This window comes from Metopolophium dirhodum, chromosome 1, assembly GCF_019925205.1.
Source record: "Metopolophium dirhodum isolate CAU chromosome 1, ASM1992520v1, whole genome shotgun sequence".
In the NCBI taxonomy this organism is placed as follows: Eukaryota; Metazoa; Arthropoda; class Insecta; order Hemiptera; family Aphididae; genus Metopolophium; species Metopolophium dirhodum.
The window spans coordinates 10,986,945-11,059,033 of NC_083560.1; the positions used below are offsets into that span (position 1 = coordinate 10,986,945).

At 32.2% G+C, this 72,089-nt stretch overlaps 5 protein-coding genes, 1 long non-coding RNA gene and 1 pseudogene across 6 annotated transcripts; 6 read left to right on the top strand and 1 right to left on the bottom strand.

The window, feature by feature from the left end:
- The first annotated feature begins 3,782 nt into the window (after positions 1 to 3,782).
- Positions 3,783 to 7,051, top strand: LOC132951731 (cholesterol 7-desaturase nvd-like). The gene is made up of 3 exons (XM_061023685.1): positions 3,783 to 3,797; positions 6,630 to 6,763; positions 6,979 to 7,051. The coding sequence occupies exons 1-3, from the start codon at positions 3,783 to 3,785 to the stop codon at positions 7,049 to 7,051; spliced, it is 222 nt and encodes a 73-aa protein (XP_060879668.1).
- Positions 7,052 to 22,922: 15,871 nt separating this feature from the next.
- LOC132937132 (uncharacterized) lies at positions 22,923 to 26,575 on the bottom strand. The gene is made up of 11 exons (XR_009663606.1): positions 26,402 to 26,575; positions 26,117 to 26,317; positions 25,884 to 26,050; positions 25,327 to 25,561; positions 25,084 to 25,250; positions 24,421 to 24,580; positions 24,240 to 24,349; positions 23,844 to 23,946; positions 23,636 to 23,772; positions 23,455 to 23,545; positions 22,923 to 23,390 (listed from the first exon to the last, which is right to left on the bottom strand). It is a non-coding gene; the product is annotated as an uncharacterized LOC132937132 (long non-coding RNA).
- Positions 26,576 to 39,959: 13,384 nt separating this feature from the next.
- Positions 39,960 to 41,676, top strand: LOC132951799 (uncharacterized). Its single transcript, XM_061023807.1, has 3 exons — positions 39,960 to 40,320; positions 40,385 to 41,068; positions 41,222 to 41,676. Exons 1-3 carry the CDS (start codon positions 39,960 to 39,962, stop codon positions 41,674 to 41,676), a joined length of 1,500 nt encoding a protein of 499 aa, XP_060879790.1.
- A 14-nt stretch (positions 41,677 to 41,690) lies between these two features.
- Positions 41,691 to 42,260, top strand: LOC132951867 (uncharacterized). Its single transcript, XM_061023926.1, has one exon. The coding sequence runs from the start codon at positions 41,691 to 41,693 to the stop codon at positions 42,258 to 42,260; it is 570 nt and encodes a 189-aa protein (XP_060879909.1).
- A 6,463-nt stretch (positions 42,261 to 48,723) lies between these two features.
- Positions 48,724 to 50,441, top strand: LOC132951937 (uncharacterized). Its single transcript, XM_061024048.1, has 4 exons — positions 48,724 to 49,084; positions 49,149 to 49,562; positions 49,654 to 49,833; positions 49,987 to 50,441. Exons 1-4 carry the CDS (start codon positions 48,724 to 48,726, stop codon positions 50,439 to 50,441), a joined length of 1,410 nt encoding a protein of 469 aa, XP_060880031.1.
- Positions 50,442 to 50,455: 14 nt separating this feature from the next.
- Positions 50,456 to 51,025, top strand: LOC132952016 (uncharacterized). Its single transcript, XM_061024166.1, has one exon. The coding sequence runs from the start codon at positions 50,456 to 50,458 to the stop codon at positions 51,023 to 51,025; it is 570 nt and encodes a 189-aa protein (XP_060880149.1).
- A 3,785-nt stretch (positions 51,026 to 54,810) lies between these two features.
- LOC132952098 (cholesterol 7-desaturase nvd-like) overlaps positions 54,811 to 72,089 on the top strand; it is an 18,853-nt pseudogene continuing 1,574 nt past the window's right edge.

The window sequence follows — 72,089 nt, forward strand, 5'->3', positions numbered from 1 at the left end:
ACAAAGTATATTTAATGATGTTATTTTGAATAAAGTAATTTTTTTATAACCTATTTACGTGGAGCCTTGTTTTCAATTTTCAATCCTTAGCTATAAAAGTTGAACATTTTATAAATTTTTAACTACAAAATAATTATTAAATTTTAAATTCGATAAATTTTGTTGAAAATTGAACTTTAAATGATCATAAAAAAGAATTGTGCACAATATGTATTTTTCAACTGCTATTAGAACGATATATTAGGAGCCTTGCATTCAACTTTCACGCTTTTTTACCCAACCAATACAATTTTATTGATATTTATAGAAAAAAAAACTTTTAAATTCAGTTTTACAAAATAGAATATTTTTTAATCTGTGGTTTAGGAATAAAATTAACTTAACGTGACAATAAAACAAATTAACTCATAAGTCATAAGACATAAGTTACTAAATAACACGGAAAAAATAGGTAATATTTTCTATAATATTTAATACTGAAAAGTTTTTTATAAGCGCATAATAATATGTTGATTTTGAGAGTCAGTGTGGAATTTTTTTTTAATGTCACCCAGTGATAATTCCTTAAAATATCCACTGCATTACAATACACAATATTATAATATTATGAACATAACGTCACAACCTAATAAAATAATAATAATAACTGTCTCGTTATTATTATTATTATTATTATTGAGGGCGTGTTTACGAGGAAAATGCAGTCGTTGACTTCGTGTGCTTCCCTCGTATAGCCAACATTTTGCGCGTTACTTGATGAGTAAAAGATGAAATAACACGTCGAGTTTATGATGATTTATGATGTTTTGGTTTATTATCGATTCAAAAGACGTCGTGTACAAATGATAATTTAATTGAACGATGGGCACAGTGGCGGAACTACGATCATTGAGGCCCGTGGATACAATTTTTTTGGAGGCCCAAAATCTTTAATTTAAATTTCTAAACATTGGGCTGTTTATTTGTATGCAATAAAAAAAATATATTTATAGTAAATTAATAATTTATTGAATTATAATTTCGGAAACAGTAATAATAATATTTTATTTACAATGAAAATGATTTTTTTCTGCTACGTTCTTGAGCAAACGTCTTCACCAATAACGATAAGTTCAATTTTTTAGCACGCTAATTCTCTATCGGAATCATCGCAAGACCACTAAGCCGTGTTTGGGACATGGTGCTCCATAGATAATTTTTAATTAATTTAAGTTTTGAGAATGTCCTTTCTGCGCTCGCCACAGTAACCGATGATGTAAAGAACAAGTAAAATGCCGTTAATAAGTTAGAGAAACTAGTAATTAAATTATTATTTTATTAGTAATTTAGTCATATCAATTGGGCCGTAGACCGTAGTATATAATCTATTTCTATAATTTTATTATACCAGCTATTATAGGCCCCACTCCGAGTTACCGCGTATCGCCGCCGCGTGCCCACATATCGCAATAAAGACATGGCAATACTATTATACTCGTATAATATTATTATTGACATTAATTATTAATAGTACCTACTAAGTACAATGATGTATGGTTATCCGTGTACACGTTTAGTAATCACTTATCAGTATACTTTGTAATATTTCAGTATTCAATGATTTTATTTACTCGAACCGACATTTTTCTTAAAATGTACATAATTTTGATGCGAGGCGCCGAGCCCTCTTTCACGATGAGGCCCGCGGAAAATCCCGCCTCCAATCATATTATGTAGTCCCGCCACTGGATGGGCGGAAGACGACGGCGTCGTCCGTTGGTCGTGCCTCGATATAGGTAGTCGTGTGCCCAAAGGCGCACACACATAGAAATCAGTTGTTAATTTAACTTTTACATAAACTGTTGAACAACTAAATTTTAAATTATGTGTTTGGGATAGTTAAGGTAACACCAGTGTGTAACTGAAATACTGAATCAAAATTTCAGTTCAACAATACACACTGTCAAAATAATAAAAATATTATATCGTTCGCGAGCCGTCGAGCCCGTTGACGTCCGTGGAGACGCCGCGACAAGACGGCCTCGGGTCGGTGTCGCCAACCACAGCCGGGGGACCGTACAGTGGGAGATGACTTATTGTTGTTGTTGTTGCGATACAACACGTCACGCTCGGCGGCGGCGGCGGCGGCGGGGAGAACGCGAACAATCGACGACCTGCGCCGCGGAATGCGAACGAAGAGAGGTGGCCGCCGGCCAGTCGTGATAGAACGCGTTCGCCGCCCGATTTACGGCGATCGGCGTTCGCGGTGGGGCGGTGTGCTCCGAAAACGATGTAATGATATTATTATGTGGACGAGGGCCACCGGCGCTGGATCGTGTTCCGACGACTTTCGGCATGGGCCGGGCCGTGGATGTGCCGCCGCCCAGCCGATACCGTATGGTGGCGCCCCCTATAGTCGGCGGCCGCTAACCAGGCCGCCGTTTACTATGCGGTGTACCGCGCGAATAATACAATATTCCGTAAAAATGTACGTTGTGCGTTCCACTCGCACGACGATCGGTGGCGTAATCTGTAACCAGTAACCACTAACCATGGTTATCTCAGAACTATTAAGTTGGTATGAAATTAAGAAGCATTATAGACTCGTGTGGACGGAACATAGTAGTAATATAATTATAGTAGACAGTAGTTACTCGACATGTCGGCTGATCAAAACTAAAACACCGCGGTGACCACAGTTGGTGAAATCGTTCAGTAGAGCCAATTCACTAAACACGAACGGGCTTGTCTCATAACACAACAAACTCTTGCAGTTACTTGTTTGTAAATCAATAAATAATTATTCGATTCCAAAGCTGCAGGTATAATGCTTCAATTCAGCGTTGACGACGGTATTACGCAGCGTCCCGCGAAGCACCGAAGCACACGGTAAAAATCCACACCAATAGTATCGAACACATACTGTACGATTGTAAGTCTCGTGGAGAGTACTTTTATTTTGCATTCGGAATACATAACCGAATGAATGTGTGGGCCTGGGATCCAAAGGGCCCCGCGGGAGGCAAATTATTCAATGGGCCTCGAAAAAATACCAAATCTCAAAAAAATAATTTAAAAACGTAGATTTATACGGAACTCGATTATGGGGCCCTGCAAAAATTTCAAACACTAACCGTATTCAACGCTTCCAATCCAAAACGCTCCGAGCTATGACTAAAGCACCTTTTTACGTGTCCAACCAGACCTTACATAACGAGCTGCCATCTCACCCGTCTGCGATGTAGCTAGAACTTTTTATAGGCGATTTAACTTATCTGCTAAAAACCATGATAATCCCCTAATCAAAGGACTTGCGTCGGCAAACATGCCCGACAGTCCTAGGAAAAGACTAAAAAGGCGGTGGTGTCGGGACCTATTAATTTAGTTAATTGCCTAATTTTATTTATAACTTTATTGTTAACTTATAGAAATGTATATAAATAGCTGACAAAGTGTCTTCACTGGAAGGCTTCTTGAATCTGTCCTTTCCTCAAGCCATTTATTCACTTATCTATTTTACTTAATATTGTTCATTTTATGTAACAGTTTGTAAATAAAAAATTAAAAAATTAAAAAATAAAAAAAACGTAGATTTATACCTAGATATTTATCACATACTATGGATCGATATAATATTAGTTATCGGTTATCGCGACCAACTAGCGAGACGGATTGAACGGTGGTTATTATTACGCTATGTCCTACGTGAACGCGGAGAGTGCGGGCGAATTATATTCTGACCATGCTGTTCCAAACGCGGCAAAAATCAAGCTGTTTTGTTTTTCGCCGCGGTCACGTAGGACATGGCGTTGGCATTGGTGTGGGGATTTCTTTTAGATAAGTACTATGACGTTTTACTGGCCATTTTCTAACTTAATTAGTGTTGTAACATATTGTCGTGTTAAATTATTACAATGCAAATCTGGGATTGAAGTCAAAGATCGGTCTGCGTCTACACTTATACAAGCAATAAAAGATAACATAAACCAAGGTACAACTAATTATTCTGATTGTTGGCGTGGTTATAAAACAGATTAACTACAAAACGCTGGGTTTCAGCATTTAACCCGAGATTTAACCGTTAACCACACTTATAATTTTGTCGATCCTCAAACTGGTGCCCACACACAGAATATCGAAAGGTTATGAGGATCCTCTAAATGGCGCAACAAAACACATAGAGGCACGTCAACATTTGGATAGTTATTTGGTTGAATTCATGTGGCGTAAAAAGCATGAAAAACCATATATAGGCATTTTAAATTGCATGGCTCAGCATTTTCCTCCAAGAGTGAATTATTAATTATTTCTAGTTTTTACAATAGTTATTTTATACAATTTATATGATCATTAATGATTCCTAGTTTTTATAGTAAAGTAGTAAGTACCATATAATTATTACCACGGACTAAGATAATAATATGATTTTAGTATCGTTAAAATAATAAAAAAGTAGGTCAGCGCATTTCGGTGGTGAATGTTTGTCCATCGTCCCTTCGGGCCTAGGACAGGATAGTGTAATTTTACTGTATTCGATTTGAATGCAATGATTTCATTCGATAAAAAACGATTCTGAGCGGACGAGGGAATCTTTTTTATTTAATTTTATTCGTTTCTATGGTGATATACAAAGCGTTTTGAGAACAGCCTAAGAACGATTTATATAATTATAATTAGGAAATATCATAAAAATGAAAAAATATAGAAAATAAAAGAAAAAGTTTATAAGTAGCTCAAATGTTTTGAAAATTTTACCATGTCTAGGTAAGGCTAATATAAGTAAACAACCCAACTTTCAAGTTTTTACGAATGTTTTAAACCGAATTACAACACAAAAAACTCCCAAAATTAAAATGTCTATAAATAGCGTAAAATTTTCCAAACTTTAAACCTTAAGGAACGAAATACAAAATACAACAAAAAATATCTCTTGTCATTTTTCTTTGAATCAATATTTCTGGTAGAAAACGTCGTCTGTAATTATTTAATATTATAAAATCATGAAATCGTACGTTTTTTCTTCTTTAACCGCTTTTATTTCGAGTAGCGTTTCGAAAATCGAAAAATGACCTCTCTAAAGTACCAGCTCAAGAACATTACCTTTCAGAAAAGATGCTGTATTTGATACTTTTGAGCAAGTTTAGAGGGAGAAAAAGTGTTTACAGAATAAAAAAGGAAAAGAAATAAACATCATTGTAAAACCATTACATCCCTCGCTCCGCTCAGATTCTAAAATGTATATTATATTATTATTATAAAATTATTATTCAATGGATCCAAATGCATACCACTGGTATATATATAGTAGGTAAATTTTGTTAAATAATTTAATTTATTTCTTGAAAAAATACGGGTCAGGGCCTCGGAGGCGATCGCCTCCTAGCCGTCTGGACCAGGCCGACACTGATGACAATTAAGGTATTCAGAACACGTATTCGAATACTATTAGAACACTTTTTTTCACAACTATTTATTGTCAGCTTTTGAATGGTTGGTAATTAACATTTATTAGTTAATAATTAAAAATACATCGTAATCATAAATTATTTATAAATTTTGACCACATATTATGATACGGCCCATACAGGATACAACACATCGATGTTTATAAAAATAATCATATCATTGGCCAAAATTATATCTCGTTCAAACAATAAAATTAATGTTCATGATTTATAATATGTCTTGTCACAAATTTAAAACTATTTTTCTGGATCGGAAAAAAGTATTTAATAATGAAAAAAAAAATACAAATAAAAGTATTAAGAATACAAAAAAAGCATTCAAATACTTTTATTCGAATAGATACTTTACAAGACTGAATCGTATAATAGAATTTATAAATATTAAATTACGTTTTGTGTTATGTTTTGTTTAAAGATTTATATATTTTTTTATTCGTTATGTTTTGTTTTGCGGATTTTATTTATTTTAAACAACGCTTTCCGTTATAATTACGTTCACAAATTTCAATCGTTTTTTGTCAAATATAACGTTATTATAATTGTAAAGTTCGTGAAGATCGTGTTTTTCAGAACAAAAATCGGACAATGTAAACTAACTTCAAATTTGTTAAAACCTAAGGTAATTTGATCTAAAATTGACGGCAGTAGCGAGGCCTTTCAACTGTGGTACATTATTGTGGGTAGGAGGTATGTTTGATCCACTCATTATAATAATATATTGTTGTATAAACTGTACAAAAATAAAATATTATGATAGTATAATTATTATTGTACACGTCGTATAAACCTAACACTATGAATTGTTTATTGCATTGTTATACAATTATATTCATGTTTTAATTACATTGTAAAACAATTACATTTAATGCTGAAAATTGCAATAAAAATTTTAAAATAAACTAGTGATGAATTAGTTAAAAAAAGCTATGCACTACATGTAATAAAAGTACATTCCCTGTAACTTTAAAGTTCTATTTGGATATAATATAAAAAGCAGCTTATCTGCGGGCGTGCCTGACCAGTTATGGTATTATATTAATATGTTTATTACATTTGTACATCTATAATACACAACATGTTTATTGTTTATTTATTTCAGTAATACACATATTTGTTTTGCGCTTGAAAAAAAATGTACATTGGCAATACTAAAATATTGAAGTATAAATTGTTATTGCCTTATAGATTGGTCTTGGATTAGTGATTTTAAATTTTAAAACCAGTTTTGGGCCCATAAAATTGGTACAAGTTGTCACACCCGTCGAGCCATTGATTCAAAAAGTTGTACATCGTATCTACTGTCCAGTGTATTTGTCACTGTATGCTTCAATAGTTTTATTTATGATAGCTGCGATGGTTGGTTTAGTCAGTTTAGTGTTAATTACTATTGTTTTATAATTTTCACTAATGAATACTAAATTATTATGTATTTTATGTTGTTACAGTTCGATAGAGATGTAGTCATTTGGAACCACAAGAGTTACATTGAAAAGCCTTTAGTTTCAGAACAATAATCAACACTCTTGGCACATAGAAAATGGTACAAACAATTTTATAGCGCCAATAGTATACAATTTAGTAACAGAAAGGAAATAATGGATTGGTAAATTAATATATTAATTTTGATTTAACATAACTGAAAAGTATAACTAAATACATATTATATAATATAGTATTATAGGTATGTAAAATTATAATATTAAATTTCACTTTAAAAATTTTGTCAAATGAAAAAAAAAAAATTATTATATAATGGAAATATTCAAATATACATATAATATTTATCACTTGAATGGTTGTGTTACCTTTTTCAGCCATGTTAATACTCTCATTGTCATCTAATATGTCAATCTAATAAGTATGAAAACTATGACGGTATAACTAATAAAGAATTATTAGAATAAGACACAGACAAAATATGTGTGTAAGCTCTAAAATCATTATAATAATTAAGTATGTGATACAATGTTTTTAGTAGGTATTTTTGAATAACCATTTAAAATTGGATACTAGACTGATATACTTAAATAAGTGGTATAGACATTATTAAGTTTCTAAGGCTTTTCTGGATGAATTAAAATCATCAGCTTTTAAGGCCTCAAAATCCTTTATTTGTCTGTTTATTTTCTTCTCATCCTTGGAGAAACACAATATTCTGAAAATGTCAAGTTGTAAAAAATATACAAATACTTAATTCATGAATTATGTTAAATGAGAAAATAATTGTGAAATTGTGAAATTGTGCTCAGAGTAGTACCAATGTTTCTGTGAATTACTATAATGGATTTCAATTCTATAGAAATTAGCTATCTATGCTGCAGCTGAATTAAAATCTGGAAACCGCCTCTATGCACAACAATCAGATCACTAGTGAGGAATTCCAAAATAATTTAAATAACAATTAAACTATAAATACAACAAGTATTAATTTAAAAATAAAGTTTTCTTATAATTATAATTATGTCTTAGACATATAGTTTTATTCAAAAAAATGATTAAGAGTGCAATTGAAGGTAATTGGTGTTTGCTTAGCCTTCTTGAAAAGAAGTTTGTATTTTCTTGTTGAGAAGTAAATTCCATGAATGGGAACGGGTTTGACGACCAGTAAACCTATAATTTACATATTCAATAAAATTTGATATTCTATGATCAATAAATGTACATACTTTGTATGTATGCATATGTAGGACACCCCTAATTTATTAACAGCGTATCAGCTACATCTTCAATATAATATTTCTTTTCACAGCTCATGCCAACCATTCTGAAAGGTGAAGCCAGGTTAGTCAAAAAATCTTGTACAATAGTTACAATATCACAAATTTAAAAATTGGATACTTGAGTGATAAGCTTACATATATGTGTGTGAATTAGACATTATCTAAGGCTTTTCTGGGTGCATGAAAAAATTTTCAACTGTAAGGTCTCCATATCCTTTATTCGTCTGTTAATTTTCTTCTAACTCATCGTCGGAAAAACACAATATTCTGAAAATGTCAAGTTATAAAAAATATGTAAACACAACAGAAATGCATGAATAATGTTCAATTAATTTTACTTCTTAGATAAGATTTACTAGTCGTGCTCAGAGCAGTACTACCAGTGTTGCTGTAGAAGTGATTACCGCCATTATTTCCTTCTATTTTCGTTTTTTGGAAATCTATATTTGTGAACAAATTAGCAAATTAGACTGACCCTATATTATTAAGAAATATAAACAGTACAACTAAAAATGAAAATGAAAATGAAGGTAATGTGGCAAAGCGATATATTGGATGTTTTACTAAAAAGAATACACTTATGAATATACTCCATGATATGGATCAAATATACTCCATGTTAGCTTTAATATTAGAGTGATAAGACATGATATTATAATCAAACTTAAAAGCAAAATAATTTTTTAAGCATCAGAGAAGTACCAATGACGCTGTAAATTACTAAAATGTATTTTACTACTGTATCCCAGACAAATGGTTAGGATTAAGTTTTTAGAGCATTGTTTACAATCACTTATTGTGAAATAATCCGCAGATTGATGATTTTGTTCTAAAACATATGATTACAACTCTATACGAATGTAGTCTGTATTTCTGTTCAAATCTTAAATATCTAATTGAATAATTCAAAAGTCGGTGAATAATAAAATAATATTATGTTGTTGTGGTTAAGTTAGGTTATCACCACAATACAGGAAGTATATATCTACGGTCCCCTTGCTGCGGTTGGCGATACCAAATTCTAACGAGCAACATGCAAATATGAGTACAGACAGTACAGTAGATCAAATTTTCTTCATGTTAGCTCTATTATTTATTTATTTATTTATTTATTATATAATTCACGGAATAAAAAATTCCTTATTTAGTACAGTACATAACAATAATTCAGTAAAATAAGACAGCTAACATATACAAGGGGTGATGGCCTAAAAAATACAGCAGAATTACAGGCACAGTAAATATAAACTAAAATAATTAGGACACAAGTAAAATTACATACAACAAATGTACAAAAATAACAGAATATTAAGGTAAACTGAGAAAGGAGGGGTCCTCGTTAGCCAACCGCATCATGCGGTCAATTGATTTGTTTTTACTGTAATTGGTACAGTGGAGAGGTACAGCAAAAAGAACTCGAGACCTTGTGGCCCGATGAGGAACTTTAAAGTTTACTTGGACGAGCAGTGAATATTATCTAATAATATTAGAGTGATAAGATATAATATTATAATCAAACTTAAAAGCAAAATTATTTTTTCAGCATAACATCTAAAATTGGATACTTGAGTGATATACTTACCTAAGTGTATGTGAATTAGACATTATTAGGTTTCTAAGGATTTTCTGGTTGAATTAAAATCATCAACTGTAAGGTCTCCATATCCTTTATTTGTCTGTTCATTTTCTTCTAACTCATCGTTGAAGAAACAAAATTTTCTGAAAATGTCAAGTTGTATTAAATATATAAATACAACTGAAATTCATGAATTATGTTAAATTAATTTTAAATCTTGGATATAATTTATTAGACGTGCTCAGAGTAGTACCAATGTGTCTGTGAATTACTAAAATGTATTTTACTTCACTAGAAATTAGCCATCTATGCTGCATCTGAAGTAAAATCTGGGGACTGCCTATGCACAAAAATCAGATCACCAGTGAGGAATTCTAAAATATTTTAAATTACAGTTAAACTATAAATACGAAAAATATGAAAACTATGATTGTATAATAAATAAAGATTTTAAATACTTTTTTCTCTTATTATAAAATTTAAAAATAAAATTTTCTTATGATTATAAATAAGTCATTGGCAAATAATTTTATTCACAAACATGATTTAGAGTGCAATTGAAGATAATTGGTGTTCACTTAGTCGTGCAAAATATGTAAAATATGTGTGTAAACTCTAAAAACATTATGATAATAAAATATGAGAGACAATGTTAATAGTAGGTATTTGGAAAGTAAATATTTAAATTTTTGAACAGAGTATTTTTAATTAAGATTTAATTTTACTATTAACGTTGAAATCTAGTAATAACAATTGCATGAAAACAACTGTTAAGTGTAAGTCATCTGCTAAATAACTAAACATAAACTATAGACCTGAAAGATATAAGTTATAAATAAATGTGATATTATATATAAAATAAACAATTCATATTAACCTGTATCAATAATTAAGATGTACAACTTATTAGTTTGTATCCATATGAAAGTTTAGATGTTCATAATGTTAACATGATTTTACACTTCAATAGAACTTTATTTTGTAGCAAGTTGCCACTTACTCGCAATATCGCAAAATACAGATTAATTGTCATATTAATCAGATCAATAGTGACAAATTCTAAAATAATTATTTATTTATCAATTTATTTTGTCTAAACAGGCTGAGGCCTTTCTATATCCAAATATATGTCCACTCACACAGTTATTGATAATATACAATGTGTCTCGTGAACTGGTAGGTATGAGAGTTTAAAGCACACTAAAATAGCTTTAAAATAAAAACCTATTAACAATATTCTCACCCTTAAGTTTCATAATTCGCTCCAATATTGTATGGCTTCATCTAAGTCGGTAGAATTATCTTCATAAAAGTCAGTGTCTGAAAAATTGTCAGCATATTTGATCGACTTCCTAGCTACTTGTATGAGGTACATCATATATTTCAGTTTTGAAAATATAAGTATTATCCATTATATGAACTAAAAAAAAAAAAACCTCTAAGTAACTTTCGGTTTTGGCAAACATTTAAAATTGGATTTTTGAGTGATATACTTACATAAGTGTATGTGAATAAGACATTATTAAGTTTCTTAGGATTTTCTGGGTAAATTAAATTCATCAACTATAACGTCTCCAAATCCTTTATTCGTCTGTTCATTTTCTTCAACCTCATCGTTGGATATTCTGAAAATGTAAGAAAATATAATCAGTACAACTAAAAATGAAAATGAAGGCAATTGGGCAATGCGATAGTTTGGATGTTATACTAAAAAGAATACACTTATGCATGGTAATTTTTTACTATAATGTATGAATACAACTCTGTACGACTAAAGTCTGAATTTTTGTTCAAAATTTCAAATAATTATAATTAACTAGAGATTCAAATGTCGGTAAACAAAAAAATAATAATATTATAGTGGTGAGCCATCACCCTGTATACTCTCTTTCGTGACGACTTTCCTGACGAACACACTTACCTGGCCATCATGTACGTCTCGAGCATTTGTGCAATTGTTTGTCAGCTAACGACCGGCAACATCACGCTCTATCCTCGCCGACATTGTTCATTTCTGGAGACAACAAAAGCTTAATAGAGCTCATGTTCATGCCAATCATTCTGACAGGTGAAGCATTAATCAAAAAATCTTTACAATAGTTACGATTTCACCAAAGATATATGTGATAACAGCTTGAGGTTGCTTGTGATCCAATTGTTTAGAATAAGACACAGGCAAAATAAGTGTGTAAACTCTAAAATCATTATAATAATAAAATATGTTTTTAGTAGGTAATTTTGAGCAGAATATTTTTAAATTAAGATTAAATTTTATAAATAATTTTGCAATAACCATTGCTTGAAAAAAAATTTAAATTTAAAATTGGATACTTGACTGATATACTTACATAAGTGTGTATAGACATTATTAAGCTTCTAAGGCTTTTCTGGATGAATTAAAATCATCAGCTTGTAAGGCCTCGAAATCCTTTATTTGTCTGTTCATTTTCTACAACCTTATCGTTGGAGATACACAATATTCTGAAAATGTCAAGTTATAAAAATACATAAACACCACAGAAATTCAAGAATTATGTTAAATTAATTTTATCTCTTAGATAAGATTTACTCAGAGTAGTAGCAGTGTTGCTGTAAATTATTGAAATTCTCTATCCCAGATATGTGGTTTGGATTATGTTTTGTGACAGCCTCTGACCATAATATCAACTATTTACTGTGCCTTGTTTATAATCACTGATTGTAAAATGATTACCGCCTATTCTGCTCCAGATAGAAAATTTGTAATCGTTTAGTTCGAAGATTTTATTTCCTTCTATTTCCATTTTTGGAAACTATATTTTTGAAAAAATTAGCAAATTAGACTAAATTAGACCCATATTATTAAGAAATATAATCAGTACAACTAAAAATGAAAATGAAGGCAATTGGACAATGCGATAGTTTGGATGTTATACTAAAAAGAATACACTTATGCATGGTAATTTTTTACTAAAATGTTTGAATACAACTCTGTACGACTGTAGTCTGTATTTTTGTTCAAATTTCAAATAATCATGTTTCACTAGTGAATCAAATGTTAGTAAACAAAAAAATAATAATATTATCTGTATATTCTCTCCTGTGAAGACTCTCCTGACGGACACACTTACCTGGCTGTCATGCACGTCTCGAGCATTTGTGCAATTTTTTGTCTGCTAACGACCGGCAACGAGTAGCAACGTCACGCTCCACTCTCGCTGACATTGTTCGGTTCTGGAGACAACACCGTCGTCTACCACTGCATGGGCACAGCGCAACACGACCGACACCTTCATTCGAAACAGAATTTTCTTAAAATGTCAATTTGTAAAAAATATAAAAATACCTAATTCATGATTTTACATAGATGCGATTTATTAGTCGTGCTCAGAGTAGTACCAATGTTGCTGTAAATTACTAAAATTTATTTTTCTTCTCTATCCCAGACAAACGGTTTGGATTATGTTTTGAGAGCATTGTTTACAATCAGTAATTGTGAAATAATCCGCGGATACTATGTCAGGTAGAAATTGGGATAATCATTTAATTCAAACATGTTTAGCCATTATTTCCCTCTATTTTCATTTTTTGGAAATCTATAGTTGTGAAAAAATTAGCAAATTAGACTGACACGATATTATTAAGATATATAATCAGTACAACTAGAAAATAATACTTACAATTTAAAACTGACATAATGTGGCTAGGCGATACTTCGGATGTTTTACTAAAAACAATACACTTATGCATGGCGATTATGTAATAATATGTATGAATAGACTATTAGAACTCTGCATGACTGTGGTCTGTATTATTTTGTTCAAATTTCAAATAATTGCAATTCGCGAGTGCTTCAAACGTCGGCAAACGAAAAAATAATTATGTTATGTTGTTATTTATTTGATAACAATTATTATTATCATAGTTCGTGATACATAGTGATAAGTCACAATGATTATCAATTGTTGGTTATTTCTCACCGGTCATTGGCTCCACGACCCACGATTTAAGAGGTAACACAGGCGTTTTATCGTTTCAGTCTTTTATAGCAAAATTACGATCTGAGTAATACGTTTTTATTTTTTGTGTCTTAGTGCACGATACGTAGTCGAGATAATGCTTCGCTTTTCATCTTTCCCGGAATTATTACGTAAAATCGGTTTCGGTTTTTTGTGTAAGTGACTGCCACTAACAGAGCCCTAAGCAATGCGCCCCTTGGGTTTTGAGATTTACACACTCATAGCTTTTAATATATTTAATACGATTCGGAAAAATCATAGTTAATAATAATAAAATTAATATACAATAAATTATTATTTACAAATTAATTTTCCTTGCTTTTGTGTCAGCAAATTTGTTAATAACTTCATCATAATCTAATTTACCAACGGTTTATGTTCCTATAGAAAGTATGGCCATGCTTGACAATCTCTCCTGAACCATTGTAGATTTTAAGTATATGTTTTTATCAATTTAAGTTTACTGAAGCTCCTTTCACATGAAGCTGTTGTGTCGGGCATTGAGAGAAAAATCCTTATAGCAATTATTTCAATATTTGGATACGATTCTTTTAGTTAATAATCGTGAATCATTTGTAATAAATCCAAAAACGTTACTGATTCGGTACTTGGCAAAATATTGATAAAGCTGCTTGTTTAAAATCTTTCATTTCTTCAACTATTTCCGCAGTATTTATATCTTCATTATATTTTAATCCTAGATCAGCAGCTGCTTTTTGCAAATCGAAAGTACACAAAATGTGTTCACTATTTATAAATAAATGATGTATTGTTCGTACATTACCTGATATGATGTAGATATTAAGCAGGTACCGACCGGGCGAAATGGAAAATAAAGTCATAACTCATAAATATAACATAATAAATACTACCAACACAAATTAGAAAACTATAATAATAATAATAATTCAATAATTGTAATGAAATAACAATAATAATGTAAAAAAGCGTGACATTTTAATATAAGGCTCCTGATATATCGTTCTAATAGCAGTTGAAAAATATTAAAAATACATCGGCACAATTTTTTTTTATAAGCATTTAAAGTTCAAATTTTGACAAATTTTATCAAATTTAAAATTTAAGAATTATTTTGTTGTTAAAAATTTATAAAATGTTCAACTTTTATGGCTAAAGATTGAAAATTTAAAACAAGATTCCACGTAAATAGGTTAAATATAAATTACATTATTCACAATAATATCATCAATAATAATTAGTAAATATGCTGTCTGACCGTTTTCGCTCAGAATCGTTTTTCTTACACAATGATATTATGAACTTACTAAACACCCATTGTACAGTGACCCACTTGTAACCTACTGTACAGCAGAGCGACATCTACTTACCCACCTTTTTTTATTACTATTTCACAATAAATATTATATACAAAATTTAAATGCACATCTCAAGTAAATGAAAAAAACCAATAAAAATTTGATTTATTTAGGTTGTTATCTTAGTTGTTTAATCTGTAATTTCCTTCAAATTTGGGCATAAAATAACGTAGAATAGATAAAAAAAACTGATTAATATTTTTTGATTTTTTGGTTAGAGAATAACCTACTTACTACCTATAACCTTGTTTTAAGTTTTAAATCCATAGCTATAAATTTGAAAATTTTATGCATTTTTAACAACAAAATCATTTTTAATCTTACATTTGATATTATGTCAAAATTCGAACTTTAAATGTTTATATAAGAAAAACTGTGACTATGGATTTTCAATATCTTTCAAATGTTATTGTAACAATACATTAAGATCCTAGTATAAAATTTTTAGAGATTTTTTACCCAACGAATAAAATTTTATCAACATTTATAAAATAAAAACCTAAAAAAACTGGAAACTGAAACTTTTATTCGAAAATTGAATACATAAATACGATTCCAGAGGTACTACCCTTGACCAAAATACAATATTTAAGAGCTGTAACTACTGTCATGCATTACTATTAATCGTGTTTTTAATTTTTTATTAATTAAATTACATTTTTAAATAAATAAAATCCTAAAAAAGTCGTGAAAATTAAAAATAATGAGTGAATTGTCGACAAATACAACCCAAAAGTTTCATAGTTCAAATCATATGGTCATGAAAAATATCTGTGATCACTGGGGGACATATTATCATACCATGAATATGCGAACGCATAGAAATCCACGCATTAATCACAATAAAATGCAAATAAAAGTGGTAAAACTTAAGTTAAAAAGTTTAAAGCAACATATTGATCATAAGATTACGTTTAAAGTTCTGTTATATCCATAGATATAAAAACAAAATGTTCTCATTGTTTTATATGCCTATAGTTATATCTTGTATTATATTCAAATTTATATGTTCTTACTCACTAAGAATTTCTTATTTAGTATGTACAAAAAAAACTTTCACATAACAATAAATTACAACACATTAGTCATATATTCCTAAATTTTACTTTACAATTTAACTATAAATACGACAAATATGAAAAGTATGATAACCTAACCTGTGATAGAATATAAATACATTACATTTTTATAATAAAATTAAAAAATAAAGTTTTCTTATAATGATAAATATGTCATTGACAAAAAATTTTATTCACAAATACGATTCAGAGTGCAATTCCAGGTAATTGGTGTTCACTTAATCTTCTCTCATAGAAGTTTGTTGTTCCTGGTTGAGAAGTAAGTTCAGTGTGTGGGAACGGGTTTGACAACCAGTAAACCTATAATTTACATACTCCGATACATTTAACAGCATATCAGCAATATCTTCAATATTATATATCTTAAAGCTCATGTTCATGCCAACCATTCTGACAGGTGAAGCATTATACAAAAAATCTTTACAATAGTTACGATTTCACCGTGATACAATGTTTTTAGTAGGTATTTTTGAATAACCATTTAAAATTGGATACTTGATTAATATACTTAAATAAGTGAAATAGACAATATTAAGTTTCTAAGGCTTTTCTGGATGAATTAAAATCATTCCTTTGTTTGTCTGTTCATTTTCTTCTCATCCTTGGAGAAACACAATATTCTGAAAATGTCAAGTCGTAAAAAATATACAAATACTTAATTCATGAATTATGTTAAATGAGAAAATAATTGTGAAATAATCCGTTGTGCTCAGAGTAGTACCAATGTTTCTGTGAATTACTAAAATGTATTTCAATTCTCTAAAAACTAACTATCTATGCTGCAGCTGAATTAAAATCTGGAAACCGCCTCTATGCACAACAATCAGATCACTAGTCAGGAATTCCAAAATAATTTAAATAACAATTAAACTATAAATACAACAAGTATTAATTTAAAAATAAAGTTTTCTTATAATTATAAATAAGTCTTAGACATATAGTTTTATTCAAAAAAATGATTCAGAGTGCAATTGAAGGTAATTGGTGTTTGCTTAGCCTTCTTCCAAAGAAGTTTGTATTTTCTTGTTGAGAAGTAAATTCCATGAATGGGAACGGGTTTGACGACCAGTAAACCTATAATTTACATATTCAATAAAATTTGATAGTTAATATTCTATGATCAATAAATTTACATATTTTGTATGTATGCATATGTAGGACACCCCAAATTTATTAACAGCGTATCAGCTACATCTTCAATATAATATTTCTTTTCACAGCTCATGCCAACCATTCTGAAAGGTGAAGCCAGGTTTGTCAAAAAATCTTGTACAATAGGTACAATATCACAAATTTAAAAATTGGATACTTGAGTGATAAGCTTACATAAGTGTGTGTGTATTAGACATTATTAAGTATCTAAGGCTTTTCTGGGCGAATGAAAAAATCATCAACTGTAAGGTCTCCATATCCTTTATTCGTCTGTTAATTTTCTTCTAACTCGTCGTCGGAAAAACACAAAAGAAATTTCATATTCAAAATAATTTGCACATTTTCTTGATTTTTACGCTTTTTGTCAAAATTTGAACTTTAAATGCTTATAAAAGAAAAATTGTGACTATGGATTTTTAATATCTTTCAAATGTCATTGTAACAATACATTATGATCCTTGTAATAAATTTTTTATTGGACAAATAAAATTTTATCGACATTCATAAAAGAAAAACCAAAAAAGTTTATTTTATTTTAACTTTTTAACTTAACTAGTTACTTTTGGCTTTTCATTAACTTAACTGTTGACTTACTAAATTTCTTTTTTAATTAAAGTGAAAATGACGAATTAAATTTTTATTTTAAGAAGTAATAATTAAGTTTATTTATTTTGTTTTTAATTTTATTATATTTCACTAATTCATGTCAAATAATATTTACCGTGAATTGTTTAAAGTAAAAAAATTATATGTATGTATGAATATAACTTATATGGAAATACTCTATAATGTAAACAGTATAGCTGGTGGTCTAATTTAGTTTTGGATTGGAAACAATTTAAGTACAATAGCGTTGTATAAACAAATTAACTTTTTTTTAACTTAATAAAAAGTTAACAAAAAGTGTGTATTAACTTTTAACTTAACTGAGTTAACTGATATAGTTAATTAAACTTTTAACTTTTTGTTATTGGTGCATATTAACTTACCTTAACTGAGTTAAAAAAAATATTTGACTTGCCGAGCCTTGCTAGTAATTTTAGTTTTAGAATCACTGTGTTTTAGAAAATAAAACTTTTAGAATTTCAATTTTTTAGAAATATTTTTATTTTTTTTAACTGTTTACTCGTATATAAAATGTTTTTTAATAATTCTACCTAATTACCTAAATACCTAATTCTATAGTAAAAAACTAATATAATAATTGTTAATATTTAAGATTGTTGGCGCAATAGCTCTCATAAATTCATCTAAATAATAATTACTAATTAGAATAATCAACTATGCGTTTACATATTTGCAATAAGTTATTATTCCGTTGTAACAATTGTAAATATAAATATGTTACATGACACCTATGTATATAATATGAACTCTACTGTATATACGATTAACTGCTGATCGATATATTATTAATATTAAAACACACACATAATTGTAAGGCCTATGGCCAAAGCACACAATGTATTAGTAAGTTAGTTCGCTGTGCACCTTAGACCTCAATACACACTACGATTAACGGATTCCGTATGACTACGATACAGTTACATAGTATAATAGGATATAGGACATAGTTGATATAGTTGTGAGTATTAATATTTGTAAGTGTTTAGTAGACAATAAAACATAATTATAACTGAAAAGGAATCCTAGTAATTTAAATATATTTAAGATCCTGATATCTACATATCTGCCCCTGGCTACGGTGTTTATATCTATAGGATCCTACGATTCTCCCTGGATATCTTATATTTAACTGGTCGTTCCCCCGACCACGTTACACCGTGTTTCATTGTACTTTTTTCTCATGAAATACTTGAATACTTTATATTTCGGCCAACAATTTATAATAATTGTATGTAACACTACGTAGGTATTTGGTACGATGTACAGCACTGGTCAACTACTTTTTGATATTTCTCGTATTCGATCAGATATAAGATAATCACATATTATATCAATAAAGAACTCTATCGTAATTCTAATTTGTAATATGCAGATTATAAAGCTCGTTATCGCATGCCGCCGCATCGGCTGTTTATTTATGATATTTGCACGGCCGCCAAAAGGTGTCCAGTCCGCTCGGCAGTGCCAACGCCGAATTGCATTATATTATTGTCTAGTTTTTCTATATTGTAATCTTTACGTGTGCGAATCGCCGTATTTTAGATTCTGAGCGAAGCGATGAATGTATTGTTTTTACAATGATGTGTTGTTTTTTTTATTTTTTTTTTTTTATTTGTGTGTCTGTCATCACTTTTTAGGACAGTAAAAGTGCTTGGATTTTCTTCAACAGTAACTTTTCCGATAGGAAAGTGAATCTAGTTGGTACTTTGGGGGGGGGGGGGGGGGGGGGGGTCAAAAGTAGTTTTCAAAAGCGACGTGAAAAACAAAAGAAAAATTAAGGAAAAACGGGAATTTTTACGCAAAATCTGTTTTTTCGAGAAAATCGATTTTGGTTTTTGGTGTAACTCTATAACAAATGACCGTAGGGACATGAAATTTTGACTGAATGTTTATATTAGCATTTTCTATACACCATAACATTTTGAAAATATTTTGACTCTTTTTGAGCTGTTTACGGACATTGTCAGTTTTCATTTTTTTTAGTTTTTTTTCCATAAATATCAATAAAATTTTACCTGCTGAGTAAAAAAGCTTGAAAATTTAATAGAAGGCTCCTAGGTTATTGTTTCAAAGGCAGATGAAAAAAATTAAAAATCCTTAGTCACAGTTTTTATTTATAAGCATTTAAAATTCAAATTTTGACAAAATACGGAAAAATCACGAAAATTAGCTAATTATTTTGTGTTGAGAATTCATAAAAAATTTTCTTTTTAAATCTAAGATTTGAAAATGTAACATAAGAATACTCATAAGTTTGTCTACCTTTAGCAAAAAAAAAATGTCTACAAGAAACTTAAATTAAATTTTTATGAGCTTCTGAAATTTTACATTAATACGGGTTTGATCATTATAATAATATATTGGTGTTGTCCCCGCCGCGACAATGTGAGTACCCAGTACCCACCGACCGACCGCCTCACACACGCACACACAGTCGTTATTGTTATAATTTATATTAAATGTTTATTGTGAATTATTGTTATGTAATATGCAGATTATAAAGCTCGTTATCGCATGCCGCCGGGTCGGCTGTTTAGTTATGAATCATAATATTTTATTTTTATACAGTATACGTATATTTTTCCAAACAATTAATAACCAATTTACATATTAACCATTATGTAGGTAAGTATCTAATTATTAGGTAATCAATAAAAATTATGAACCCTTATATTTTTAAAAATTCATCATAAAGATGGTTAGGGGAAAGTATTTTGGATCCAGTGAGCAGCTTATCTGCGGGTGTGCCTGACCAGTTATGGTATTATATTAATATGTTTATTACATTTTTACATCTATAATACACAACATGTTTATTGTTTATTTATTTCAGTAATACACATATTTGTTTTGTGCTTGAAAAAAAATGTACAATGTCAATACTAAAATATTGAAGTATAAATTGTTATTGCCTTATAGATTGGTCCTGGATAAGTGATTTTAAATTTTAAAACCAGTTTTGGGCCCATAAAATTGGTACAAGTTATCACACTAGTCGATCCATTGATTCAAAAAGTTGTACATCGTATCTACTGTCCAGTGTATTTGTCACTGTATGCTTCAATAGTTTTATTTATGAAAGCTCCGATGGTTGGTTTAGTCAGTTTAGTGTTAATTACTATTGTTTTATAATTTTCACTAATGAATACTAAATTATTATGTATTTTATGTTGTTACAGTTCGAGAGAGATGTAGTCATTTGGAACCACAAGAGTTACATTGAAAAGCCTTTAGTTTCAGAACAAGAATCAACACTCTTGGCACATAGAAAATGGTACAAACAATTTTATAGTGCCAATAGTATACAATTTAGTAACAGAAGGAAACAAAGGATTGGTAAATTAATATATTAATTTTGATTTAACATAACTGAAAAGTATTACTAAATACAAATTATATAATATAGTATTATAGGTATGTAAAATTATAATATTAAATTTCACTTTAAAAATTTTGTCAAATGAAAAAAAAAAATTATTATATAATGGAAATATTCAAATATACATACAATATTTATCACTTGAACGGTTGTGTTACCTTTTTCAGCCATGTTAATACTCTCATTGTCATCTAAATTTTCTAATAATGGTGTCAGAACTTCCAAACACTTAAGATGGTGTTCATTTAAAAGAATCAATCTAATCAGTTTTAAAACAATTAGCTACAATATTACTAACGCATTACTCCCAAAGTCCTGAAGTCCCGAACACTGTTCTTACTACGCACAATTTTAGCCCTGCTGAAGAGTATATAATTTTACTAAACCAATTTGACTAATATTAAATCAATTATTTCAAATTACAATACCAATAAAATTATATTATATTTTATTTTCCTGTCAATTGCTTTTGAACTTGATATATATTCCATAGCATATTTTATTTCTATGAAAATAAAAACTAAAAAGTGGATAAGCGGATGTCGCTCTGCTGTACAGTTGGTTAAAAGTGGGTCAATGTATAACGGATTGTATTTAACTAGAATTCAATGATAAAATATCATTGTATAAGAAAAACGATTCTGAGCGGTGACGGTTTGTCAGTCTCGATATTTTATATTGTTATTATTTATTATAGCCTGTTAGTTAATTAATATTTATTTTTATTAATATTTTATTTGTTTCTACGGTGATAAACAAAACACAAGAAATTAAAATTCCATTTTTAGCAGTCTTTTGTAATTTGTTGATGGTTTTTCTCGTGGCATAATTAATATTACTCAGCGTTTGCGAAGATTAACATAGGCAAACATTGTGTTTACAACAATATGACATAATATTTAGAGGCAAGTGCCAACCCTGTAGGAAAAAAATAATATAGCCCTGCTTTAGAGTATAGACAGTATAATTTTACTAAACCAATTTGACTAATATTAAATTAATCATTACAAATTACAATACCAATAAAATTATATTATATTTTATTTTCCTGTCAATTGCTTTTGAACTTGATATTCATTCCATAGCATATTTTAACTAATTTTATTTAATTTCTACAAAAAAAAAAAATAAAAAGTGGGCAAGTGGCTGTCGCTCTGCTATACAGTAGATTACAAGTCAGTCACTATAACAAATGGTGTGAAATTTGTATTCAATGATATAATATCATTGTATAAGAAAAACGATTATGAGCGGAGAAAAGTTGGAAACTGAGTAAATCTGTAAACAGTTCGAAACAAGTCAACAATAAACATAGGTATTCAAAATTCAAATTCCACAACTGAAACAATTGCATAAAAGCAACAAAAAATTGATTTACAATACAAAAAAAATGAGTAAGTTGTCGAAATATGCAGCCCAAAAGTTCACAGTTCAAATCGTTATGGTCATGAAAAAATTATGTGCTCACTCAGCATATCATACTATCACCCAGAACAAATATGTAAAAGCATACAAATTTGCGCTCTAATCATAATAAAATGTAAATAAAAAACTTAAAACTTAAGTTAAAAAGTTTAAAGCAACATATTGATCATAACTCATAAGACTACTTTTAAAGTTCTGTGATATCCATAGATATAAAAACAGAATGTTCTCATTGTTTTAAATGCCTACAGTCATATCTTGTATTATATTCAAATTTATTTCTTCTTACTCACTTAAAATTTCTTATTTAGTATGTACAAAAAACTACTACAAGTATAACAATAAATTACAGCACATTAGTCATATATCTCTAAATTTTAAATTACAATTAAGCTATAAATACGACAAGTATGAAAACTATGATGGTATAACTAATAAAGATCATAAATACTTTTTCCTCAAACTATAAAATTTAAAAATAAAGTTTTCTTATAATTATAAGTAAGTCTTAGACATATAATTTTATTCAAAAAGATGATTCAGAGTGCAATTGAAGGTAATTGGTGTTTGCTTAGCCTTCTTCCAAAGAAGTTTGTCTTTTCTTGTTGAGAAGTAAATTCCATGAATGGGAACGTATTTGACGACCAGTAAACCTATAATTTACACATTCAATAAAATTTGATAGTTAATATTACTATGAACAATAAATGTACATACTTTGTATGTATGCATATGTAGGACACCACAAATTTATTAACAGCCTACATCTTAAATATAATATATCTTTTCACAGCTCATGCCAACTATTCTGAAAGGTGAAGCCAGGTTTGTCAAAAAATCTTGTACAATAGTTACAATATCACAAATTTAAAATTGGATACATGAGTGATAAACTTACATAAGTGTGTGTGAATTAGACATTATTAAGTATCTAAGGCTTTTCTGGGTGAATTAAAATCATCAACTGTAAGGTCTCCATATCCTTTATTCGTCTGTTCAATTTCTTCTAACTTATCGTCGGAAAAACACAATATTCTGAAAATGTCAAGTTTTAAAAAATATATAAACACAACAGAAATGCATGAATAATGTTAAATAAATTTTACTTCTTAGATAAGATTTACTAGTCGTGCTCAGAGCAGTACTACCAGTGTTGCTGTAGAAATGATTACCGCCATTATTTTCCTTCTATTTTCGTTTTTTGGAAATCTATATTTGTGAACAAATTAGCATATTAGACTGACCCTATATTATTAAGAAATATAAACAGTACAACTAAAAATGAAAATGAAAATGAAGGTAATGTGGCAAAGCGATATATTGGATGTTTTACTAAAAAGAATACACTTATGAATGATGATATTGTTCTAAAACATATGATTACAACTCTATACGAATGTAGTCTGTTTTTCTGTTCAAATTTTAAATATCTAATCGAATAATTCAAAAGTCGGTGAATAATAAAATAATATTATGTTGTTATGGTTAAGTTAGGTTTTCACCACAATACAGGAAGTATATATCTACAGTCCCCTTGCTGCGGTTGGCGATACCAAATTCTTTATTAGTCTGTTCATTTTCTTCTAACTCATCGTTGGAGAAACACAATTTTCTGAAAATGTCAAATTGTATTAAATATATAAATACAACTGAAATTCATGAATTATGTTAAATTAATTTTACCTCTTGGATATAATTTATTAGTCGTGCTCAGAGTAGTACCAATGTGTCTGTGAATTACTAAAATGTATTTTACTTCTCTAGAAATTAGCCATCTATGCTGCATCTGAAGTAAAATCTGGGGAACGCCTATGCACAACAATCAGATCACCAGTGAGGAATTCTAAAATAATTTAAATTACAATTTAACTATAAATACGAAAAGTATGAAAATTATGATAGTATAATTAATAAAGATTTTAAATACTTTTTTCTCTTATTATAAAATTTAAAAATAAAGTTTTTTTATGATTATAAATAAGTCATTGGCAAATAATTTTTTTCACAAACATGATTTAGAGTGCAATTGAAGATAATTGGTGTTCACTTAGTCGTGCAAAATTTGCAAAATATGTGTGTAAACTCTAAAAACATTATGATAATAAAGTATGAGAGACAATGTTAATAGTAGGTATTTGGAAAGTAAATATTTAAATTTTTGAACAGAGTATTTTTAATTAAGATTTAATTTTACTATTAACGTTGAAATTTAGTAATAACAATTGCATGAAAACAACTGTTAAGTGTAAGTCATCTGCTAAACAACTTAACATAAACTATAGACCTGAAAGATATAAGTTATAAATAAATGTGATATTATATATAAAATAAACAATTCATATTAACCTGTATCAATAATTAAGGTGTACATCTTATTAGTTTGTATCTATATGAAAGTTTAGATGTTCATAATGTTTACATGATTTTACACTTCAATAGAACTTCCTAGCTCCTTGTATGTGGTACATCGTATATTTCAGTTTGGAAAATATAAGTATAATCCACTGAATGAACTAAAAACGATAATCTATTAAGTAACTTTCGGTTTCGGCAAACATTTAAAATTGGATACTTGAATGATATACTTACATAAGTGTATGTGAATTAGACATTATTAAGTATCTAAGGATTTTCTGGGTGAATTAAATTCATCAATTGTAACGTCTCCAAATTCTTTATTTGTCTTTTCATTTTCTTCAACCTCATCGTTGGATGATACGCTTTACCCTTGCAGACATTGTTCGGTTCTGGAGATAACACAGTCGTCTACCACCGCAGCGGCACAGCACAGCACAACCAACACCGTCATTCGAAACACAATTTTCTGGAAATGTCAAGTTGTAAAAAATATATAATTACCATGAATTATGTTAAATGATTTTACATGGATGCGATTTATTAGTCGTGCTCAGAGTGGTACCAATGTCGCTGTAAATTACTAAAATTTATTTTACTTCTCTATCTGAGACAAATGGTTTGGATTATGTTTTGAGAGCATTGTTTACAATCAGTCATTGAGAAATAATCCGCGAAATAATTCACTAGTGATTCAAATGTAGGTAAACAAAAAAATAATAATATTATAGTGGTGAGACATTATCCTGAATACTCTCTCCCGTGACGACTCTCCTGACGGACACACTTACCTGGCCGTCATGCACAACTCGCTTATTTGTGCAATATTTTGTCTGCTAACGACCGGCAACAAGTAGCGACGTCACGCTCCACCCTCGCTGACATTGTTCGGTTCTGTTGACAACACCGTCGTCTACCACCGCAGTACGAAAGACACCTTCATTTGAAACACAATTTTCTGAAAATTTCAATTTGTAAAAAATATATAAATACCTAATTCATGAATTATGTTAAATGATTTTACATAGATGCAATTTATTAGTCGTGCTCAGAGTATTTTTCTTCTCTATCCCAGAAAAACGGTTTGGATTATGTTTTGAGATCATTGATTACAATCAGTAATTGAGAAATAATCCGCAGATACAATGTCAGATAGAAATTGGGATAATCATTTAATTCAAACATGTTTAGACATTATTTCCTTCTATTTTCATTTTTTGGAAATCTATAGGTGTGAGCAAATTGGCAAATTAGACTGACACGATATTATTAAGATATATAATCAGTAAAACTAGAAAATAATACTTACAAATTAAAACCAACATAATGTGGCTAGGCGATACTTCGGATGTTTTACTAAAAACAATACACTTATGCATGGCGATTATGTAATAATATTTATGAATAGAACTATTAGAACTCTGCACTACTGTGGTCTGTATTTTTTTGTTCAAATTTCAAATAATTGCAATTCACGAGTGCTTCAAACGTCGGCAAACGAAAAAATAATAATGTTATGTTTTTATTTATTTGATAACAATTATTATTATCATAGTTAGTACATAGTGATAAGTCACAATGATTATCAATCGGAGGTACTTCTCGCCGGTCGGTGGCGGGCATTACATTTTACCGAAGACCGAAACTTCGTGAAGACGTGAACGCAGGTTACTGCCTGCTCAACGACCCGCGATTTAAGAGGTAACACGGGCGTTTTATCGTCTGATATATCAGTCTTATATAGCAAATTTACGCTCCGTGTGATACTTTTTTATTTTTTGTGTCTTTGTGCACGATACGTAGTCGAGATAACGCTTCGTTTTTCATCTTTTCCGGAATTATTACGTGAAATCGGTTTCGGTTTTTCGTGTAGGTGACAGTCAGACCCGTACTGAGCCATTTTTTTATCCTGAAGCAGAACTTAAGAAATGTGACCCCTGGGTTTTGGGATTGACACACCCACAGCTTTTAATATTATTAATACGATTCGGAATAATCTGAAAAGTTGCAATTAGGTTTCGAGGAACAAGAAATAACATTTTTAGCCACAAGTATATAATTTTTAATTATTTAATTACTATCTTCTTATACTATGGTAAACAAATAAATTTGATATATGCAAATTATTAGAATTATTCAAAATAATAGTTAATATGCTTGCGATTTATGTTTCTATAGAAAGTATGGCTATGCTTGACAATCTCTCCTTAACCATTGTAGATCTTAAGTATGTTTTTATCAATTTAAGTTTACTGAAACTCCTTTCACATGTTACGTCCCAACCGACGTCGATATATACCTCAACGCAGAAATGAAATACGTGATGTACTAGGTATGATGAATGTTTATTATCGTAGTACAAAATTACAATGTTATAATATATGGTGTAAAAGAGGGGTGTCACGACTCTTTAAGATAGAATTTAAACTGTGAGTGGTGTTACGACCTGACTCTGAATGTCCCTAACCGTCTGAAGAGCTCTTGTCCTGGGCTTCTATATAAATGATTGTGTCCTTTGGAGTGGGTGGTTGTAGTAGTGGCTAAGCTCAGTCATGAGACAGAGTCCGGCTCTCGAATTTGGTATGCTGGGTGACTCGCAATTGAATATAGTCCACAATTTAATATTTATGGTGCATACATTATTATTTATTTGTATAGATGTAATCATATAAAATAAGTAATAATTATTATAATAATATTAATAATAACAAAAAATTCAAATTTTATTTGATCAAACACTTCACAATATTATAGCCAATAGTCATACTATAACACATTATTGTTATGTTTACTTAAGAAACAATATCAAAGGTACAAAGTTCGGTCAGGAGACAGAGTTCGGGTCTCGTATTTGGTATGCTGGTCGACTCGTATCCTTCGTATGGGTATTGGCTTTCCAGGAAAGATACGTGTGACGACACCTTCTATAGTTCAATTGTTTTCTCTACGATTTTGAAACGACCTCCGCATGTTATACTATACTAATTGCCTTATTAGTTATAGTGTCAAATATTATTAGAAACGTGCGGCGCGCAGTACACAGTTAATATATGACTACTTAATACGTGGGTGCGTAGCACCTCCCTTCTAAAAAAATACTTTATGTTAAAAAGCTTAAACATAAATCTTTAACATTTCCATAGTATGTAGTTATTACAATAGTTTTACAATAGTGATACATTGGTTATAATACATTGATACATAAAATAGTGATAAATTGGTAATAAAATAGTGATACATTTGGTTAGTAATATAATAGTTATTAGATATTAGTACATTTTTTTTTTATATAAGTATATAGTTTCTTTTGTTTTACATTTTCTTCTTAGTCTAGTGTTAGTAAATGGTGGTCATATATGTGTGGTTAATATACGTATTCTGTTATTTCGGGCGAAATGAAAATAAAGTCATAACTCATAAAGATAACATAATAAATACTACCAATAACAAATTAGAAAATTATAATAATAATAATAATTCAATAATTGTAAAGTAATAAACGAGAAACGAGTAATCAATGAAGAAATACATTTTATATTGAATATATAATATAACGTTTACGTATCAGTATTATACAATAATTAATAATTTTTCTTAAGTTAATCATTTAATATTTTTACGCCCCCCAGCATCAGGCGCTCAAGGCAAATGCCTCGCTCGCCTCCGGTGGCAGTACTCTAAAATAAATTGCTGTACCAAGATACGTGCAATTTTCGTTGATTGTTTATAAAGGAATTTAAAACCATAACATTTTCAAGTTATTTTGATTCATGTTGAGCTGTTTATATAGACATATTTTTCTTAATGGTCGATAAAATTTTTTTCGCTCGGTCCAATAACTTGAGAATTTAATACGCCTACAACGTTCCTTGTAAGTTTTACTTGGTAGATAATAAAAAAAAGTCCAGCATAATTCCACAATAGATTTTTTGAGTGTCTGAAGTTGGAATTTTGACAAAATTCGTAAAAATCACGAAAATTTGAAAATTATTTTGAGTTAGAAATTCATACAAATATATATATATACATACGATTCCAGAGATTCTACCCTTGACCAAAACAAAATATTTCACAGCTGTAACAACTTTCGTGCGTTACTAGGAATCGTGTTTTTAATTTATTATTAATTAAATTAAATTTTAGATTCTGAGTGAAACGGTGAATGTATTGATTTTACAATGATATGTAATTATTTTTCAATTTTTAATTTTTCGTTTTCTCATGTAACGATTTTTTTATTTTATTGTTATTCAAGAACGAATATCTGTAGATACATGAAAATTTTTGCTGAATGTTTATATTAGCATTTTCTATACATCATAAAATGTTGACAATTTTTTGACTCTTTTGGAGCTGTTTACAGACATTGTCAGTTTTCAATTTTATTAGTTTTTTTTCTATAAATATCAATAAAATTTAATTTGTTGAGTAAAAAAGCGTGAAAATTTAATGCAAGGCTCCTGATATATTGTTATGATAGCACAAAGAATAATAAAAACACATAGGCAATTTTTTTTTTAAAAGCATTTTAAGTTCAAATTTTGACAAAATTTAATAATTATTTTGTAGTTAAAAATGTATAAAATGTTCAACTTTTACAGCAAAGGATTGAAAATTTAAAACAAGATTCCATGTAAATAGGTTAAATATAAATTACATTATTCACAATAATATCATCAAATATAATTAGTAAATAGTAAATAGGCCGTCTGACCGTTATTTTCGCTCAGAATCATTTTTATTATACAATGATATTATATAATTGAATTCAAATTTAACACCATCTATTACAGTGACGCACTTGTGCAGCAGAGCGACATCCACTTAACCACCTTTTTTTTATTACTATTTCACAATAACTATAGTATAAAAAATTAAAATGGCATCACTGAAGTAAATGCAAAAAAACCAATAAAAAATGTATTTCTTTAGAATCGGAATTACATGAAATAAATGTATGTATAAAAATTAGATTTCTTTATCTAATTTAGAAAAAATGCTTGCCAAGTCAGGGTTCGGCATGTAAACTTTCTTCATTTTTAATTTTTAGAAATTTATTAACAGATATCACACACAAGCGGTGTAACAATTTGAATACAGAAAAATGTCGATGTGAACAGCCCCACAAAAAACCATTTTCATTTTCATTTAGTAATATAGATCTCTTAAACCAGAAAACGGCTTTCATTGTTTGGGGTCTTGTTACATTCACATTGGTTAGGAGAAGTGCAGTAAGGATTTTCAGAATTTTATCTTTAATAATTATTTCATTAAAGAACAAAAAATTTTTTCTTTTTAAATTTAAGATTCCTCATAAGTTAAACAACTTTTCTCAAAAAAAAAAATGTTTTAAAGAAAGTCAAATTAAATTTTTATGAGCGTTTGAAATTTATATTTTTACAACATTTGATATTCTTTCAACGAGCAACATGCAAATGTGAGGAGTACAGTTGATCCAATTTTGTATTGTTAGCTTTAATATTAAAGTGATATGATATAATATTAAAATCAAAATTAAAGAGAAAAATATTTTTTAAGGAACCTTATAGAGAAGCACTAAGCACTTATTTGTATTTTATTTTTAAAACAAGTTATGGATATTTTAAGATATTAAGATATAATTATTTATTTATCAATTTGTTTTGACTAAAAAGGCTGAGGCCTTTCTATATTCAAATGGTTCTAGGTCACTTTGTACGGTCGAGTATTAAAAGTGCGAAACGCGGACACTTTGTACGGTCGGGTAAAAAGGTACATTGCAGAACGCGGACACTTTGTACTATTATATACATAAAGTATATATATTATAAATATAAGTTATATACCTAAGTAGTAAGTATATATAATATTATAAATTATAATGTAAATTATTAAAATAGAAAAACTAAAAATAAAAAGTAAATTGTTTCATCGTATATTAATAATGATCAAAATAATCAGACAATCAATAATATTATTATAAATCTTAATTGTATTATAATAATAGATATTAGTTTAAAGCAAATTAAAAATGTGTACAATATAAATATGTCATAATGACAAATAAAATATAATAACGAAAAAAATTAGAACTAAAAAAAATAAAACTACATGCATAGTACCTATAAAATGGAAATAATTCGTCAAAATTAACGATCTATAAAATATAAAATTTCCATTCTTTAATATTTAAAAAAATCTTTAAAAACTACATGTATAATATATGGAATTTAAAAATTCCATATTTGTTATTTCCTTTTTTTGATGTTTGTTACATAAATTTAATAGTTTATTATTGCCAGCAGTATAGGATTTTTGTCTCTTATGAAGTCTATTGCCACATTCATCCAATTGTATTGCTCGCAAAACCGTCCAAAAACTTGGATTTGTTGTTCCTACTAATTTATTGAACGAACTATTCCACCCTTCACTAAAATTATTAGTTCGATGAGAATTAGACATAGTTTGACGCCTTACATTCCAAATAGAAGGAGGGTACCGTGCGTTATTGTTATTAACACTAATATAAGTTCTATCAAAGTATGAAATAAGAGGTAGTAATTCTTGAGAAAATGTTGTATACATATGACTAATTTCGACCAAAATGTCGTCAATAGGTAAAAACGCCAATGAAGTCATCACTCTACATTCTTTGGAAATCCGTTCATTTTCTTTATACAATTTTGCTAATCCAAGTTGCTGAATTTGTCGTCATACAGACTGGCATAAATGAGAAAAGCAACCTTGAATCTGGACGTCATTAAAAACTCGATTTATTACGTTTATTACACCTAATTCAAAATCTATAATAATTCACTCAGGTTTAAGGAGAGTTGCGTTTCGTACAGATTTTATAATGAGATTTAACAACATTTCATGATACGTATTTTCTAATTTATCTGGAAGAAAAGCATAAACACACGTCCTAACATTTCCTTCAAATTCTGCTCGTATAATGTATAATTGAGCGAATATACTGGAACATTTAAATGTGCCATCCATGAACCACATATTTGATGAAGATAAAAAAGAAAGACCTCCATTTGCAGCGAAAATTAAAATTCTATGCTCATTTATGTCATAAATTAAAAAATCTATATTTATAATATATATATATACTTTATGTATATAATAGTACAAAGTGTCCGCGTTCTGCAATGTACATTTTTACCCGACCGTACAAAGTGTCCGCGTTATACATTTTGAACAATGGACCGTACAAAGTGACCGTTTACCTATTCAAATATATGTCCAATCACACAATTATAGATATTATACAATGTGCCCATGAACTGGTGAGTACGAGAGTTGAAAGCACAATAAAATAGCTTTAAAATAAAAACCTATCAACAATATTCTCACCCTTAAGTTTCATTACCTAACCTATGAAACTATTTTTTTTTTAAATCACACGATATGTAAGCGAAACAGTTGTTACGTCCCAACCGACGTCGATATATACATCAACGCAGAAATGAAATACGTGATGTACTATGTTTTGATGAATGTTTATTAACCAAGTACAAAATTACAATGTTATAATTTATGGTGTAGAAGAGTGGAGTTACGACTCTATTATAGAATTTAAACTGTGAGTGGTGTTACGGCCTGACTCTGAATGTCCCTAAACCGTCTAATGGTTAGCTCAACCCATACTGTATAACCGAAATTTTATGAAAAATGATTCTGAGCGAAAACGGTCAGTCAGCCTATAATATTAGTATATTACTAAGTATATTTGATATGATATTTAGATGAACAAAGTAATTTATATATATGACCAATTTACGTGGAATCTTGTTTTAAAATTTCAATCCTTAGCTATAAAAGTAGGTAATTATTAAATTTGATAAATGTTGTCAACATTTGAACTTTAAATGCTTATAAAAAAAAATTGTGCATATGTATTTTTAATGTTGTTCAACTGCTATTGTTCCTTAACTCGACAAATAAAATTGTATTAATAATCATGGAAAAAAAACTAAAAAAATTGAAAACTGACAATGTTCGTAAACAGCTCTAAAAGAGTCAAATTATTATCATTATAATATAAGAATATCTAAGTATTTTTACTGTCCTAAAAGGTAATGACAGACACAAAAAAAAAACAAACATCATTGTAAAATCAATACATTCATCGCCCCGCGTTCTATTCGTTTTTGAATTAGAACAAAATAAAAAAATCGATACATGAGAAATCGAGTGAATATATCCAATGTTGTAAAAATTTTAATTTCAAACGCTAATAAAAAAATAATTTGACATTCTTATAAATATTTTTATTTTAATAAATCTAGATAACCTTATAAAAAATCTTGTATTACATTTGAAAATCTTAGATTTAAAAATAAAAATTTTTAGAAATTTCATATTCAAAATAATTTTCACATTTTCTTGATTTTTACGCTTTTTGTCAAAATTTGAACTTTAAATGCTTATAAAAGAAAAATTGTGACTATGGATTTTTAATATCTTTCAAATGTCATTGTAACAATACATTAAGATCCTTGTAATAAATTTTTTATTCGACAAATAAAATTTTATCGACATTCATAAAAAAAAAACCAAAAAAAGCTGGAAACTAAGTTATTTTTTATTCGAAAATATATACGATTCTAATTTCCAGTTTTTCTACACTCAACCCAAATAAAATATTTAAGAGCTGTAACTACTGTCATGGATTACTAGGAATGGTGTTATTAATTTTTAATCAATTTAATTACGTTTTTTTTTTTATTACTATTTCGCAATAAGCATATTCAAAATGAAAGTGCCACAACTGAAATAATTGCAGAACACCAATAAAAAATTGATTTATTTAGAATAAGAATAACATGAAACAAATGTATGTATAAAAATTACGTCGACGGCTATGTTGTGTATTGTCCAATGACGAATATTATTTCTTATTGACTTCTGGGATATATTGATATTGATGACATATTGTTTAGTAATATAGTATTTAGATTATAGACTAGTCACTATAGTATTTAATTTTTCAACATGCCCGGGCATCGTTGTATTGTTCCGGCGTGTACTTCGGGATATGACTCTTGCACTTTTTTACTGTCCCTAAAGATACAATCAGACTTGCTCAATGGACAAAAGCTATACCCAGGAAGGAATTTGTAATCAAACCAAAACAATTGGTTTGTGAACTACACTTCAGAGAATCAGACATAATACGTAAAAAATTTATGACGGATAAAAACGGGAAAAGTACTTGCAGAGGTTTGTAAATTTGTAATTAAAAATGATCTTATACTTATTTATTAATTTAACTCTATAACTTATAAAATAAAATATTCTATAAAATAATTTTTTTTTAATTCTGTGTTTAAAAATGAACATTATTATAATCTTGATAATACACACCTATATGGCTAACTATTAGTTATAAATTATATTCATGTTCGACCGTGGAATGGGGTCGCCGCCAAAATCCTGGACGCTCTAAGTCGCGCGAGATGTCGAAGCTCCGCGCGACGCGTTCCCCCTCTGGAGTTACCGCGCCGCCGTCAACGGCCGACGAGCGGGCCATCGGCCGTCGCGAACTTTGTGGCGTTTGTCTTTTTCCAACGGCTGAACGTAGCGCAACGTCCGCGCTATCGTTCCCGTGTGTCGTAAAACCTCGTGTGAACGCAAGGTGCAAGTGTGCCCGAGCTGTTATCAGCGGCCACGATCGATACCTAGTACCTATTACTGAAGTACGTTTTCGCTTTATTATCGTTGTCGCAATACGTATCTATTTACATCGAGTAAAATAAAAATTCGCGTGTGACCACGCCTGTTTGTCCGTCGGGTCCGTCGTGATTGACGTCCGACGTCAAGCTCACATCGAGCTTCCGCTCGCGTCTATTAACGCCGTGCGCGTGTTTTGTTACCCTCCGCGTGATCGAGAGTGTTTGCCACGGAAAAGTACGTGAATATTATACTAATTTCGCGTTCGCGCTACTCGCGTGGAACCACGGGCCATCATCGTCAAGCGATTAGCGGAAGATTTGTCCGCCGTCGCCGTTCCGGCGAGGGACCGATATTGGTCGGCACCACGGATCGCCGCAGTCGCCGAGCCACGTAGCCGCCGAGCGGCTGGGGGTCCGCGATACTCATGTCGGGGGTCCACGGCAGCCTTAACACATAACATACGTCAATAAGTGACATGAATGCATTATTACAATATTGTTGGATTATTATTATTTTTTTTTCATAATAAATATAATAATACCTATGTAGATTCTACACCAAATAATTGTATTATTAATGTTTATTAAGTATAATCAGTTTTTCGACGAAATTTATTAATACGAAATTTACATGCGTACTGCACTGTAGTCCCGACAGTCTTATATTTACTGCCACTAAGTGCAGATGATCGATCGTACTCAATTATGGTTTTATATTACCCATTTTTATAAAAAAAATAATCGTAATAAAATAATTATAAATGTGCATGTTTTGTTATGTCTACTTATGTAATTTGTTATATAAAATAATTATTATAATTTTGGTTATGATAACACGAGGTGTTTTGTAAAAAAAAGGTATTCGAAAAAAAATTGGTAAGGGGTTCCGCGATTTCTAGAAATCTTTCATCAGGGGTCCGTGATCTACAAAAGATTAAGCTGATCTAGATAAATTTGTCTCTATACAAAAGAATAAAATACACTTTTTACTGTCAATTTATTTATTTTTTTTTGATAATTAATACTTTATATTTGAATTGTCGTCGTCTCAGTAAAAAAATCGGATTTCCATAATAATAGTATATACCCATTGTTTATTATTGATATTTTCGTTAGGGGCCCAGCTTAGTGCTCAAATATGCCTACATTTCATTGTTATCTTGTGTTGGTGACTCGTCAACAGTAAATTAGTGGAAAAATGATTATAATGATTTAATTTATAACTTATTTTTGGGTAGAGTAAGCTATATACCTACCGCGTATTTAATTGTGTTTTCCTATTTCCGACGTGTGTTGTACCGATACGGGTCAACTGTGTCAACCAAATGCAATGGGCTTGAATTTTTAATTTAATTAAGTAATCGAAGCAATATAAATCTTTATATAATTATAATTTATCAGTTAGGTTAGGTTTACATACTACTTTACATAATAACAATAATAATTATAATTATTGTATATCTACTAAAAACGATTTAAATGCATACCTACTAAAACTGTTGTAAAGGTTCATAATAATTAATGTTTACTATGACGAGTTGTTTAAAATAGTTTTTTGTTGATATTTATACCTAATTTTGAAAATGTTTTTTCAGTTATACCTTAGTCAGGTATTGATTAAGAGGACGTCGCACCCGCCTGTGTTGTCTCCGTCTTACACACGTACGTTATAGCAAATTTTCGTTCGCTAGTTTCAATAGGCTGCTGTTATTTTTGATTTTAGACTTTTTAGAGTGAATTGACCTATTATCAAACTTTTAGGTAACAACATTGTCCGTGCCCTCTCATTGGTTTTTTACGATATTTTAATTTTTAAGTGAGTTATGAGCATTTCCAAACATTGATATTGTACATACTGATAATTCATTTTAAAATTAAAATATCGCAAAAAACCAACGAGAGGGCACAGATAATGTTGTTACCTAAAAGTTTGATAATAGTTCAATTCGCTCTAAAATCAAAAATGACAGCACCCTATCGAAACTAGCGAACGAAAATATGCCATGTCGTATACGTGTGAAAGACGGAGAAGACACAAGCGGGTGCGACGTCCTTTTAATAATAATGTTCACTGCTAATATTAATTTAAACATATAGCCGGTGTTTATATAATATTGAAGTCCTAAGTAGTATCTAAGCTGTACTCTCAAAAGTTAGATTTTATAGTAGGTATTAAAATAAAAAACATCTTTTTTTTATCTATATAAAGAAGTACTTATATATCTAATCCCAACACTGCAGTTAGAGCGAATTGAGGGTGTTTGGTCATCCACAGATGGAGTTTTTAATTGTCCTTAATTTAGTGTTTTTTCGAGCCAGTAAGTTTGCCATTTAATTTTAATTATTAGATTCTGAGCGAAGCGATGAATGTATTGATTTTACAATAATGTGTGTTTTTTTTTTTATTTTTGTGTCTGTCATCACCTTTTAGGACAGTAAAAGTGCTTGGATTTTCTTCAACAGTAACTTTTCTGATAGGAAAGTGAATCTAGTTGGTACTTTGGTCAAAAGTAAAAATTTCCCAGTAGTTTTCAAAAGCGACGTGAAAAACAAAAGAAAAATTAAGGAAAAACGGGAATTTTTACGCAAAATCTGTTTTCGAGAAAATCGATTTTGGTTTTTGGTGTAACTCTAAAACAAATCACCGTAGGAACATGAAATTTTGACTGAATGTTTATAATTGCATTTCCTATACACCATAACATTTTCCAAATATTTTGACTTCTTGAGCTGTTTACGGACATTGTCAGTTTTCAATTTTTTTAGTTTTTTTTTCTATAAATATCATTAAAATTTTATTTGATGGGTGAAAAGCGTGGAATTTTAATATAAGGCTCCTGATATATCGTTCTAATAGCAGTTGAAAAATATTAAAAATACATAGGCACAATTTTTTTTTTATAAGCATTTAAATTTCAAATTTTGACAACATTTATCAAATTTATAATTTATAAATTATTTTGTAGGTAGTTAAAAATGTATAAAATGTTTAACTTTTATGGCTAAGTATTGAAAATTTAAAACAAGGCTCCACGTAAATAGGTTATATATAAATTACTTTATTCACAATAATATCATCAAATATACTTGGTAATATCATAGGCTGACTGACCGTTTTCGCTCAGAATCGTTTTTCTTATACAATGATATTAACACCATCCATTAAAGTGACCCACTTGTAACCTACTGCACAGCACAGCACAAGACCATTGGACATACAAAGGGTAAACAAATATGGAATGATAATATTACACTGCGTACAGACATTTTCTATAGCATAATATAATATAATTAGTAGGTATATATCAGTTGTTGCCGCCGCAACAGTTTAAATATTATAGATTAGGTAATTAAGAAAAATCGGTCACGGGAGGAACAGCTGGTCTCACACATATCACTATTCGTATTGTTTATTTTTGTTTTAGTCGTTATTGAATTTGTAGGTGTATCGTGTGAGTTATATAATATGTAGATTACACCGCGTTATCGTACGCCGCCGCCGTGCGTCTGCTGGAATATATTAGCACGGCCGCCGATTATATTGTTGTTCTGTACCGTAAGCCGTAGAGTCAGGACCATATTATTATTCATTATATTGAAGTATTAAACAGTTTTTTGTATGTGATTATTACTTATTAGCAAAAAGTGCTTAAGTGTGTTTTATATTTATTATTTGTGAGCCATAAGGGCTAAGTCTAATTTATTTTATATATTGTTTTTTTTTTTACGTGTACCTAAAATCACATATATATATATGTTGCATATACATATATTATACTTTGCTGTGCAATACTCGTGGGTTGTCAACCGTGTCACCGTGATATCCTTTTGTATTATATTTTTATCGTTAATTATTATTACTAGATGTAGGACCAGCTGGCCAGTCTGAGCTCCACAAAACTGTGAGTTATTATTGTTATTTTTGTTATTATTATTATTATTGAGCCAGAAGGGCTACATATCGTATTTATTGTTGTGCCAGAAGGGCCATACATTATTATTAAATTTATTATTGTGCCAGAAGGGCCATACGTTATTAATTATACTTTGTTGGGCCAAAAGGGCCATATCCTAACATATTAATATTGTAATTTTATTCGTCTATAAGAGACGTACTTATATATATTTAATATTGTTTGTATTCGCCTATAAGAGACATTTACTTATATTCATATATATATATATATATTAATTAATATTGTTTATTCTGTTTGGTCATAAGGGCTGTGTTATTCATTATATTATATTTTATTACCATTCAAATCATTTTTGTTACCATTATTTCAACTTAGTTACCTTCTTGTGATTTTTTAATTATTGTAAACACACCACATATATACACACAAATACACAAATACACATTTAACACAACACGCACTACATAGCTCAACAGTATTTGCCCGGCAATCCCGACCACTATTGTTTGAGCTATTACCCCATTACACACCCAGCTACTTCTCCACACTTTTAAGACCTAGGTGTTAGTGGGGCACAATATAAATTGGTGACCGAGTGCGCGTATTATTACTATACGCTCCCGGCCCGTACATTTTGGTGACCTCGACGTGATCTTTTGCTATTATTCTTGTTGTGTTTTATTATTTGTGAGTTTTAGAGTCGAACTTGCACTAGTTTGTTTTAATTATTTTGTTTAGTTATCGGATCTACGTTACATCAGTTGCAATCGAATTTTATTATTATTATCAATTATACTTGTAATTTCTATAATAATGATTTTAAAAAAAATAATCATTTATAATGGGGTTAGATGAAATTATGCAAGCTCAGGTTAAGGAGCTTAGTAAAAAGCGTGGTATTATTAAGGCGTCGCTAACGCGTATGAAAAACTTTCTTGAGGAATTCGATCCAACAACTGACGCTATATCGCTATTGGAATTTCATCAAGAAGAGTTGCCACGCCTAAATCAAAAGTTTGACGACATACAGACACAGTTGGAATTGATTGCTGTTGATGATTGCGAAAAGGAAGAAGAGGAGCGTAATAAGTTCGAATTTGACTATTTTAGTATCCGTTCTCGAATTCAGGAAATAGTGAATGCTAGGAAGATTAACAACAGCAGTTCTCACATCTCAACTTTCAATACGTCAGCAGGCCACAGTCGTGCTTAATTGCCTATCATTACGCTACCAGTATTTGCCGGTGATATCCAAGATTGGGAGTCTTTTTTCGATTGTTTTCGTGCAATGATACACGATGATGGTGGATTTACACCAGCTCAAAAATTCTACTATTTACGGTCAAGTGTTAGTGGCCAGGCGTTAGACCTTATCAAGTCGGTTCCAATGACAGATACAAATTATGAGGTGGCAATAGAACGCCTGAAACAACGGTATGATAATCGCAGTCTTGTCATTCAGTCACATATTCGATCTCTCCTGGAATCTCCATATGTAGAACAGCCGAGGGCTAAAGACCTGCAAGCTCTACATGCCCATGTAAGCACCCATGTTGCAGCTTTAAAGGCGCTTGATCAGCCAACGGAGCACTGGGATGCGTGGCTAGTAACGATAATCGTCAGTCGTTTGGATTCTGCTACTAGTCATGGCTGGCAACTAAGACAACACAACACTCAACTTCCTAAGTATTGTGACCTTGAGCAATTTTTTAGCCAGTCGATGTATAGCTTTCGAGTCTTCCGAAGCAACTTCTGGACCAATAAGAGATATCAGAACTACATTGGCCGGTGAAACAGCAAAAAAGAGCAATGCCAAAAATGTATTTCCTGAGACAAAGCGATCTTTAGTGGCATCATCCAATACAGTATCCTGTAAATACTGCACTGATGCTCATAAATTGTATCACTACGAGAAGTTCAAGGCCGCTACTATAAACACACGTCTCTCATTTGTTCAGGAAAAACGAATGTGTTTCAACTGTTTGACTCCTGGGCATATGGCAAATGTTTGCAGATCCACTTATAGTTTTCGGACGTGCAACCGCAAACATCATTCGTTATTACATCAAGAAAGGCAGCAACAAATACCAGAGAAGGAGCAGCTTGAAAATAAGCAACCTGATATAAGTCAGCAGCTATCTACCTCCGGAGTCGTAGTATCTGCACCAGTACCAGTGAATACCACCGCAGAAAATTCACACGTATTTCTTGCTACAGCATTAGTCATGGTTCAGGACAAAAATGGTGGACATCGACAGTGCAGAGCCAGCTTGGATAGTGGCTCTCAAGTCAACTTCGTTTCAAAGAGTTATGCAAACTTACTGCAGCTAGCATGTAAGAAGTCTTCATTGCCAATAAGTGGTATTGGAGACAATCGTTTAAAGGCAAGGTCGTGCAGTGAGTTAAAAATCGAATCCAGAACTAGTGATTTTAGTATCAAGATTTCTTGTTATGTATTGCCTAATATCGTGGGGAATCTAGCGTCCTGTCCAGAGCCTGCAGATGGATGAAAAATACCAGGTACTGTGTCTTCAAACTTGGCTGATCCAGACTTTCACCGTCCTCAAAGTGTTGACCTACTTATTGGAGGTGGCTCGTTCTTCGACATTTTGGGAACAACAAAAATACCATTGAATATAGGTTCAGTCACGCTTTATGAGAGTAACTTTGGATGGCTTGTAACGGGAGAACTGCCTAAACGCCAAACACCAACACTTTTGTCAATTGGACAGACGATAGAGGAGGATTGGAAGGTTCTCGGAATCGTTGAGGATACAAGCTATGGTCGAACATCAAGGGCGAATAAGAGAAATCAAGAAGAGCTAGAAACAGTGCAACATTTTAAGCAACACACAATACGTGATGAGGAAGGGCGTTTTGTTGTACGACTTCCCATCAAGGAGACAATCAGTGAAATAGGCGAAACCTTACCTATGGCGATCGCACGATTCTTAAATGTAGAGAAAAGATTGCAGCATGACGAACACCTGAAGAACGATTTATGAATGAATATATTAAGATGGGGCATATGGTTGAAGTACTGGAAAATTCAGTTCAAACGCAGAATCACTTCTATCTGCCGCACCATTCAGTAATAAAGGCATCAAGTTTAACGACAAAGGTTCGAGTGGTTTTCGATGCTTCCGCCAAGAGCGCATCTGGTGTCTCTCTTAACGACGTTCTGAAATGCGGTCCTACTGTTCAGCAAGATTTATTTTCTATACTTGTTCGCTTCCGTAAGCATCAATTTGTCTTAACTTCCGATATAGAGAAAATGTTTCGGCAAATCAAAATCGCAAGAGAAGACTGGGACTTACAAAGAATTTTTTGGAGATCCAGTCCTAAGGAATTACTTCGTTCATATCAACTCACTACAGTAACATACGGAATGACTCCTGCTTCATTTCTATCTACCTATTGTCTAATAGAACTCGCGAAAAGTGTCAAAAAGCAATTTCCGTGCGCTTCAAAAGTGATTGCCGAAGATTTCTATATGGATGATTTAATGACGGGAGCCGACACCGAGGATGACTGCTGTCAAGTCATTGGGACTGCAGTGGAAACCAATTGCCGACCTATTTCAATTTGAAATCGTATCAAGATCCATGGAAGGTACATTGACAAAAAGAGCTATACTCTCAGACCTAAACAGAATTTTTGATCCACTCGGTTTCCTGTCACCGGTTCTAGTGAAGGGAATAATATTTCTACAACAGCTCTGGTCCATGAAGATAGATTGGGATGCAAGGCTTCCGTTAAACATACAGGAAAGATGGGGTAAATTTTACGAAGATCTGGAGCGACTGAAATATTTATCCATTCCCAGAAAGGCCATACCTGAACGAACTGATATCATAGATGTACACGGGTTTTGTGACGCATCCGAAGAAGCGTATGCGGCCTGTATCTACATTCGTTCTCAGAGCAGCGATGGAAAATGGCATTCCAGACTTCTTTGTGCAAAACCTCGAGTGGCCCCGTTAAAAGAAAATACAATACCACGACTTGAATTGAATGGTGCCTTGTTATTAACTGAATTGACTCAACGGGTCGCTGATTCATGGCAAATCAATATTCATCAGTTCAAACTATGGATGGATTCAACTATAGTTTTAGGGTGGTTGAATAGCCAAAGCAGCCGGCTAAAAATCTATGTTGCCAATCGAGTAGCTCAAATTATGGATATTACAGAGGTCAGCCAGTGGAACCATATAGGCACGTAGGAAAATCCAGCAGATATCCCTTCAAGAGGTTTAAGACCACGGGAACTATTAACGGCAAGATTGTGGTGGAACGGACCTACCTGGTTGGAAAGTGATGAGAAGGATTGGATCTTGAATCCGATAACCCATGATGATGAGCTACCCGAAGTACGCAAAGTGAAGCTACTGCTATTAGTGATCAAACCGTTGAATAGTATATTAGAACACTACTTTGAATGGAATTGTATGCTACGAGGAGTTGCTTGGTTAATGGTCTATTCGAAGTACATGCGTAAGAAAATCAATGGGCCTCAATCCCTAACAATATCAGATTCGGACGAAGCGAGGAAATCAATTTTAAGAATGGTCCAAGCTGAGTGTTTCAGTAAAGAGATCTCGTCACTAGAAAGGGGACAAGAAGTACCAAGAAATAGTAAGTTGCGTAGTTTGAATCCCTTCCTGCGCGATGGGTTAATACTTGTTGGTGGAAGACTCGAGAATTCAGACATAGCCGATGGACAAAAACACCCTATAGTATTGCCTGCTAGTCATAAAATAACCAGGCTAATATTTGAAGCATACCATCTCGAGCTACTTCATGGAGGACCTCAGCTCATGTTATCTGAAGTTAGACGTCTTTACTGGCCACTGCTAGGTCGAGTAACCGCGAGATCAGTGGTATGGCATTGTGTCAAATGTACAAAGGCACGTCCACGTTTCAATCATCCAATTATGGCACCACTCCCAAGAGACCGAGTTCAGTGTACTAGACCTTTCACTGTCACAGGTGTAGATTTTGCTGGACCCATAATAATAAAAAATAATAATAATAATAATACCTTTATTCAAAATATCATCTAACATTTTTTGTAGACAGTCTTTTTCAAAAAAACACAAGCGCCGGGGGCGAAAATAAAACTGTTTGTCATTTTTTAGTATAATGCGTATTTCTGGACGATAATTGTCAGTCGTACTAATGACACTTTCGTGGTTAACATAGGACTCGTCATATATTTTTTTAATTTTAGTTTTAATATCATCCGACAGAGTATCCTCAATATTCAAACTAATGTCAGCATCATCGCTATTATGATCAGTGTAATTAACAGATAAAATTTCAGCAAATGGTATATTATCAATTTTTTTAAAGCTTACTTCAAAACGACCATCCGACACATTCAAATTTACTCTAGGGTGAGATAAAAAATTACGACCCAATAGGCAATCATTCCTCATGGCATTGCTAGGCACCACGTGAAAACATATATTAATCGGGGCATCAAGGTCGGCATGGAAAATATCCGCATCAAATTGATCTACAATGTTTAATTTAGAACCATTAATACCTACTAAATCCGATTTTGGAGGCATGACCCCAGACACGAATGGGACAACTGTCGATTTAATAAGACTAACCGGGCTACCCGTATCTACTAAAGCTTGTGCATCGATAGACTCACCATTGGGGAACTTAATGCTAACATCTAACATATATGGGGGTACAATAGGTGTGGGGGACCGTTCTAAAACAGAAACATGCTCACCACCGTTGTTGTCTTGACGCTCACCTTGGCGACCTGGACAGTACCGCGCTGAATGACCCGTTGATTTACAGCTATGACAGGTTCTCGTTGGACACGAAGACGCCAGATGCCCGATTTTTCCACAGCTATAACACGTGACATTCGACATATCCCTTGTTGGCTTACTTCTTGAATCAATAGTGGAACGTTGTACCGTATTTCGATCTTTATCGCGATTGTCAGAACTGGCTTTTCGATTGCCGGTATGACTTTGTGTTGTCTTCACAGGTTCGGTCGATCGAATTCGACTGGTCCTGGCATTTCTCAGATTATTGTAAGAATTTATATCAGCCAATAATTCGTCTTCACTTAAATGTGTGCGCGCTATCAAATAGTTACATAAATCGTGAGAATAAACACCTTCAACTATCTGTTGTTTAGTCTCGTTAAATGGTAACGAAATTTCACGGCAGAGGCGCGCTTTGTGGTGAAAATATTCTATGACGCACTCGCCCTTGGCTGAACACGGTTTGACATAATTCTTATACGATCAATTGTGCACGACTCGTTTCCCACAAATGTATATTAAACTGGCCGACAAAACTTCCCCAACTTGAAAATGTACGACCAATGTACCAATTTTGGGACGGACCATCCAATTTTGTACGTACTATTTCTAATTTAAAACTGTCTGGCCAATTATGCAATTTTGCCACACCTTCGACTGATTTCAACCATGCTCTCGCATCTGTATTGGATTCACGAACAGAAAAAATATTAATCGAATTATTAAAATCTGGCATGACGTAATAGCCGTTGTTGGAGGTTGACCGCGCTTGTATGTTATCGTTGTTTATGTTGTTATTGTCTTCATTACGTAATATCCGCGATAACAACAATCGGTTCTGCTCTATCAGCGCTGACAATGCATTTTGCATTCCACTATCACTGGCGGTGGTTACACTCCCGGACGGTTGGTTAAAACTTTGTGGTAACATGCTTGTTGTTGGCTGCGTATTTAGCTGCTCCGTAGACTGTACTGGTGGCTGCACTGAAGCCTGCGACCCGCTTCGTAAACGGCTAGATGACCAACCCTCGTGGTTACCGACATCATCCTGACCCGTTTGACCGTCGGCCATCTTGAATGAACTAATTAAGTTACGCAAAACAAAATATGCGCTACAACCCAGAACTACACAACGACTAATTCCACGATTATGTCAATACACAATATTTCTTGAGGGCTGCTGGATAGAATTGCACTTCTGAACTGTAGGAGCTCGTGTGGATGTCAGGAATCGAAGTAGTTAGGCGACACAAAACACGAGACTCAACTAATATAATAATAACTCGAAACTTTAATAACAAGTAATAACTTAAGAACGACAAGACAGTGCCCGTGAGCGTGTGCAGTGCGTGACAGACACACGCACGGCAACACACACCAAAAGACTAATACTAATACTAATACTAGACGTCGCTTCGGCGGCACGAGTAGGTGGACAGTGTTGTCACTTATCACTACAATATATATTCGCAGTGGTTTGAGGCGTGTAGCTGCTAAGAAGGCTTGGATTGCTATATTTGTTTGCTTCTCAACGAAGGCCATACATTTGGAGTTGGCTGACGATCTTTCAAGTAAGTCTTTCATGGCGACATTTCGTTGTTTTATGGCTAGAAGAGGAAAATGTGCTAAGGTTTTTAGTGACAATAGCACAAACTTTGTTGGGGCTCAAAAGGAGTTAATTTCAATGATGAAAAAAGCCAGTGTTGATCTTGAGAAAGAAGGTATTGAGTGGCATTTCAACCCGCCTTCTGCTCTACATTTTGGTGGTATATGGGAGAGTGCCGTGAAGAGTATGAAACACCACATGAAGAGAGTTATATCTGATCACAAGCTTACGAATACAGAAATGCGAACTCTCTTGTGCCAAATCGAGGCTTGTCTCAATTCCAGACCGATGACTCCACTAAATAGTGATCCTTCTGACTTGGCAGTCCTTACTCCATCTCACTTCTTGATTGGAGGAGCTATGTTGTTCCCAGATGAACCAGACATATCTAAGGAAAAGCCCAATGGTCTACGTAGATGGCAACTAGTGCAAAATTTGATGCAGACCTTTTGGAAGCGGTGGTTGAGAGAGTATCTACCACAGACTCAAATTCGTGGCAAGTGGACAAGCAAGAGCGCACAGCTAGCAAAGAACGATGTCGTTATTATCAAAGATGATTGTATGCCTCCAGCCAGATGGAAGTTAGGATTGGTTATGGAATTGCATCCTGGCTCTGATGGTGTAGTCCGGGTTGTCACCATAAGAACAGCAAACGGAACGCTCATGCGTCGGCCAGTAATCAAATTATGTCGACTACCGACTGAAAAGGACAACAGCTCAGTTGAAAACCAGGATTTTCAACGGGGGGAGAATGTTGCCGCCGCAACAGTTTAAATATTATAGATTAGGTAATTAAGAAAAATCGGTCACGGGAAGAACAGCTGGTCTCACACATATCACTATTCGTATTGTTTATTTTTGTTTTAGTCGTTATTGAATTTGTAGATGTATCGTGTGAGTTATATAATATGTAGATTACACCGCGTTATCGTACGCCGCCGCCGTGCGTCTGCTGGAATATATTAGCACTGCCGCCGATTATATTGTTGTTCTGTACCGTAAGCCGTAGAGTTAGGACCATATTATTATTCATTATATTGAAGTATTAAACAGTTTTTTGTATGTGATTATTACTTATTAGCAAAAAGTGCTTAAGTGTGATTTATATTTATTATTTGTGAGCCATAAGGGCTAAGTCTAATTTATTTTATTTTTATATTGTTTTTTTTTTACGTGTACCTAAAATCACATATATATATATATGTTGCATATACATATATTATACTTTGCTGTGCAATACTCGTGGGTTGTCAACCGTGTCACCGTGATATCCTTTTGTATTATATTTTTATCGTTAATTATTATTACTAGATGTAGGACCAGCTGGCCAGTCTGAGCTCCACAAAACTGTGAGTTATTATTGTTATTTTTGTTATTATTATTATTATTGAGCCAGAAGGGCTACATATCGTATTTATTGTTGTGCCAGAAGGGCCATACATTATTATTATATTTATTATTGTGCCAGAAGGGCCATACGTTATTAATTATACTTTGTTGGGCCAAAAGGGCCATATCCTAACATATTAATATTGTAATTTTATTCGTCTATAAGAGACGTACTTATATATATTTAATATTGTTTGTATTCGCCTATAAGAGACATTTACTTATATATCATATATATATATATATATTAATTAATATTGTTTATTCTGTTTGGTCATAAGGGCTGTGTTATTCATTATATTATATTTTATTACCATTCAAATCATTTTTGTTACCATTATTTCAACTTAGTTACCTTCTTGTGATTTTTTAATTATTGTAAACACACCACATATATACACACAAATACACAAATACACATTTAACACAACACGCACTACATAGCTCAACAGTATTTGCCCGGCAATCCCGACCACTATTGTTTGAGCTATTACCCCATTACACACCCAGCTACTTCTCCACACTTTTAAGACCTAGGTGTTAGTGGGGCACAATATAAATTGGTGACCGAGTGCGCGTATTATTACTATACGCTCCCGGCCCGTACATTTTGGTGACCTCGACGTGATCTTTTGCTATTATTCTTGTTGTGTTTTATTATTTGTGAGTTTTAGAGTCGAACTTGCACTAGTTTGTTTTAATTATTTTGTTTAGTTATCGGATCTACGTTACATCAGTTGCAATCGAATTTTATTATTATTATCAATTATACTTGTAATTTCTATAATAATGATTTTAAAAAAAATAATCATTTATAATGGGGTTAGATGAAATTATGCAAGCTCAGGTTAAGGAGCTTAGTAAAAAGCGTGGTATTATTAAGGCGTCGCTAACGCGTATGAAAAAACTTTCTTGAGGAATTCGATCCAACAACTGACGCTATATCGCTATTGGAATTTCATCAAGAAGAGTTGCCACGCCTAAATCAAAAGTTTGACGACATACAGACACAGTTGGAATTGATTGCTGTTGATGATTGCGAAAAGGAAGAAGAGGAGCGTAATAAGTTCGAATTTGACTATTTTAGTATCCGTTCTCGAATTCAGGAAATAGTGAATGCTAGGAAGATTAACAACAGCAGTTCTCACATCTCAACTTTCAATACGTCAGCAGGCCACAGTCGTGCTTAATTGCCTATCATTACGCTACCAGTATTTGCCGGTGATATCCAAGATTGGGAGTCTTTTTTCGATTGTTTTCGTGCAATGATACACGATGATGGTGGATTTACACCAGCTCAAAAATTCTACTATTTACGGTCAAGTGTTAGTGGCCAGGCGTTAGACCTTATCAAGTCGGTTCCAATGACAGATACAAATTATGAGGTGGCAATAGAACGCCTGAAACAACGGTATGATAATCGCAGTCTTGTCATTCAGTCACATATTCGATCTCTCCTGGAATCTCCATATGTAGAACAGCCGAGGGCTAAAGACCTGCAAGCTCTACATGCCCATGTAAGCACCCATGTTGCAGCTTTAAAGGCGCTTGATCAGCCAACGGAGCACTGGGATGCGTGGCTAGTAACGATAATCGTCAGTCGTTTGGATTCTGCTACTAGTCATGGCTGGCAACTAAGACAACACAACACTCAACTTCCTAAGTATTGTGACCTTGAGCAATTTTTTAGCCAGTCGATGTATAGCTTTCGAGTCTTCCGAAGCAACTTCTGGACCAATAAGAGATATCAGAACTACATTGGCCGGTGAAACAGCAAAAAAGAGCAATGCCAAAAATGTATTTCCTGAGACAAAGCGATCTTTAGTGGCATCATCCAATACAGTATCCTGTAAATACTGCACTGATGCTCATAAATTGTATCACTACGAGAAGTTCAAGGCCGCTACTATAAACACACGTCTCTCATTTGTTCAGGAAAAACGAATGTGTTTCAACTGTTTGACTCCTGGGCATATGGCAAATGTTTGCAGATCCACTTATAGTTTTCGGACGTGCAACCGCAAACATCATTCGTTATTACATCAAGAAAGGCAGCAACAAATACCAGAGAAGGAGCAGCTTGAAAATAAGCAACCTGATATAAGTCAGCAGCTATCTACCCTCCGGAGTCGTAGTATCTGCACCAGTACCAGTGAATACCACCGCAGAAAATTCACACGTATTTCTTGCTACAGCATTAGTCATGGTTCAGGACAAAAATGGTGGACATCGACAGTGCAGAGCCAGCTTGGATAGTGGCTCTCAAGTCAACTTCGTTTCAAAGAGTTATGCAAACTTACTGCAGCTAGCATGTAAGAAGTCTTCATTGCCAATAAGTGGTATTGGAGACAATCGTTTAAAGGCAAGGTCGTGCAGTGAGTTAAAAATCGAATCCAGAACTAGTGATTTTAGTATCAAGATTTCTTGTTATGTATTGCCTAATATCGTGGGGAATCTAGCGTCCTGTCCAGAGCCTGCAGATGGATGAAAAATACCAGGTACTGTGTCTTCAAACTTGGCTGATCCAGACTTTCACCGTCCTCAAAGTGTTGACCTACTTATTGGAGGTGGCTCGTTCTTCGACATTTTGGGAACAACAAAAATACCATTGAATATAGGTTCAGTCACGCTTTATGAGAGTAACTTTGGATGGCTTGTAACGGGAGAACTGCCTAAACGCCAAACACCAACACTTTTGTCAATTGGACAGACGATAGAGGAGGATTGGAAGGTTCTCGGAATCGTTGAGGATACAAGCTATGGTCGAACATCAAGGGCGAATAAGAGAAATCAAGAAGAGCTAGAAACAGTGCAACATTTTAAGCAACACACAATACGTGATGAGGAAGGGCGTTTTGTTGTACGACTTCCCATCAAGGAGACAATCAGTGAAATAGGCGAAACCTTACCTATGGCGATCGCACGATTCTTAAATGTAGAGAAAAGATTGCAGCATGACGAACACCTGAAGAACGATTTATGAATGAATATATTAAGATGGGGCATATGGTTGAAGTACTGGAAAATTCAGTTCAAACGCAGAATCACTTCTATCTGCCGCACCATTCAGTAATAAAGGCATCAAGTTTAACGACAAAGGTTCGAGTGGTTTTCGATGCTTCCGCCAAGAGCGCATCTGGTGTCTCTCTTAACGACGTTCTGAAATGCGGTCCTACTGTTCAGCAAGATTTATTTTCTATACTTGTTCGCTTCCGTAAGCATCAATTTGTCTTAACTTCCGATATAGAGAAAATGTTTCGGCAAATCAAAATCGCAAGAGAAGACTGGGACTTACAAAGAATTTTTTGGAGATCCAGTCCTAAGGAATTACTTCGTTCATATCAACTCACTACAGTAACATACGGAATGACTCCTGCTTCATTTCTATCTACCTATTGTCTAATAGAACTCGCGAAAAGTGTCAAAAAGCAATTTCCGTGCGCTTCAAAAGTGATTGCCGAAGATTTCTATATGGATGATTTAATGACGGGAGCCGACACCGAGGATGACTGCTGTCAAGTCATTGGGACTGCAGTGGAAACCAATTGCCGACCTATTTCAATTTGAAATCGTATCAAGATCCATGGAAGGTACATTGACAAAAAGAGCTATACTCTCAGACCTAAACAGAATTTTTGATCCACTCGGTTTCCTGTCACCGGTTCTAGTGAAGGGAATAATATTTCTACAACAGCTCTGGTCCATGAAGATAGATTGGGATGCAAGGCTTCCGTTAAACATACAGGAAAGATGGGGTAAATTTTACGAAGATCTGGAGCGACTGAAATATTTATCCATTCCCAGAAAGGCCATACCTGAACGAACTGATATCATAGATGTACACGGGTTTTGTGACGCATCCGAAGAAGCGTATGCGGCCTGTATCTACATTCGTTCTCAGAGCAGCGATGGAAAATGGCATTCCAGACTTCTTTGTGCAAAACCTCGAGTGGCCCCGTTAAAAGAAAATACAATACCACGACTTGAATTGAATGGTGCCTTGTTATTAACTGAATTGACTCAACGGGTCGCTGATTCATGGCAAATCAATATTCATCAGTTCAAACTATGGATGGATTCAACTATAGTTTTAGGGTGGTTGAATAGCCAAAGCAGCCGGCTAAAAATCTATGTTGCCAATCGAGTAGCTCAAATTATGGATATTACAGAGGTCAGCCAGTGGAACCATATAGGCACGTAGGAAAATCCAGCAGATATCCCTTCAAGAGGTTTAAGACCACGGGAACTATTAACGGCAAGATTGTGGTGGAACGGACCTACCTGGTTGGAAAGTGATGAGAAGGATTGGATCTTGAATCCGATAACCCATGATGATGAGCTACCCGAAGTACGCAAAGTGAAGCTACTGCTATTAGTGATCAAACCGTTGAATAGTATATTAGAACACTACTTTGAATGGAATTGTATGCTACGAGGAGTTGCTTGGTTAATGGTCTATTCGAAGTACATGCGTAAGAAAATCAATGGGCCTCAATCCCTAACAATATCAGATTCGGACGAAGCGAGGAAATCAATTTTAAGAATGGTCCAAGCTGAGTGTTTCAGTAAAGAGATCTCGTCACTAGAAAGGGGACAAGAAGTACCAAGAAATAGTAAGTTGCGTAGTTTGAATCCCTTCCTGCGCGATGGGTTAATACTTGTTGGTGGAAGACTCGAGAATTCAGACATAGCCGATGGACAAAAACACCCTATAGTATTGCCTGCTAGTCATAAAATAACCAGGCTAATATTTGAAGCATACCATCTCGAGCTACTTCATGGAGGACCTCAGCTCATGTTATCTGAAGTTAGACGTCTTTACTGGCCACTGCTAGGTCGAGTAACCGCGAGATCAGTGGTATGGCATTGTGTCAAATGTACAAAGGCACGTCCACGTTTCAATCATCCAATTATGGCACCACTCCCAAGAGACCGAGTTCAGTGTACTAGACCTTTCACTGTCACAGGTGTAGATTTTGCTGGACCCATAATAATAAAAAATAATAATAATAATAATACCTTTATTCAAAATATCATCTAACATTTTTTGTAGACAGTCTTTTTCAAAAAAACACAAGCGCCGGGGGCGAAAATAAAACTGTTTGTCATTTTTTAGTATAATGCGTATTTCTGGACGATAATTGTCAGTCGTACTAATGACACTTTCGTGGTTAACATAGGACTCGTCATATATTTTTTTAATTTTAGTTTTAATATCATCCGACAGAGTATCCTCAATATTCAAACTAATGTCAGCATCATCGCTATTATGATCAGTGTAATTAACAGATAAAATTTCAGCAAATGGTATATTATCAATTTTTTTAAAGCTTACTTCAAAACGACCATCCGACACATTCAAATTTACTCTAGGGTGAGATAAAAAATTACGACCCAATAGGCAATCATTCCTCATGGCATTGCTAGGCACCACGTGAAAACATATATTAATCGGGGCATCAAGGTCGGCATGGAAAATATCCGCATCAAATTGATCTACAATGTTTAATTTAGAACCATTAATACCTACTAAATCCGATTTTGGAGGCATGACCCCAGACACGAATGGGACAACTGTCGATTTAATAAGACTAACCGGGCTACCCGTATCTACTAAAGCTTGTGCATCGATAGACTCACCATTGGGGAACTTAATGCTAACATCTAACATATATGGGGGTACAATAGGTGTGGGGGACCGTTCTAAAACAGAAACATGCTCACCACCGTTGTTGTCTTGACGCTCACCTTGGCGACCTGGACAGTACCGCGCTGAATGACCCGTTGATTTACAGCTATGACAGGTTCTCGTTGGACACGAAGACGCCAGATGCCCGATTTTTCCACAGCTATAACACGTGACATTCGACATATCCCTTGTTGGCTTACTTCTTGAATCAATAGTGGAACGTTGTACCGTATTTCGATCTTTATCGCGATTGTCAGAACTGGCTTTTCGATTGCCGGTATGACTTTGTGTTGTCTTCACAGGTTCGGTCGATCGAATTCGACTGGTCCTGGCATTTCTCAGATTATTGTAAGAATTTATATCAGCCAATAATTCGTCTTCACTTAAATGTGTGCGCGCTATCAAATAGTTACATAAATCGTGAGAATAAACACCTTCAACTATCTGTTGTTTAGTCTCGTTAAATGGTAACGAAATTTCACGGCAGAGGCGCGCTTTGTGGTGAAAATATTCTATGACGCACTCGCCCTTGGCTGAACACGGTTTGACATAATTCTTATACGATCAATTGTGCACGACTCGTTTCCCACAAATGTATATTAAACTGGCCGACAAAACTTCCCCAACTTGAAAATGTACGACCAATGTACCAATTTTGGGACGGACCATCCAATTTTGTACGTACTATTTCTAATTTAAAACTGTCTGGCCAATTATGCAATTTTGCCACACCTTCGACTGATTTCAACCATGCTCTCGCATCTGTATTGGATTCACGAACAGAAAAAATATTAATCGAATTATTAAAATCTGGCATGACGTAATAGCCGTTGTTGGAGGTTGACCGCGCTTGTATGTTATCGTTGTTTATGTTGTTATTGTCTTCATTACGTAATATCCGCGATAACAACAATCGGTTCTGCTCTATCAGCGCTGACAATGCATTTTGCATTCCACTATCACTGGCGGTGGTTACACTCCCGGACGGTTGGTTAAAACTTTGTGGTAACATGCTTGTTGTTGGCTGCGTATTTAGCTGCTCCGTAGACTGTACTGGTGGCTGCACTGAAGCCTGCGACCCGCTTCGTAAACGGCTAGATGACCAACCCTCGTGGTTACCGACATCATCCTGACCCGTTTGACCGTCGGCCATCTTGAATGAACTAATTAAGTTACGCAAAACAAAATATGCGCTACAACCCAGAACTACACAACGACTAATTCCACGATTATGTCAATACACAATATTTCTTGAGGGCTGCTGGATAGAATTGCACTTCTGAACTGTAGGAGCTCGTGTGGATGTCAGGAATCGAAGTAGTTAGGCGACACAAAACACGAGACTCAACTAATATAATAATAACTCGAAACTTTAATAACAAGTAATAACTTAAGAACGACAAGACAGTGCCCGTGAGCGTGTGCAGTGCGTGACAGACACACGCACGGCAACACACACCAAAAGACTAATACTAATACTAATACTAGACGTCGCTTCGGCGGCACGAGTAGGTGGACAGTGTTGTCACTTATCACTACAATATATATTCGCAGTGGTTTGAGGCGTGTAGCTGCTAAGAAGGCTTGGATTGCTATATTTGTTTGCTTCTCAACGAAGGCCATACATTTGGAGTTGGCTGACGATCTTTCAAGTAAGTCTTTCATGGCGACATTTCGTTGTTTTATGGCTAGAAGAGGAAAATGTGCTAAGGTTTTTAGTGACAATAGCACAAACTTTGTTGGGGCTCAAAAGGAGTTAATTTCAATGATGAAAAAAGCCAGTGTTGATCTTGAGAAAGAAGGTATTGAGTGGCATTTCAACCCGCCTTCTGCTCTACATTTTGGTGGTATATGGGAGAGTGCCGTGAAGAGTATGAAACACCACATGAAGAGAGTTATATCTGATCACAAGCTTACGAATACAGAAATGCGAACTCTCTTGTGCCAAATCGAGGCTTGTCTCAATTCCAGACCGATGACTCCACTAAATAGTGATCCTTCTGACTTGGCAGTCCTTACTCCATCTCACTTCTTGATTGGAGGAGCTATGTTGTTCCCAGATGAACCAGACATATCTAAGGAAAAGCCCAATGGTCTACGTAGATGGCAACTAGTGCAAAATTTGATGCAGACCTTTTGGAAGCGGTGGTTGAGAGAGTATCTACCACAGACTCAAATTCGTGGCAAGTGGACAAGCAAGAGCGCACAGCTAGCAAAGAACGATGTCGTTATTATCAAAGATGATTGTATGCCTCCAGCCAGATGGAAGTTAGGATTGGTTATGGAATTGCATCCTGGCTCTGATGGTGTAGTCCGGGTTGTCACCATAAGAACAGCAAACGGAACGCTCATGCGTCGGCCAGTAATCAAATTATGTCGACTACCGACTGAAAAGGACAACAGCTCAGTTGAAAACCAGGATTTTCAACGGGGGGAGAATGTTGCCGCCGCAACAGTTTAAATATTATAGATTAGGTAATTAAGAAAAATCGGTCACGGGAAGAACAGCTGGTCTCACACATATCACTATTCGTATTGTTTATTTTTGTTTTAGTCGTTATTGAATTTGTAGATGTATCGTGTGAGTTATATAATATGTAGATTACACCGCGTTATCGTACGCCGCCGCCGTGCGTCTGCTGGAATATATTAGCACTGCCGCCGATTATATTGTTGTTCTGTACCGTAAGCCGTAGAGTTAGGACCATATTATTATTCATTATATTGAAGTATTAAACAGTTTTTTGTATGTGATTATTACTTATTAGCAAAAAGTGCTTAAGTGTGATTTATATTTATTATTTGTGAGCCATAAGGGCTAAGTCTAATTTATTTTATTTTTATATTGTTTTTTTTTTACGTGTACCTAAAATCACATATATATATATATGTTGCATATACATATATTATACTTTGCTGTGCAATACTCGTGGGTTGTCAACCGTGTCACCGTGATATCCTTTTGTATTATATTTTTATCGTTAATTATTATTACTAGATGTAGGACCAGCTGGCCAGTCTGAGCTCCACAAAACTGTGAGTTATTATTGTTATTTTTGTTATTATTATTATTATTGAGCCAGAAGGGCTACATATCGTATTTATTGTTGTGCCAGAAGGGCCATAAATTATTATTATATTTATTATTGTGCCAGAAGGGCCATACGTTATTAATTATACTTTGTTGGGCCAAAAGGGCCATATCCTAACATATTAATATTGTAATTTTATTCGTCTATAAGAGACGTACTTATATATATTTAATATTGTTTGTATTCGTCTATAAGAGACATTTACTTATATACATATATATATATATTAATTAATATTGTTTATTCAGTTTGGTCATAAAGGCCGTGTTATTCATTATATTATATTTTATTACCATTCAAATCATTTTTGTTACCATTATTTCAACTTAGTTACCTTCTTGTGATTTTTTAATTATTGTAAACACACCACATATATACACACAAATACACAAATACACATTTAACACAACACGCACTACATAGCTCAACAGTATTTGCTCGGCATTCCCGACCACTATTGTTTGAGCTATTACCCCATTACACACCCAGCTACTTCTCCACACTTTTAAGACCTAGGTGTTAGTGGGGCACAATATAAATTGGTGACCGGGCGCGCGTATTATTACTATACGCTCCCGGCCCGTACATAAGTATATAACTGCAACCAGCATAGGCGGAACACTGAGCCACTTTTCCCAATGCTAAACCTATGCGAAACGATTTTCTGAAGTTGAGTTTCTCTAATATGTTTTAACCTTCGCAGTGTTGAATAAGGTTACCCGTTTACTGACTAGAAATATGAAAGTGTCCATATCACACAGATATAATATAGATAAGAAACTGATTATTATCTATGTCTGACATCTGTATCATATTGTGCATAATATATTCTTTATTCAGGTAACTACAGGTTTTTAATTATTAGTATCTATGATTCCCATTATTATCTCCCGTGGTAAAGTTTTGTCCATGAGCAAAAGGATAAGCATACAAAATAAAAATACGAATTTAAAATTTAAGACCAGCAGCAACTTTGATAGACCATGAAAATATTTTTTAGATTTTCTTAAAATCAGCCCATTCAGCCTCCTCAGCCCCCCCCTAAATACGCCCCTGTATAGACGTATAGTAGTACCAGTAGTCCAGTAGGTAGATACCTACTGACTACTCTATATATTATTACGGGGCGTGATTAGACTGGGCCGTAGTTCCACCTATGGCAACCTGCAGTGTCGTAACCTCAACATTTGAGCCCGCGAGTGATATTTTTAACGTCCCACCTCCATCTGGACAAGTATCCGAGATATCTCAAGAGGGTTCCTCCGCTTGCTGAAATTATTTCATACATTGTTTAAATATAATTGCTAAATATACATTGCTTATATTATTACAGTTTAAATTTATAAAATATGTATGTATATTGTAAATGTTTTAAATACCCAAATAATTTAAGTAAGTTACTTCTGTTTTATTGACAAAAGAAATTGGCTGACGTGGGTTACGAACAGCACCTCACACAAAAGCAATGGGCGTCAAAGGATAAGTTACACCTGATACGATCCATGATGAGACTAAGGAAAAAAGGAACGTTGCCGCCAGTCTATCCGAATGGATGGTTTGCGCTCCTGGACTCCGATCAACTCATCGTCAATCAAGTCAAGTACGTGACGGCTCTAGGTAAGTTATAATGTTCTATTTTCGGTAACATTAAATTTAAAATGCATCTACACCCTATATATAGATAGTATAGACTAAAGCAGGGTATACCTAGGCAGAAATTGGACAAAAAATTTTCCTGTTATTTTACATACAGTAAATGTTATTAAAAACACCATTTTATACGTCTCTAAAAAACTATATTTTAAATTATTTATTGTTTTTATTTTAAAATTATTTTATAATATTCTAAACGAAGCGATGAACGTAATGATTTATTTTACAATGATGTGTGATTTTTTATATGTTTTTATTTTTGTGTGTCATAAATGTTTGGAGCAATAAAATTGCTTCAATTTTCTTCAACAGTATCTTGTGCGATATGGGAAAGTGAATCTAGTTGGTGCATTCGGGAGGTCAAAATTTAAAGTAATAAAATAAAGCCTAATTAAAATTCCTAATAGTTTTCAAAAGTGCCGGGAAAAACAGCAATTTATACGCAAAATCGGGTTTTGACAAAATCGATTTTGGTTCTTGGTGTAACTTTGACCGTAGATACATGAAATACTCACTGAACATTTAGATTAGCATTTGCTATACACCATAAACTATACAAAATATTATATTTGTTTGAAAAATGGCTATTAATACATTGTTACAATTACGTTTGAAAAATATTATAATCCAAAGTCACGATTTTTTTTGTAAGCATGTAAAGTTCAAATTTCGACAGAAGGCGTAAATATTATGATAGTATATGTGCAGACTATTTAGAGTTGGAAATTCCTAAAAATTTTTCTTACTAAATCTAAGGTTTTAAAATGTAACACAAGATTCCTTATAAAGTTAGATAAATTTATAAAAAAAAAAAATTTAAAAAATTCAAATTTGTAGGAAATTACATAATATTAAATAGGTAACCAAAAATAACAATTTTAGTTATTTTGTTGTAATTTTATAATATTAATTCAACTTACCGGCTATCGTATTAATAATAAGTAATAAGTAGGGCAATGAAGTTATTGCATTAAAAATAATTAATAATAATTAAATATGAATATTGCTTACATTATTGCATTACACAAAAAATGATTTTTTTAAGTTTTTTTAGCGACCTTAATGCGATAATCGCTCTATAGAAATATTAATAAAATAATAAGTATTACAAAAAATATAGAAATTTACACATTGCTACCTTTACTTGCTTTTATTTTATATATTTAATTAAATAATCTTAAATGTAAACAAAAATAAAATTATGAAAAATAGTTAAAATTGCAGTAAAATTAAAAAGTCGCCAAAATTGCATTTATTGCAATATAATTTTTTTTTGTTTGAATTAAGAGTTAAACGAAACATATTTTAATCTCACTCAGCAATAAACATAAGCATTTACAAAAAACATGCAAATGCAACAACTTCACTGCCCTAGTAACAAGTAATAAAAATATAAATATAATATAAAATATCCACACTGACAAACCGTCATCGCTCAGAAGCGTTTTTCATATACAATGATAATCATTGAATTTAAATCATCCATTACAGTGGCCCACTTGGAACCTACTGTACAGCAGAGCGACATCCACTTATCCACCTTTTTTTTCTTTGTAACTTTCAATAAACATTGGTAGCCTTTGATGTTGTTTCCTAGTTAAAAAATATATAATTATTACATGAACATATTATTATGTTTATTTTACTCATTTTAGGAGAACATTTGGCAGTGTTTCGTGCATCTAACGGTGACGTCAATTTATTAGATGCTTACTGTCCTCACCTGGGTGCTAATATGGCTATTGGAGGAATAGTTAGAGGAAACTGTCTTCAATGTCCATTTCATGGATAGACATTTGACGGTACCAGCGGTAAGTGCGTCAAAATTCTGAACGATTGTTCTAATGGTAAAAATTCGTATACAGATTATAATAGTCGCAACTAAACCTCTAAAATTTCCATAATTTAAAATGCCTCGCAGAGCAGTGGGAGTTAGCCCACTACAATCCCGATTACCAAAATTACATAATTTTACAAGTTATAAATCTATAATAGTCAATTGGTATTTGAAGACTTTTTTAAACACATTTTAACATACTTCATATTAAGTATCAAAATTAAATTTATATGTATACCTAAAATACTCTTTTTATAAATATATAATATTATGATTTTACCGATAAAACTTATGGAGATTGGAGAGTTACCTACCAGTTATTTAGAGCTTTTTAATGTGACTGTAACTAGTGTAACTTATTGGTTAAATATTAATCGTAAGCAATCCATTTTTTCATAATATGTATCGTTATGCAAATCATCCATTAATTATAAGAATACGTAATCATTTATAACAAATTATCAATGTTATGTCATGATGACCAAAATAGTTTTGATTTTTTTTTCGGTAAATATTTCGTATTTTAAAAACATAAAATTGATGGTATTTCACTATAATAATGTTAGACCTAAAAAAACAAGGGTTGCTAAATTAGAACTCGGGAGTACTAAAGACTCTTTTGCACCTCCCTAGTTGTGCCAATGCAGATAACAATAAATAGTTTTTCATACCTTTACAACCATTATTTACGTACGTACTACGTAGGTACGTGGTAAACGAACAGTATAGACATTATTTATAATCTTATATTTTATAGGCAAATTGTATAAGATTTATGGAGACATGATCGATTCCGCCAGTACTTAAAATTAGTTAAAAATTTTAAAAACAACTATTGATTCCGCCAATTCGAAATTTTAAGTCTAAAAATTGCAATTTCATAGTTTTTTTTTTAATTTACAAAGAGGTATTATTTTATAAAATAATTGATAATCACTTGAATAGTAATCATCATTAATAGGTATATTGCTATTCACACTATCTAATGATAATCATTATTTTACTAAAAAAAAACCCTATATTAATATTTATAAATTATAAGTAACTTCTTAATACAAGTTTTTATCTTTAAGGATCACGGTGACAGTTTTTCAAGGTTTCCACAATTCTAAAAAAATTTAAAATTCAATATTATATTATTGTTTCCACCTCAATTATAAGACTCTTCCACTAATCTACTACCCTATAACTATTTTGGGGAAAATAGGGTGTATTATACCGAAAAAATTACTTTACGGGAATAACTATCAAGCTTTATAGAATTGTCGGATTTTTATGACTATTTTTTTATCTGAAAGAAGAAGACTTCCTACAACCCGCATCCATCTTTGATTTTATATTTTATTTCAAATAATTGTATAAAAAATATTGTAAAAAAATGCTTTTTATCTTGTATTTTTTTTAGAAATATTATAAAGTTTGAGAATAAAATATAGAAAAACAGAGATCGATGCAGGCTGAAAAATATTTCCCTCTAGCAATTAAAAAAAAAATTATGAAATTTGGTTGATTCTACAAGGCGGTTAGGTTTCTTAACTGAAAATCCGTAATAAACAAAATATTATTCTGTATAATAGGAATACTCAAAATTAACTTAATTAGGCAAATAAATAAAAATATGAGTTGATTTTAAGTTAATGTAGAGGCAAATCAGGTAAGTTAAAGTTAAGTTAATTAAAACACCGAACTAGTAAGTTAAATTAATAAGTAATTAAACTCGTTAATGCCCAGCCTTGATAAAAATTAACAACTATATAATTATTATTTTATGGGCATACCTAAAATAAAAATGTAGGTATGTAATAAACGTAATTTATTTTAGGTTAGGTTAAAAAAGTTCTCGAAAAGGATAATTTACTCATTTATCCATTAGGATTTGTAAGGATCAAAATTTCCGAAAAAAACCCGGGTTTTTTCCCGTTTTTTTTTTTGGAAAAATTGAGAAAATTTGGTTTCATTTAAAATTTTTGAAAAAAATGGTTTTTTTTTTAAAAAATATTATTGTATCCTACTAATGATATTTTTGTTACGTATTTTCCTAATAATTAATATTGTCATTACTCATTTGTCAATCGTGCGCTGCCTATATTTATCTACCACTTACAAGTAATATTAATTATGTAACATTTAAAAATGCAAGTGATTTCAACTCTTCCACATAAATACCATTTGATATGTAACTTAGTTATTTTTATAACAAATATTGAAATATCTGTATTAATATTTTTAATAGTTTAATTTTACATTTTAATACAATGATACATTGATAACCGTATTGGTGAATGTGGAATGACAATAGAAGGTTTTCTTATCAATTTTTTAAGATGTTTTTTTTTTTTACTTGGATTATTTTATTTTTTAAGCGTAAATACAACTTTTTAAATTTCCGAAAATTTGGTTTTTTTTTAATTTTCCGAAAACTTGGGTTTTTTTGTTGGAAATTTATTATTTTAATATTCTCTAGGCCATGGGTTTTCGAGAGCCAGTTAAAACTTAGCATCTAGTTAATAAATAATGTATTTATTTTTGTGATAAAAATACAATTCAAGCTGTTTTAAGCAAATTATTTAATATAACAGGACATAGGTATAATGTCAGCCAGTTTTTTTTTAATTTGGTACCTGCTCTTGGAGAACAACTAATACGTAGTGTTTTCAAGATGGAGATTGGAGACCAATTAATGTTATATCGTTACCAATTAACGATATTTATTCTTTAAAAACGTCATTTTAAATACTTCATAAAAATAAATAAAAATATCTATTATGTGCAATAAGCCTGCGTTAAAAAAAAATGTTTGGTGGTTCAGTTACTTTCCCTAGGTGGGCCGGATTTGGTCCGCAGGCCGCCTATTGCCGACCCCTGCTCTGGGAAAAAACGGGTTTTTTTCCGAAATTTTCATGAATTTTTTGGTCCCTATGGGTTTGCGATACTTGTGAAAAACGAAAACGCTTGCCCGTGCATGGTGCAACACGCCTCCTTGGTTATATGAACCAAGTGGCTGTCGATTGTCGATATTATACCTAATCCTGCCCAGTAAATGAGTATATGGTTGGGTAATCTTTCTACACGAACCGGTCTTGAGAACCGGGTTGTTGGACTAATATAAATATAGTTTTCTAAGTTATATTTTACAGGTCCTAGAAACTTATGACCTGCGTTCATAAACTAACACAATCGAATACGACTTAGCAACGTATACAATAATTTATTTATTTATTAAATGTCTAAAATAGTTATGTTATTATACAATGCATTAAACCTGTTGTTGAGGGTAGTTTATTGAAGATCACAGGAGTATCGGAGTATGAGTTGAAGCAATATTGATTTATCATGATTTAACATGACCGCAGACCGATATAGTCTCTACTCCACGATTCTAACTCGACTGACTGAAAATATGAAAATAATGTATAGGCTCGTACTCTACGTTTCTGTGTTCTGTCTAAGTAGTATACATTTGTATGTTCACAGTCTTTTTTTTTTCACCGCGGTAATTTCACAACGTTCAAGGGGGGATGAACCACGGTCTGATTACTTCGTATACGATAAACTAATTATTAAAAATTATTTGAGATTTTTGAAAATTCATTTTTGAAAAAATTAAATAACTTATAAAACAATTTAATGAAACTTTGAGAAAATAAAGTAAATTAAGACACAACTTTGACTAAATGATGGATCATTAGTAACTGAATATAAAAAAATGATTAGCTTATAACTTAAAAGTATTTAAATTAAAAAAAATACGGACATTCATTAATTAGATAAATTACAGTGAATCCAATATAAATGGAAAAAAATGTGAATGTAGTAATTATTATTTCAGTTTTTATAATAAGTTTTGTTGGAAAAAATACATTTGGTGTGTACACGGTAAATATTTTTGAGTAAGGGGCAAACAGGTAGATAGCGAGTGTGAAATCTCCCCGTGATTTTTGTTACGGTAAAGTCATTGTGTTTAAGTGGGACATCCTCGCTTGAACGTTGTGAAATTACCGCGGTGAAAAAAAAAAGACTGTGAACATACAATTAATGTATACTACTTGTCTATTCTGTAAATTCACCGAGTGTGACGTAAATGACGAGTCAGTAATCTGTGAATCGTTACAACTTACAATGTGTACACAGGATTGTCGTCGATGGCGGCGTCGGTGAAGGGTTGGGAGTGTTGCGAACGCGAAGCCAACGGGTTCGTGTTCGTGTGGTACCACGCGGAGAACGATGCGCCATCGTGGCGGCCGGCCAGAGACGTCGAGGTGGCAGGCCGTGGGTGGACGTACCGCGGCCGCAGCGAGCACTACGTGAACGCGCACATCCAAGACATCCCGGAAAATGAGCGGACGTGGCCCATCTGCCGGCGCTGCACGGCCACATGGCGCTCGGTGGCCAGTACGCTGCGCAGGCCGACCGGTCGCTGTGGAGGTGGATCGGCGTCCACGAGTGGACGCCCGCGTGGCGGGCGGATGGCTCCCGCGGCCGGCACGTGACCACGCTCGATCTGCAGCACGGGCTAGTGGTGTTCGGCAAGTTTATCGTTTTCAAAATGGACGTGGAAGTGCAACAGGTAGGTACACGCCACTACTTAGTACCCAAGGCTGGGCATTAACAATTTAAAAAGTTAAAGTTAAGTTTAAAAGTTTATTTTATTTTAACTTTTTAACTTAACTAGTTACTTTTGGCTTTTCATTAACTTAACTGTTAACTTACTAAATTTCTTTTTAATTAAAGTTAAATTAACGAATTGATTTTTCATTTTAAGAAGTAAGTTAAGTTCATTTATTATATTTCACTAATTCATGTCAAATAATATTTACCGTGAATTGTTTAAATTAAAAAAAAATTATATGTATGTATGAATGTAACTTATATGGAAATACTCTATAATGTATACAGTATGGTGGTCTAATTTAGTTTTGGGTTGGAAACAATTTAAGTACGCTAGCGTTGTATAAACAAATTAACTTTTTTTTAACTTAATAAAAAGTTAACAAAAAGTTTGTATTAAATTTTAACTTTGTTATTGGTGCATATCAACTTAACTTAACTGAGTTAAAAAAACTGTTTTACTTGCCGAGCTAGTAACCTACTAGTACCTTTATAGCTGGTATTGAGGCAGGTTTTAGAAAATCATATTTTAGAATGCCGAGTTTTAGCATTCCAAGTTTTAGAATCACTGTGTTTTAGAAAATAAAACTTTTAGAATTTCAATTTTTTATTTATATTTTTATTTTTTTTTTACTGTTAACTCGTATATAAAATGTTTTTTAATAATTCTTTAATAAAAAATAATTCTAATACCTAATTCTACAGTAAAAAACTAATATAATTGTCGCCGCCACGACAATAGCAATGTACCCACCGACCGACCACACATAGTTATTATTAAGATTATTAATTATTATATAATAATATGTAGATTAGACCGCAACCAAGTACTGTCCAGCAAGGGCCAGGCGCGGTTTGTATTATCAGTTTGGTACAACCATCGCCGTTTATAATTATAATTTATACATTTGTACCGCTGTGGTATTAATATAATATAACATAATATAATATATTATATTATATTGTGTATTATCAATATTATTAAATTAAATTTGTGAATTATACAGCAACGCATTTTACCTAAAACGTGTTACAATTTTCTTTTAATTATATACACATCACATTACACACACATTTACACACCCACCCACACACTAGCACTCTCTGGTCTTGCTCGGCGACCCCGTCCACTTCCTTTGAGTCGCTACACACACATACACATCTATACACAGGTCGGTCGGTGTGTGAGTACAGCGTGCGAAGTAATTAGCGATCGGGCCGTACGGGCTGAATATTGTTTCGTCCTCGGCGCAATCAATAATAATTGTGGATATTTTTAGATTGTTAGCGCAATAGCTCTCATTAATTCATCTAAATAATAATTACTAATTAGAATAATCAACTATGCGTTTACATATTTGCAATAAGTTATTATTCCGTTGTAACAATTATAAATATAAATATGTTACATGACACCTATGTATATAATACGAACTCTACTGTATATACGATTAACTGCCGACTGATATATTATTAATATTAAAACACACACATAATTGTAAGGCCTATGGCCAACGCACATAATGTATTAATAAGTTAGTTCGCTGTGCACCTTAGACCTCAATACACACTACGATTACCGCACTCCGTATGACTACGATACAGTTACATAGTATAATAGAACATAGTTGATATAGTTATGAGTATTAATATTTGTAAGTGTTTAGTAGACAATAAAACATAATTATAACTGAAAAGAAATCCTAGTAATTTAAATATATTTAAGATCCTGATAACTACATATCTACCCCTGGCTACGGTATTTATATCTATAGGACCCTACGATTCTCCCTGGATATCTTATATTTAACTGGTCGTTCCCCCGACCACGTTACACCGTGTCGTTAATTCGTATACAGATTGTAATAGTCGCAACTAAACCTCTACAATTTCCATAATTTAAAATGCCTCACAGAGCAGTGGGAGTTAGCCCACTACAATCCCGATTACCAAAATTACATAATTTTACAAGTTATAAATCTATAATAGTCAATAGGTATTTGAAGACTTTTTTAAACATATTTTAACATACTTCATATTATTAAGTATAAAAATAAAATTTATATGTATACCTAAAATACTCTTTTTATAAATATAATATTATGATTTTTCCAATAAAACTTATGGAGATTGGAGAGTTACCTACCAGTTATACATAACCTACCATCTATTTAGAGCTTTTTAATGTGACTGTAACTAGTGTAACTTATTGGTTAAATATTAATCGTAAGCAATCCATTTTTTCATAATATGTAACGTTATGCAAATCATCCATTAATTATAAGAATACGTAATCATTTATAACAAATTAACAATGTTATGTCATGATGACCAAAATAGTTTTGATTTTTTTTTCGGTAAATATTTCGTATTTTAAAAACATAAAATTGATGGTATTTCACTATAATAATGTTAGACCTAAAAAAACAAGGGTTGCTAAATTAGAACTCGGGAGTACTAAAGACTCTTTTGCACCTCCCTAGTTGTGCCAATGCAGATAACAATAAATAGTTTTTCATACCTATACAACCATTATTTACGTACGTACTACGTAGGTACGTGGTAAACGAACAGTATAGACATTATTTATAATCTTATATTTTATAGGCAAATTGTATAAGATTTACGAAGACATGATCGATTCCGCCAGTACTTAAAATTAGTTAAAAATTTTAAAAACAACTATTGATTCCGCCCCTTCGAAATTGTAAGTCTAGTAATTTAAATATATTTAAGATCCTGATATCTACATATCTGCCCCTGGCTACGGTATTTATATCTATAGGATCCTACGATTCTCCCTGGATATCTTATATTTAACTGGTCGAAATACTTGAATACTTTATATTTCGGCCAACAATTTATAATAATTGTATGTAACACTACGTAGGTATTTGGTACGATGTACAGCACTGGTCAACTACTTTTTGATATTTCTCGTATTCGATCAGATATAAAATAATCACATATTATATCAAAGAACTCTATCGTAATTCTAATTCGATAATAGTTGGCAATATCAATCAAACAGAAACTTGATAACGATTATTGAGTAACAAAGCATTATATTTATAAACATTATGTACCTATTCTGATATTTCCCGTTTCCCAATCAAACATAAACTATTATTTAAATTGGATTCAAAGCCATTCCACGTTTTTGGTAGAAATACGGGTTTAGTTTTTCTTTAATTTATATTCATACCGGCACCAACTCTCTTATACGAACCATTTACGTTTTACATAATATGTGATTTTGATATCGAAGTAATTCATTCGCTACAGGGATAATAGTTTGTTTTAAAAACTAAATTTTCTCGTAAACCCGTTCAAGGGGAAGGAATGCTAGACCATCAGTCATAGAACAAAAATGACTAATTTTGTCATCATTCATATATACGTTGTTTGTCCTAACTCCTGGACTTTACGAAATGTACTCTGGCAAAGATGGTAAGAGCACCCTCTAATAACTAATTCTGAACCAAGAACATTATAAGCCGCTGTAATTACTGCCTTTTCAAAATCTAGACTTAACTTAATAATTATTAAATTTGAGACTTTTATTCCGTCGGACTTTTTTTTCGCCGGATTTTTGTTCGGGGATTCGTATATATTAATCGTGTAAACTACATTATAAATTCGACGTATACGTAAAATGTACGTACATTACCATTCTAAGTATTTTGATAATTTAAAAAATAAAAATTTGTGATAATAACTAATAGCAATGATTGGAAGGTCTCGACCAACCTTAAAAACAAGTAATATTTTTTGTATAATTTATTTAAGTGGTAAACAGGTACCAATAACGCTATAATTTAAAAATGAAATACCTTTGTTATAATTAATCGAACATGGGTGTTTCTACGCATGTTCTAGTTTTTGATATAAATAGGTACCTATCCATATTTGTAATCGATAAAAGATTTGATAATTTTGTTATTTTCTGATAATAAGATTTAATAGTACCAATAACTATACACTTGACCCCATATACATTCCTTATTTATACACAATTCAATAACAGAAACAATTTAAATAACATTCATAAAGAAAAATGCTAAGAGAACCGCCTTTACCTTAAAAGCCTTAACATCTTGCCCTGACTTAATTACTGAAAACTGGTAAGTTGTTACCTATTAACACTAATAATAGCCTAAACCCATTGGCTATTAATATAATATGCATAGATATTAGATAGGCACATAATGTATTAGTACCTATATTTTTATACCTAGGTACTTGTTATGTGGATAATGAATATACATATTTAATACTAAAAATATTATTGTAAAATAATGTAAAAATGTAAGTGTAGTAAAAAATTGTACAATCAAGTAGGTATATAACATGCGTGTAATGTGTTATAAATTATCATTAACTGTAAGTGTGTATGGACATAATCAAATCATCAATGCATAATAGACAACAGTAAAGATATAAAGTTATTAAAAACTACATGTTTCGTATTTTCTCGTATAAGTTAGCGGTAAAACCAACAATGCCTACCGATATATTATGTATAGAATATTATATAATTTAGTTTTTAGTTTTAGTTTTTCTGATTTAAAAAAGGTACATTTATTGATTTTTTTATTAGTTTACCAAAGTAAGCATTGATTCATAATAATCCTTAAATATGCAAAAAAAAAATTAATGTATACCTATGATTCCATGCCATACAAAATTAATTTTACATTAATATGGGTAGGTATGTTTGATCATTATAATAATATATTGGTGTAGGAAATGAAAGAGCTGATGCACTTGCCAAAGAGGCTACTGTATCACAAAATGCAATCCCATGCCAAGTTTATTCAATAACCGACATCAAACAAATAATTAAAAAAATAATTCTCAATATCTGGCAAAACGAATGGAAAACTTCTAACGCCAAATTGAATGAAATTAAAAACCACATTCTCCCTTGGCCAAACAACACACTCACCAGAAAAGAAGAAGTAGTTATCAATAGGCTCAGAATAGGCCACACTGGATTAACCCACGCCTTCCTAATGAAGAAAGAAGACCCACCCATGTGCCCGACTTGCAACGATCCCATGACAGTTAAACACATCCAAAGTACGAATTACAACGTCAAAAATTCAATCTAACTTACCATCTCGCTGAAAACCTCAACATCGATACCCTAACCAACGTTCTCAAATTCGTAAGGGATACTGATCTTCATAAAGAAATTTAATATATATTATAAGTATAATGTACCTACCGGCTACTATATTTAATGTAACTTATCTAATATTAATATAAATACTAAGTAATTTTTTTTGTAGCCAATGGGCCATTGGCCCATAGTTGCCGAGGCATTTGTCACAATAAAAAAAAAATAAAAATAATATTGGTGTTGTCGCCGCCGCGACAATGTGAGTAGTGTGAGTACCCACCGACCGACCGCCTCGCACACGCACACACAGTCGTTATTGTTATAATTTATATTAAATGTTTATTGTGAACTATTGTTATGTAATATGCAGATTATAAAGCTCGTTAACGCATGCCGCCGCGTCGGCTGTTTAATAAATTATGATATTTGCACGGCCGCCGAAAGGTGTCCAGTCCGCTCGGCAGTGCTAACGCCGAATTGCATTATATTATTGTCTAGTTTTTCTATATTGTAATTTTTACGTGTGCGAATCGCCGTATTTTAGATTCTGAGCGAATTTATTGATTTTACAATGATGTGTGTTTTTTTTTTAATTTTTTGTCTGTCATCACTTTTTAGGACAGTAAAAGTGCTTGGATTTTCTTCAACAGTAACTTTTCCGATAGGAAAGTGAATCTACTTGGTATATTTTCCAAATATTTTGAGCTGTTTACGGACATTTTCAGTTTCCATTTTTTTTAGTTTTTTTTTTCTATAAATATCAATAAAATTTTACCTGTTGAGTAAAAAATCTTAAGAATTTAATAGAAGGCTCCTAGGTTATTGTTTCAAAGGCAGATGAAAAAAATTAAAAATCCTTAGTCACAGTTTTTATTTATAAGCATTTAAAGTTCAAATTTTGACAAAATACGGAAAAATCACGAAAATTAGTAAATTATTTTGAGTTGAGAATTCATAAAAATTTTTCTTTTTAAATCTAAGATTTGAAAATGTAACATAAGATTACTCATAAGTTAGTCTACCTTTAGCAAAAAAAAAATGTCTACAAGAACCTTAAATTAAATTTTTATGAGCGTCTGAAATTTTACATTAATACGGGCAGGGTATGTTTGATCATAATAATAATATATTGGTGTTGTCCCCGCCGCGACAATGTGAGTACCCACCGACCGACCGCCTCGCACACGCACACACAGTCGTTATTGTTATAATTTGTATTAAATGTTTATTGTGAATTATTGTTTTGTAATATGCAGATTATAAAGCTCGTTATCGCATGCCGCCGCGTCGGCTGTTTAATTATGATATTTGATATTTATTATAATATTTTGTTTTTATACAGTATACGGCCCGGGAACAAACAATAATAGGCCGTGTCCAGGGGGCATAATTCTAGTTTAGCTAGAATTATGATTATATTATTATGATATTATAATTATTATTGTACACGTCGTATAAACCTAAGAACGATTTATATAAATAGGTAATTTATATAATTATAATTAGGAAATATCATAAAAATGAAAAAAAATTTAAATAAAAGAAAAAGTTCACAAGTTGCTCAAATGTTTTGAAAATTTTACCATGTCTAGGTAAGGCTAATATAAGTAAACAACCCAAGTTTCAAGTTTTTACGAATGTTTTTAACCGAATTACAACAAAAAAAACTCCCAAAATTAAAATGCCTATAAATAGCGCAAAATTTTCCAAACTTTAAACCGTAAGGAAAAAAATCCAAAATACAACAAAAAATATCTCTTGTCATTTTTCATTTGAATCAATATTTCTGGTAGAAAACGTCGTCCGTAATTATTTAATATTATAAAATCATGAAATCGTACGTTTTTTTTCTATTTAACCGCTTTTATTTCGAGTAGCGTTTCGAAAATCGAAAAATGACCTCTTTAAAGTACCAGCTCAAGAACATTACCTTTCAGAAAAGATGCTATATTTGATACTTTTGAGCAAGTTTAGAGGGAGAAAAAGTTTACAGAATAAAAAAGGAAAAGAAATAAACATCATTGTAAAACCATTACATTCCTCGCTCCGCTCAGAAGCTAAAATGAATATTATATTATTATTATAAAATTATTATTCAATGGATCCAAATGCATACCACTGGTATATATATAGTAGGTAAATTTTGTTAAATAGTTTAATTTATTTCTTGAAAAAATACGGGTGAGGGCCTCGGAGGCGATCGCCTCCTAGCCGTCTGGACCAGGTCGACACTGATGAGAATATTAAGGTATTCAGAAAATCAGAACACGTATTCGAATACTATTTGAATACTTTTTTTCACAACTATTTATTGTCAGCTTTTGAATGGTTGGTAATTAACATTTATTAGTTAATAATTAAAAATACATCGTAATCATAAATTATTTATAAATTATTTTGACCACATGATACGGCCCATACGGGATACAACACATCGATGTTTGTAAAAATAATCATATCATTGGCAAATATTATATCTCGTTCAAAGAATAAAATTAATGTTCATGATTTAATATAATATGTCTTGTCACAAATTTAAAACTATTTTTCTGGATCGGAAAAAAGTATTTTATAATGAAAAAAAAAATACAAATAAAAGTATTAAGAATACGTATTTGAATACTTTT

Coding starts and splice junctions, on each gene's coding strand:
- LOC132951731 (XM_061023685.1), top strand. Junction 6,764..6,978: donor TGTCCAGTGTATTTGTCACT/GTATGCTTCAAT, acceptor CTTGGCACATAG/AAAATGGTACAAACAATTTT.
- LOC132951937 (XM_061024048.1), top strand. CDS start 48,724: ATGATACACGATGATGGTGGATTTACACCAGCTCAAAAATTCTACTAT. Junction 49,085..49,148: donor GGATTCTGCTACTAGTCATG/GCTGGCAACTAA, acceptor GCAATTTTTTAG/CCAGTCGATGTATAGCTTTC. Junction 49,563..49,653: donor AAATAAGCAACCTGATATAA/GTCAGCAGCTAT, acceptor TTCTTGCTACAG/CATTAGTCATGGTTCAGGAC.
- LOC132952016 (XM_061024166.1), top strand. CDS start 50,456: ATGGGGCATATGGTTGAAGTACTGGAAAATTCAGTTCAAACGCAGAAT.
- LOC132951867 (XM_061023926.1), top strand. CDS start 41,691: ATGGGGCATATGGTTGAAGTACTGGAAAATTCAGTTCAAACGCAGAAT.
- LOC132951799 (XM_061023807.1), top strand. CDS start 39,960: ATGATACACGATGATGGTGGATTTACACCAGCTCAAAAATTCTACTAT. Junction 40,321..40,384: donor GGATTCTGCTACTAGTCATG/GCTGGCAACTAA, acceptor GCAATTTTTTAG/CCAGTCGATGTATAGCTTTC. Junction 41,069..41,221: donor TTTAAAGGCAAGGTCGTGCA/GTGAGTTAAAAA, acceptor TGGCTGATCCAG/ACTTTCACCGTCCTCAAAGT.